Source organism: Glycine max, chromosome 12, assembly GCF_000004515.6.
Source record: "Glycine max cultivar Williams 82 chromosome 12, Glycine_max_v4.0, whole genome shotgun sequence".
NCBI lineage: Eukaryota > Viridiplantae > Streptophyta > Magnoliopsida > Fabales > Fabaceae > Glycine > Glycine max.
This window is the reverse complement of record NC_038248.2, coordinates 37,418,680-37,477,780: the sequence shown is the minus strand read 5'-3', so window position 1 is coordinate 37,477,780 and position 59,101 is coordinate 37,418,680. Positions and strand designations below refer to the sequence as shown.

The 59,101-nt window shown below is 31.5% G+C and overlaps 7 protein-coding genes across 8 annotated transcripts; 4 read left to right on the top strand and 3 right to left on the bottom strand.

The window, feature by feature from the left end:
* Positions 1–8,341: 8,341 nt before the first annotated feature.
* On the bottom strand, positions 8,342–10,756 carry LOC100810385 (transcription factor MYB4). Its single transcript, XM_003539470.1, has 3 exons — positions 10,624–10,756; positions 10,282–10,411; positions 8,342–8,834 (listed from the first exon to the last, which is right to left on the bottom strand). The coding sequence occupies exons 1-3, from the start codon at positions 10,754–10,756 to the stop codon at positions 8,342–8,344; spliced, it is 756 nt and encodes a 251-aa protein (XP_003539518.1).
* Positions 10,757–24,354: 13,598 nt separating this feature from the next.
* On the top strand, positions 24,355–25,802 carry LOC121173214 (uncharacterized). The gene is made up of 2 exons (XM_041007596.1): positions 24,355–24,948; positions 25,135–25,802. Exons 1-2 carry the CDS (start codon positions 24,718–24,720, stop codon positions 25,609–25,611), a joined length of 708 nt encoding a protein of 235 aa, XP_040863530.1. The 5' UTR covers positions 24,355–24,717; the 3' UTR covers positions 25,612–25,802.
* A 2,854-nt stretch (positions 25,803–28,656) lies between these two features.
* On the top strand, positions 28,657–30,414 carry LOC106795392 (uncharacterized). The gene is made up of 2 exons (XM_014764843.3): positions 28,657–29,324; positions 29,657–30,414. Exons 1-2 carry the CDS (start codon positions 29,085–29,087, stop codon positions 30,089–30,091), a joined length of 675 nt encoding a protein of 224 aa, XP_014620329.1. The 5' UTR covers positions 28,657–29,084; the 3' UTR covers positions 30,092–30,414.
* A 4,017-nt stretch (positions 30,415–34,431) lies between these two features.
* Positions 34,432–38,648, top strand: LOC100809852 (G-type lectin S-receptor-like serine/threonine-protein kinase At2g19130). Its single transcript, XM_026124726.2, has one exon. It carries the CDS (start codon positions 34,766–34,768, stop codon positions 37,127–37,129), a length of 2,364 nt encoding a protein of 787 aa, XP_025980511.1. The 5' UTR covers positions 34,432–34,765; the 3' UTR covers positions 37,130–38,648.
* On the bottom strand, positions 38,180–40,215 carry LOC102665449 (protein WHAT'S THIS FACTOR 1, chloroplastic). Its single transcript, XM_006592766.4, has 2 exons — positions 39,797–40,215; positions 38,180–39,694 (listed from the first exon to the last, which is right to left on the bottom strand). The coding sequence occupies exons 1-2, from the start codon at positions 39,837–39,839 to the stop codon at positions 38,358–38,360; spliced, it is 1,380 nt and encodes a 459-aa protein (XP_006592829.1). The 5' UTR covers positions 39,840–40,215; the 3' UTR covers positions 38,180–38,357.
* Positions 40,216–41,450: 1,235 nt separating this feature from the next.
* On the bottom strand, positions 41,451–44,215 carry LOC100810583 (G-type lectin S-receptor-like serine/threonine-protein kinase At2g19130). Of its 2 annotated transcripts, XM_006592767.4 has the most exons (2): positions 43,913–44,196; positions 41,451–43,789 (listed from the first exon to the last, which is right to left on the bottom strand). In XM_006592767.4, the coding sequence occupies exons 1-2, from the start codon at positions 44,127–44,129 to the stop codon at positions 41,571–41,573; spliced, it is 2,436 nt and encodes an 811-aa protein (XP_006592830.1). In that variant the 5' UTR covers positions 44,130–44,196; the 3' UTR covers positions 41,451–41,570. The 2 variants fall into 2 exon arrangements, with proteins under 2 accessions (XP_006592830.1, XP_014620518.1); XM_014765032.3 differs by having other exon boundaries at positions 41,451–44,215.
* A 7,897-nt stretch (positions 44,216–52,112) lies between these two features.
* Positions 52,113–57,011, top strand: LOC100810053 (universal stress protein PHOS34). The gene is made up of 3 exons (XM_003540282.5): positions 52,113–54,170; positions 55,968–56,015; positions 56,751–57,011. The coding sequence occupies exons 1-2, from the start codon at positions 53,474–53,476 to the stop codon at positions 55,973–55,975; spliced, it is 705 nt and encodes a 234-aa protein (XP_003540330.1). The 5' UTR covers positions 52,113–53,473; the 3' UTR covers positions 55,976–56,015; positions 56,751–57,011.
* The last annotated feature ends 2,090 nt before the right edge of the window (positions 57,012–59,101 follow it).

Sequence of the window (59,101 nt, the reverse complement as noted above, 5' to 3'; positions counted from 1 at the left end):
TACGTATAAATACTATCCAACATAAAAAAGAGAGAGAGAGAAGAGAATGACGACTATGATCCTAATCAGATAAAGGAAACTCTACTGTACAGGGCATTTGGAACAAAACCTGGTTCCCAAAGCAGCTATACTTTCATTTAGATTTGATTCTCGATCATAAAAGAATAGTTATAAAGAGAGAGAAAATAAACTATCTCAACTATTATAAAATATTAAAAAATAGAATTATTTTGATGAACTCGTGATCTAAACTGAACCACGTCCACCTCTTTTGATTGGACATATTTTCATCCCCTATTTTTTTTTTATTATTTATATGTTTGGATGAGGGTGAAAGAAATAAGAAAAAAAATAGATAAAATGAAAATAACATGTATAATAAAAAATGTGTTGTTTAATAAGTGTATATCTTTATCACAAAATCAAGCCACGTATTTTCTATCTTTATGTATCTCCTTCCATGCATGATTTTTAATTAAAAATAATATTTGAGAAAAAAATAACGAAAATAGTATTAGTTGAAAACAGAAAATTGTTTTATTGACATGTTTTTGAGTAATGACGTCTTCTGTTCTCTTCAAACTTAAGGGTATATTTGGATTACAAGATGGAGCCAAAGGGGATAAAGTAAAAGGAAAAGTTGTTCCCACTTTTGGTTTGTAAAAATAAAACCTGAATTTAATATAAAAGAAAAGAAAAAGAACAATTTTTTCTTCCCCTCAAATTAACTTGATGAAACAAATTTCCTATATTATTTATCTTTGCAAATTTATAATAAAGGGAATAAGGCAATTGAAAGTTTATAATTCATTTCGTCTGTCTTTTTTTCCTCCTCTTTTTCCCTTCAAATAATGAATAAATTTTTTGTTCTACTTTAATATCCAAACAATGAAATGGCATTTTAAATATTATATTTCAATCCATTTCATTCTATTTTGTACCACCAATTCGAATAGCCTAAAAGAAAATTTATTGTAGCTGAGTTTATTAAGAAATTATACATAATCCTAAATCTATAACAAAATAAATAAATGAAAGTATCACTCCAGGAAAAAACTATTAGATGATCTTGAATCAACATCAATTTCCTAATAAGTGTAACAGTAATCGACAAAAAAGCTAGAACTGTATTACAAGAAAAATGTAAATTAGTACTTTAAAATATAGGTTGCATCTCTTTTAACCCCAGACAATTATAAAAGAGGTATTCGTATTTCTATTTTTTTTACAACAGATTTCTAATGTTTATAAATTATTCTAATTATTATAAAAAATGCTAATCAATTAAACAACTCCTTTGCAACTAATTTATTATTACAGAAGAGTTATATTTGCTTTTAAAACATTAATTAGAGGGCCGAAAATACACAGATGACTTTTTTTGTGTGAAAATTACACACATGACCTAAACTTTAGAATAGTAAATTGCATATGATTTCTCTTATATGTTATACTTATATGTAGAAGATTTTCCTACCCATGAATAAAAATAAATTCCTTCCAAAGTGTTTTTAGAAATCTAATATATTCTGAATATAAACAATGTTAGATTTGATTTTTATTTTGATAATGATATGATTATCTCAATAAGACAATTTAATTTATTTATTATTTGTTATATATCATCCTGTAGCTTTAGGACATTTTCCCTTAAAATTATGACAGCTATATCATTAGTAGTTTTACAATTTGTTGGTAACTTTGGTCTCTTAATCTTCCACAGCATGTACCAAACTTATCAATGGTTTAATTGTTGGTAAGTGCAATTGCCATTTATCAATGGCTTTGACCATCAATAATGATAGTACTTGCAAAAATTGTCGTAATGTTTAGTACCAAACCGCTAAGAAGTTATCACATTGACATTGATAATTAAAATTGGTAGAAAATGGCCAAAGAAAAGTTGAGTCCTTCCATTTTAATTTGCATGTTTCGAATAACTTATTTGTGAGGTTACTGTACTGACATTTTTTTATAGGTACATATTATAAGACTAATGCAAAACTAATAAGTGGAGGAAGAGTAAAAAAACAAAGTGAGGGAAAATATTGATTATTATTCTACAAATGTTTCAATCATTTTCATCTTTGTGTCTAGGCAACCACACATATGCGCTAGTATTTATCAATCATCAGAGACATCACTTAATGTGCCAAATTAGCGTTTTAAATTTTTTTAAAGGCCAGAAGCTGTTATTACAAGAGCAGACTTAAGATCAACATGACGTGTTAATCTCAAAGTCAAAACAATTACAAGACTGGAACCATTTAGAGCCCATAGGTCCCAAATTAGCCTTTTTAGTTATGTTAGATGATACAAAATAATAACGGAGGGATCAATTAAATTGATTGTAATTAATAATTTTTGGGATATTTTGCCATATTTAAATTCAAAGGACCATTTTAACTTACTTTTATAATTTTAGGGATTTAATTGATATTTAAGAACTAAATTTATTGATAATTTATTATTCTAGAGACTATTTTGACATTTTATTAATTTGGTTAAATTATATCATAGGTCCCTCACCTATTTGTGAATTTTCAAATACGTTCCTAGGCTTTTTTTTTTAATTTCTAAAATAAAAAAAGATTCATGATGTTACTTTTTGACAGTTGAAAACCATCACAAAATAATAATTTATGATGATTTTACAAATCCTAGGAATTCAATTAAAAAATCACATTAATTATTAGGGACCTGTTTAAAAATTTGCATATAGTTCATGGAGTATTTAACCTACGAATTTCAATAACCAATTTGATCAACCATAACAATGTAGGTACTAAATTCTCGTTGATTTTAGGTTGTTGCATTAATTGAAAATCAAAGCATGAATTAAACCTAAAGATCAATCATAAATTATTTTGTAATTATGTTATCTTCAAGAATATAGATAGTAATTAATTAAGTTGTTGTTTGATAAATCTTTTTATTATTCTAATTCCTCATCTTAAATTGAGTTAATTAAGGAATCTATTATTTTTAAAGAGTCGAAGGAGCAGTTTGATTTGAGAATTTATTTTTTATTTTATTTCTTAAAATTTGTTTTATTTTTTAAAAAAAATTAAAAACATGTTGATTTGAATTTTTATTTTCACAAAATAAAAATATGTTTGGTTTCACCATTTCAAAAATAATTGATAAAATGTTTTTTCTACGCAAAATGAAGAAGTTAATTTCTAATAACAAAATATTTACATCCAAATGACCATTAATTATTATCACCAAATTTAAAGATAAAAACATATATCTTTATTAATGTCTTTGTTTGGCACATATATCTATATTCATGTCTAATCACATTGACCAAAATTAAACAGCTTCCTAAATGTCAAGGGCCTTTTTGAGGTGATTTTTAGGTTTGAATTTTAAAATTAAAAAAAATTAATTTTAGTTTCAAAAAATTTTAAAATCAAATTTTAAAATATGATTAGTTTCAAAATAAATTCATTTTAAAAGTTTCATATTATAATAAAATTATTTTAAGAGTGTTTAGTGGTGACAATGATGATGTTGTTAGTGTCAACAATAATAACGATAAAGATATCAAAGGTGATTGTAGTAGTAGTGACAATAGAGATGACGATGATGGTGATAATTGCAATGATGTTGATGGTGTCAGTGATAATAGTGATGGTGGTAGTGGTATTGGTAGTGGCAAACAATGGTAACAATAGTAATAACGGTGATAGATGTGATATTGATGGTAGCAGCGGTGATGATGATAGTAATAATGGTGGTTGTGTTAGTAATGGTGATAGTGGCGATGGTGGTAGTTGTGGTTGCCAATGGTAGTGATGACAAAAGTGATATTGATAGTGGTGACAATAACAATGATTGCGACAATATTGGTACTAGGGGTGATACTAGAAATGTCATGGTAATGATACTAATAGTGGTAGCAGTGTTGGTGTTAGCAACCAATGATGATAGTGGTAAAGATATTGATGGTGATGATGGTAAATGTGATATTAGTGGTGATAATTACAATGGTGTTAGTGATAGTGACATTGGCGATATCAATGATGATGACAATGGTACGTAACACCAAAAAGTGTCATGGCTAAATGTGAAAAAATAAGTGTTTTTTAAGATTAAACCAAATCCACAAAATTATTTTTTTCTTGATTTTAAAAATGAGTGTAAAAATATTTCAAAAATAATAATTTTATTTTCATTTTTGTCAAAGGTATTTTATTTTAAAAATTACATTTAAAAATCAAAATTCGAAAACTCAACCACTCCAAACGAATTCTAAATAAAATATTTTCAAACTCATTTTCTATTTTGGATTTAGAAACTAAACGGGCCTTAGAAACTCAAATTTGGATTTCTAGTTCATATGATCCAACCGATCTGACCTGGAATATGGTTATTTTCTCTAATATATTAATTTTTTTAATTGAGCATAAAAGTTAAATTTTAAATAGTAAATATTAAAAAATGCCTGTAGGTAATCAACACAGTGGCTATTAACAACTTGGGAAAGCCCAAAGTAGTAGTGTATCGTTTTGATTAGTTTTCATTAATTGTTGATTTTTTCTTCGGGACCCCACCCGAAAGCGAATTATATGTGATTAATTTTTTGGGGGTGGGCGGTTTACAATGATGCACATGATTTTCTTTTTCAATAAAAGTGATATGGATGGCTCTTAATTAGTTCGTTTCTTTGTCACAATCTGATATATGTTAATTTACAGAAATGGTATCATTCCAAGTCATATGTTTAGATTTTAGAGTAATAACCTAATAAATTTAGATATTTTGGTTCTATATAGCTTATTCCAAAATTAGTAAGGACTATTTTTCACTCTTAAAATGATTTGTTTGATTTATTAACTTTGTCTATTTCTTGTATATTTTCTTATTATGATTTGTAGATTTATTAACTCTTAAGTGTGTGTGTGTGTGTTTTTATTGATTTTAAAATAGTAGTTTGTTTGATTTGTTTGCGAGATTTGACATTGAATTGGGGATTTAAAGATTGTGAGGATGGAGGTTTATCTGTTCCAGTTATGAACCTTTAATGGTGGTTTATAATTATATATTTTTAAAATATAATATTATCACAGTTAAAAATCATTATTATGTCAAATTAATTATTTTAAAATGCAAAACATTAGTAGTGTTAGTATTAAATGAACAGAAGGTTTGCATAAAAAGAATATATATATATATATATATATATATAATAATAATAATAATAATAATAATAATAATAATAATAATAATAATAATAAGATGTTTGAACTTTGGAGTAACATAAATATTTTTATATATTACTCTTCACCCAATTTCAATTACAAGATATAATTATATCACATTACATCAACTTTTTAGCCTAGTCTAGATTAAAATTTGAAAAATACTTTTTGCAAATTTCAATGCACAACAACTAACAAGTTATTTTATAAAAAAAAAATTAACAAAGTTTCAAATTTCCATTAATGCATCAAATAAAGAAGGAAAAGATTGTTACTTCTATTATAAAAGTATTTTTGGACTCTCCCAATTTCAAACACACATAATTTGCATAGATGTTCAGAGATTATATAACATGTTGGAAGCTGCACGATCTACATTTTGAGATGGATGGGGACGTTTGGAGTAATTAAGTATTTACAATTAGTCACTACTCTATCTTATTCCGGTCACGAAATATTGTTACCTAAGCATTTTCAAAAGACAAAGAGTAGCTATAAGAGCCTAGAATATTCTGATCAATAGAAGAAACCCTCGCAATATTCCTGCGTGTAAAAATCATTGTGGCTCCAAAGTTCTGCTACATCGCACATAGGACTAAAGTATTGATCAGGTTCACACTCAGGAGGGAACATAGGAATTGTCAATTAAATAAGGCTCTGTCCAGAAATTTGAACACACATCAGGCTCCGTGTAAGTGTCCAAAAAGGAAAGGTCATCATCATCATCTCCTCCTTCTAGAACCGATTTTTCATGGTTTGTGATGGTTGCTGCATCTGTTGTTATCATCACAGAGTCACTGCAGTTCTCTAACACTACTCTCTCCATTGACTTGGAAACATTGCCTTCCTTTCCAGTTCTGCGTTTGGCTTATGACTTTTGTTCAAAACGCTTCTTAAGGACGGTGTGCCAGTGATTCTTTATTTCATTATCCGTCCTCCCTGGCATTAATTGAGCAGCAATTGCTGACCTATCTGCAAGGTTATTATTGGATATCATCAACCCGAAGCTCAACACACTACACATTAATTTGTTTTCAAATTTCTACTTTTAGAATTATTATTTGTCTTGTAGTCACATCAATTTAATTAGTCGGTCTATTTAGTGGTCTTAATATTTTTTAAAATTTTATAATTTAATAATTCTAAAATCTTATTTGGATAAAGTATTTGTGACGCAATATTCTTAGGAATATAGGTATATTATATTATTATGTTTATATTCAATAATAAAGACTCACGCATGTCATAATTTAATTAAGTAAAAAAGGAGAACTAAATCCCTGTGAAACAAAGGGGCACCAAAGAAATAATTTGAATTTGACATGCTAGTATATTATGCATTGTTATTTATTAAAAAAATCAGTATAATTTTAAGATAAATATATTATGAATAAAAGCTTTTTTAGGATAAAAATAAAAAGGAAATAAAAACTTTTTTATAATATGTAATTGTTGTAATTAAATTCTTATGAAACATAAAAAGGGAATAAAGTATGTTCTTAGTATTATACTGCAATGTAATTGTAATTATTACTGTATTTTTTTAATCTAAAGACTAATATTTATCATTTTTTATCTCTTTCTTAAATTCTTTTTAAAAATTATCTACTTTTTTTATTGCATCTACTTCTTTCTATTAAGAATATTGTAAAATTTATTTATTTATTTTTTCTATTCCTGTACTTTTCTTCCTTAAAAAACACACAGTTCACCAAATGTGAAGAAAATATTTTTCTAAAATTTCTTGAATATTATTTTTTGATCTAACAATCAATCCTTGCTAATTATATTTATATATTTGTATAGAAATAATAAAATCAATATTAATTAAATGATTAATAAATATTTAATAATTTAATAAGATATTTATCACACATTAAAATAAATATTATTTACATAAATATATTAATATTTATTTTTTATTTTCTCTAAATACTTAATTAGAGATTTCAATTTTATAATTTCCCTATAAATACTTTTGAAAAAATTGTTAAATTCTATAATATAATACATGAAAAATAATAAAAAAATGTCAAATATTTGGATAAAGTCTAACTAATTTTTTCAATACATACATTTTTAACACTTATATTTGGTACATATGTTAAAATATATTAAATAGGTACTCTTAAAGACTTTTCATTACTTAATAAACAAATATTAAATATTTTCTAATATAATAAGGGATTATTTTTAATAAAAATTATACTTTCATTTACTTATTCTATACATATTATATATAAGACAAAAATTTGTTAAAAAATTAATTTTGTCTAGAAAAAATAACTTAATTTATTCATAGCAGAAATTTTAAAATGTTTTTATAAAAAATTTCATGTTGGAACATGGTATAAGATACCCCCTACAATCTAATCCACAATTATAGTTTATGATTAATTGAAATATTATTATTGTTATTATTTATACTTTCACACTTTAACTTAACATTTTATATCTATTTATAGATGAATTATTTTCTCATTTATGTATGTTATTAATTTTTCTATTAGTTTCCTTAATTTTAATTATGCATTAAATTTAAATATATAATTTATCATGCTTTATGTTTTTAATTTATGAATTACGAATTAATAGTTAGAATAATTCTCACTCTTTATATATCATAGTTTTATAAATTATTTTACTTACTAAATAAAAAATTGAATGTAAAAATGCTAAATAAATTTTATGTAATACTTGTTTTCTTAATTAAATATTAAAATACATTAGGGACAACAACAGCGTTTTTACAATGAATAATAATAATAATAATAATAATAATAATAATAATAATAATAATAATAATAATAATAATAAAAGACAACACAGCGTCGGTGTACCTGATTGGCCTAGTGGCGACATTAATTAACTTTGTGGCAAATAGGACATTGATTAGAGAATTAAAAGGAAAAAAATAATTTATTAGAATATGCAAAATTAGTTTATTAATTATTTTTTATGTTTTATTATAATTCTTATAATAAATATATTTTTTTCTTTTTTGGTTCTTTAAGCAATGTCCTACAATACTAATTAATAACACCCTAATTTTATTTATGTCGTGCTTGAAATTAATGGAACTTTTGATTTGTCCAAATTCTTCATGTGTTTACTGTTCAGTGTCTCCTCAGTCCTCACGCAAAGTATTCATGATCATGACTCCAAAGTTCTACGTCAGGCACAGGGCTAAAGCAATCCGGTTCAGCCACCAATACATCACTAGGATAGCACGAAATGTCAACAACATATGGTTCCAACCAGAAGCTTTCGTTCATAACATCTGCAAAAGCAAACTCATCCTCATAAGGAATATCAAACTTTTCTTTGCTATCATCAGAGCTACGACCTGTGGTGGTTATAGAGAATTGGGTTGGGGATATTATTATTGATGACGTCGTGCATGAATCGGTGGATTGAGAAGTGGGTGGAAGGTTTTGGAAAGGAACATCATCTACATTGTTTGGCTTTGGTAGTGCTTCATCTGGAGATTGATGATCTTTTGACTTGGAAACTTCAGTTTCAGCATTAACATTCTGTTGATGATATTTCTTCTTGAGATTGGTGTGCCAGTAGTTTTTTATTTCATTGTCTGTTCTTCCTGGCAGCTGAGCAGCAATGAGAGACCATCTGCATATAAGAAGGGAAAGCTTTGAGTATTGTGTTTGATATATTTGAGAAAGTGAGAGATATGTAGCTAGCAAATAAAAAGATTGTGATGGTTAATGTTGCAAGTGATATACTTTTTCAAAAAATATTTGGTCCTTAATGAGTGATTTAATTGTCTCAGAATTTTCAATTGCTTACATTAGATTCTTATACTTTCTAAATCCATGAAATTTTTGGTCCAATCCTAAATATTTTTTCCAACTTTTAACCTTTAAGACAGTGTAAATGACATCATGTGTTGTAACAACATCATCAAATGACACGATAACAAAAAAAATTTAAATTTAGCTTAACTATTAATATTAAGTAGTTATTAACATAAATAGCTAATGAGAAAGACATTTTAAGATGAATCAGAACAGTCTCATATAACATGCATGAGGGTCCCTTTTTATGGCATGGCACGCATGGCATGTAATATAATTCATGCTGGCCAAAATGTTAAAAATTGGACAAAATATTAATAGTTGGACCTGATTCTAAATTGGGTTTATGCTTGCTAATGTTAAATTGGCCAAGGAAAAACTAGCCAGGGATGCTGGGAGGGACTCGGGTACCTGATATATGCAAGGAAAGGGACAAATTTAGGGCTCATTTTGTATGTCTTTTATTAGTTTTATATGCCAACAGTGGTATAGCTTGTGCCACATATTGCTATTATCAATACAACTTTATTAGCTGATAACAAAAATTAAACCCTAAAATTTCGTCGCACACATACTAACATGACATGAACCTAAATAATTGATAAGCGACATCATAACTTTAAGATACCTCTTGGTCTAATTATCCTAACATGAATATTGGACCTAATTATTTGTCTAACCAACACACATGGAAGAGTTTCTGTACGTTGAAAATATCAATTAAAAAATTTTAAATTAAATATATCATTGGAATTATCTAATTTAAAATTCTTGAGCATAATGAATTGATAAGAAAAATGTGATTACTTTTGGTATAAATGTGGTGATAATTTTTAAAGGAACCAAAATCTTAAAAATGTAAGAAACATTTAACTGATTCTTATCTAATCATAGTTTCTTGTGAAGATGGATGTATCCAAAGTTGTAGAAAGGTGTGTACCCAAATATAATACATGTAACTCTATCTATTGAGTGTGAGAATGTTTGATAAGAGAAAATGTTATCATTTCTTGCCATCTTTAATTGGAGACTCAAGTTTATAGGGTGATATGCTATAACCTGAACAACTTTTAAGTTTGTATAGTAGACTAGCAGTCATCTATAACAGACGTTTGGTACGATTGTTTAGTGTTATATATCCTCGTTAGAAGACGATATTGGGAGAATTTCGAAATAAAATTAATCTACTAATTAGAAAATATAAAGGTTTCTAAGAAAACCTCCATGTATTTACTGCAGTTCCTATTTCAATGATTTCATACCTGTTACCGAGACGTTGGACCATCTTGATAATAGTTTCATCTTCTTCTTGAGTGTAGTTCCCTCTTTTGATATTAGGCCTTAAGTAATTCAGCCACCTTAGCCTGCAACTTTTTCCACACCTCTCAAGACCTGAAAAATGAATCCAGTTATACATATATAACACAATAATGGTTTCATAACCCGGCACCATTATTGTTAGGTCTATCTCTACAAAAATATGGAGCATTACAAGGGATTTTAAATAAAAATTACAATTGAATAAAAAATAAAATCTGTAGAAAAAATCCTTCTCCAACCACACAAAGGAAGAAATAATAGGATCGATAGAAATTCTCAGTTACCAGCAAACTTGGGGAGTAGGTTCCAATTCCAGTGACCATATCTGGTAATATAAGCAATCAATTTCTTGTCTTCCTCTGGTGTCCATGTTCCTTTCCTATGTCCACTTTTATCAGAGTAAGTGTTTTTCACCATCTCCTAAGTACCAGTGACAAAACTGAGACAGAGAAATGGAGAAAGAGAGAGACCAAATCTGATTTTTCTTTGGCTCTTAAACCAAAAGCTTCCATACTCTAACCTATATGTCGAACCAAGCATAGAGGGTCCACGTAGATTGGATATATCTTTCGAGGCGATCATTGTCTTCGTGATGGACGTAAATAAGACCATGTTATATGAACCAGTTTATGTTTATTTTACAAATTCAATTTATTCTTGTATTGAAATTTTTTATAACCCAATTTATATATATACATCTATATATATTTATATTTATATCTATATATAAAAAAAAACTAGTCAGTACATGTTATCATACAGGTAAAAAAAAACATTGGGACATATATAACAAATTAAATAACTTAACACATGAAACCGTGAGCTCACAAAGTTTAACTACAAAAAGTTGGTGTAATCCTTTATAATTATAATTATAAGAAAAAAAAGGCTTAACCACACTATTTATCCTTAACTTTTAATTTTTTAATGAATTTTGTCTTAAACAAATTATTTTATAGCATTTTATCCCTTATTTATAAAACAACTTCTGATCAATTAATGGAGATCTCTCGGTATTTTTATCCTCTTATATATATCTCCAACAACTCTTTGGTGGAGTGGAGGTTAGGCAACAGCGTGAACTAACGATAGAACGGCAATGCAAGTATTTTAGAGTATATTAATGATAATGAATGAGCTCTAAGCGTCTAAACAGTGACGCTAGACCATATTGGAAATAATGGAACTTTAAAGATTATCATTGAATATTCATCCGTGAAAAAAAGTTTCACTTAAAGGAGGAATATACTAAGTGAAAGAGCCTCACCTTTGAAAAAAATAATTTAGAATGCAAATATAAAATTTCACATTGGATAAAAATATTGTGTAAGTTGATCAATAACACTTAAATGAGAAAAATTTACAAACTTAATGTCTTAAGTAGTGTTTTCGATTAAATATCGTCTCAAGTTCATTTGTATATTTTGTTATCAAGGTCTTCGAATTTTTTTACCCCTTCATATCTATAAAATCATTTTGTAACCAACACACGAACTCTTTTAATATTTTTTGTTATTTTTTATTCATTGAAAGTTTATGTCAAAATTTTATTAAGACTTATCGCATGGTTCATTATGATTTCATATTTAGCAATATATATTATCATATTTTATTAATCAAATGTAATTATTTTATAAATGAGTAGATTTGGGTCAATTGAGTGTGTGTGTGTGTGTTATATCTAAACTATCAGTCGACAGTAAAACATGCAAAACATGTTTTTCTTCAGTTCAGTTATAATTTATTTGAAAATAAACTTTTTGTCTGTCAAGATAATTCAGGAAGATGAACATGGACAACCTAGTTCGTGGTCAAGCGACCCCAACTATCTAATCAAGATAACTCTGTTGATAAATGAAACTTAGGGCATTTTCAGAAATATGATGTTTATCTATATTACAAAATAAAAATTTAAAACGAATTATTTTAAATTTTATTTTTTATATACTGCCAATAAACTGTCAATCAATTGTTTATATTGTTCCTAAATATAATTTTCAAAAATAAAATTATCATAAAAATTAACAAATTTATCATACATAAAAAGTTTATAATTAAATAAGAATGCCAATAAACTTTACATTGTTATTGTATTTAATTTAAATTCATTCTTTTAATGTATGCTGTTAAAAAATGTATTACATATTACCTACAAAAATGTATTGTAAATTTACTTTTTCAAAACTAAACAACATAATATTTTTCTTTTCTATTTTCTCTCTTTTTTTTAGAAGAACAACATAACCTTAATTCAGAGACTTTCACACTAGCTATCCCAGAGAAAATAGTTGTCTTAATGCATTTGGTATATAAAAAAAAAGGTCTCTTAATGCATGTTCATTGTGAATTATAAAGCAGAACACTATTGTATGACCTAATTTTCTACCGATTATTTAAAAATTGCTAATACAGTTAATTTTTTTTTTAAACGTCTAATACTAAAGATGGATTGATAAAGTTTCTTGAATTTCCTTACCGTGTTGAATATGATACGTGAAGATAATGTATTTCTTAATCGATTTTTTTTTATCAATTTTCGTAATCGAATATATGAGATTAAAAAGATGTTATGTTTATTAGCATGCGTTAATATATTCGTGTTGTATTGCAACGATTGCGGGTGCAAAAAAGCAACAATCTTCTCCGAAAAAAGTATATATAGTTGTATTTTTTTTTTCATGATACCTAAATTTAGATAAAAATATAGTAGTGTAAAAGATGCAAACCATTTGACATGACATGCAAATGAAGAATTCAAGATGGAAAGCTTTGGCATTCAATAAATTCTCTACAACGAACTAAAATTGATCACCAATACCTTAAAATTAGGTCACAAACCAAGAAACTTATGACTTGCATTGACTATGCGTGATATGCTTTTGATCCATCTAGAAAATCACAAGGGCCAAACAGTAAAAAGTTTTAAGAGGTTTGCTGGAACGAAGTAAGTCGAGCATCACAAAAGAGTGAATAAAAAACATATATAAGGCATATACGAGGATCTCTAGAGCAAGAATGGAACTCACACCAACTTCATTTTATGATTGGCCCTTGTTACTTAATGTGTAAGACTAAAATATCAAACATGTGATGTTACAAACTACAAAATGAAATACAAGTCATTAACAAATAAAAAAAACAAAATCAAAATATATCTCCAGTTATTGTCATGAAAGAGTTACTTTGTTTTAGTTCTTTCAAGCTCCCACTCTTTGTATCAGACAAAAATTGAAAGATGTGAGCTCAGGAACCAAATACATGTGCTATATATAATCATTATATCATCAAGAATGCATTTAGTAGTCATTATCATCAAGTAGTAGACATTATCACTCATTAGTAGTTATTACCACTCATTAGTAGTCATTCAATATTTGACTTTTCAACTTTAAAACTGATGGAGCACTTGACCTTCCAAAATGTATAGACCAAAAATATCACATTCTCCCACTTGGTTTAAACGTTTTGACTCATTGATTAAAATAAGTCAATGCTCAATCTTCTTAATAAATGAACATACAAATCATAACGATAGTTTCTCTTATAATGATTAATGTCATCCATGTATTACAATATGTTCAATTTTCCAAGTAGTATACTCAAGGTGTTAATAAAACTTAATGAATAAACCCAATGTTTATTCTTGGTCCAAAACAATTTTTTTCTCAAATAAATCAATGTGCAGTTGAATACGAGAAAATATCACAATATAAAGTTTCAACTCTAACCTGTATGTATACAATCATAAAGTGGAATCAAGTCTCATTCTCTCTACATGATCCTTGAATTAAAACAGTGGCATGCCCTTAGTCAAAGGATCAACGATCATCTACCCGGTGTTTATATGCTCAATGATCACTTTCTTGTCTTTTACTCTTTCTCGATCTAATGGCTAAGTACTTAATGTCGATATGCTTACTTCAACTTCCATTTTTGTTATTCTTAGCTATAAAGACAACAGTTGAGTTATCATAAAAATTTCTCAAAACCCTTGAAATAGTATAAACTATCTTTAGCCCATAAATGGAACTCTTAAACCATGTAGCCTCAAAGCAAAAGACAAACTCAGCTTTCATGGTAGAAGTAGTAGTCAAAGTCTGTTTAACACTTCTCCATGAAATAGCTCCACCAACTATCATGAAAATGTACCCAGATGTTGATTTACGAGAATCAACACAACGAACAAAGTTTGAGTCTGAATAATCAATCATATCTAGATTGTTTTTCTGTCTATACATAAACAAGCATGTAATCTTTGGTCCCTTATCACTTTCTTTGCATCCCTCCAGTGGTTAATCCCTGGATTACTCTGATATCTTCCTAACATTCCAACTGCAAAAGCAATGTTAGGCCTTGTGCATACTTGAGCATACATGAGGCCTCAAACAACTAAAACATAAGGAATGTTTTTCATCTGTTCCCTCTCAAAGCCATTCTTTGGGCATTGGTTCAAATTAAACCTATCACCTTTCACAATGGGTGCCACACTTGGTGAACAATCTTTCATATGAAATCTCTCTAAAAATTTATTAATATTGGTTTCCTATGGTAGACCTAAAATACCTTGAGGTCTATCTCTATGAATCTTAATGTCAATGATATAAGATGCATTACTCATATCCTTCATGTCAAAATTCTTAGGCATAAATTTTTTCACCTCATATAGCAAACCCTGACTGATCATTGGCTGCAAGTAAAATATCATCTACATATAAAACAAGAAAACATACTTTACTCCCACTGACCTTGTGGTATATGCATTGATCCATGGGGTTTTCATCAAAACCAAATGAAGAAATTATCCCATGAAACTTAAGGTACCACTAACGGGAGGCTTGTTTTAAACCATATATAGATTTATTAAGCTTACAAACCAAATGCTCACCACTGCTAGGGGAGAAGCCTTTAGGTTGTTTCATATAAACCTCATCCTCTAAATTACCATTAAGAAATGCTATTTTCACATTCATTTGTTGCAACTCAAGGTCAAAATAAGCAACTAATGCCAAGATAATACAGGAGAAAAACTCTTTGTGTAATCGATTTCTTCTTTTTGAGTAAATCCCTTAACAACGAGTCTTATCTTGTTTCTCTCAATGTTGCCTAATGAATATTTTTGGTCTTAAAGACCCATTTACAACCAATGGCATTTTCCTCATTAGGCAACTCTACAAGGTTCCAAACTTTATTACTCTGCATGAAATTAATTTCATCTTTCATGACATCATACCATAAATTTGACTCTTTACAACTTATAGCTTGATCAAAAGTTTCGGGATCATTTTCAGCTCCAATATTATAGTCTGATTCTTACATATATACAATATAATCACTAGGAATAACTGATTTTCTTACTCTAGTAGATCTCCTTAATGTTGCATCAACATTTTCTTGGGAATCATGTTGTTGAGCTGGTTGTTCATCATTTTTAGGAATTTGATTATCAACTTGATCTACTGGATTATCAACATGTTGTGGAATGCCAATCATTTGTTGTTCATCATCTCTTTGAACTTGAAGGTTATGAATTACAACTAATCTTTCACTTGATGTGGAAGATTGAGACTCTATATGATCAATTTCAGAACCTAAGTCCCTCAATTGATCACTCCCACTGATCAAGTCATTTTCAAGAAACTTGACATTTCTTGATGCCACAATCCTAGTAATATGATATGGACAATAAAACCTATAACCTTTATACCTTTCGGCGTATCCAAAGAAATACCCACTAATAGTCCTTAGGTTAAGTTTCTTCTCTTGTGGATTATATATTCTCACCTCAAACGGACAACCCCAAATGCGCATATGTTTCAAACTCGGTTTTCAACCTTTAAACAACTCAAAAATTGTCTTTCGAACAACCTTTGTTGGAACATGATTTAATATATACACTGTCGTCTTTAGTGCTTCAGCCCACAAGGATTTAGGAAGATTGGAGTTGATACGCATACTCCATACCATGTCCAATAATGTTTGCTTCCTTCTTTCTGCCACACCATTCTAATTTGGAATACCAGGCATAGTGTACCGGGAAACAATCCCATGTTCTTGAAGAAACTTTGTAAAATGACCAGGTGCTTGTCCATTCTAGTATATTTGTCATAATATTCTCCACCTCTATCTGATCTCACTATTTTTATTTGCTTGCCACATTGGTTCTCAACTTCAGCCTTAAAGACTTTGAAGGCATCCAATGCTTCATTTTTGTTATGAAGTAAATAAACATTCATATATCGTGAATAATCATCTATAAAGGTGATAAAATATTTCTGACCATGTGCATCTATATTTGAACAACAAATATCAGTATAAATTATTTCTAATATACTTGAACTCTTGTTAGCACCTTTCTTAGACATTTTGGTCTGCTTACCCTTAATGCAGTCCACACAAGTCTTAAAGTCAGCAAAATCTAGAGTATTGAGGACTCCATCTTTCACTAACATTTTAGTCCCCTCAATGGAGATATGTCCTAATCTTCGATGCCATAACATAAGGGAATTCTCATTAATATTACATCTTTTAATACCAGTTTGAACATGCATTGAACTATAAGTGGCATAATTTTGTAAACCAAGAAGATAAAAACCATCAGACAAGATGTCATTCCTAGCACATTCAGAATTATAAAATAACTCAAACAATGTGTCTTTAAAAGTAAAGGAATGTCCAAAAGGTACGAGTCTGGAAACAAAAATCAAGTTTCGAGAAAAACTTGACACATAAAAGGTCCTTTCTAATTTCAAAATAAAGCTACTACTTAAAATTAAAATGAAAGTTTCAATAGCCTCCACAAGTGAGCCTAGCTTATTGCCTGATAAAATATTTTGCTCACTTCCCATTGGTTTCCTTAGATTTTGCATACCCTCTAAAGAATTTGCAATATGGATTATAGATCCATGATAAATCCACCAAGTATTAATATTAGCACTAGCCATATTAGATTCATAACATACTAATGAGATTGATTTACCTTTCTTCTCAAGGCATGTTTGTAATTTGGGGCAATTCTTCTTCACGTCTCCCATCTTTTTACAAAAGAAACACTTTTCCACCTTCTTAATATCAAGTTGAGGTGGAATTTTACCATTCCCCTTTTGATTAGCTTGAGACGTAGTTGCTTTGTTCTTCCGACAAGTAGTTGTCAACAATGCACTCTCACCCATCTCCATTACAAGCCTTTCATCTTCTTGAACACACATGGTCATTAATTCATTGATAGACCATTTTTGTCTTTATGTGTGTTGTAGGAAATCTTAAACGGCCCATATTTCGACGGAAGGGTGTTCAGAGTGAAGTGCACCAGGATGGACTTAAATATATCAACCTCCAGTTTCTTAAGTTGAGCTGAAATTTCTCACATTTGCATTATGTACTCATGCACATCTTTCACACTAGTGAGTCGGAGAGAGGAGAACTTCATGATCAGGGTGCTTGCTAAAGCCTTATATGAAGAGATGAACTAATCATCAATAGCCTTAAGCAAGTCTCGGACCTTTTCATGTTGGTTAACGGAACCACGTATTCCAGCCAAGATTTTGGTCTTAATGAACATCACACTGAGCTGATTAGATCGCTCCCACTACTTATATAGCGCAACAGCAGCTAAGCTACTTTCATCAATGATTACAGGTGGTTCATCTTTCCTTATAGCATAATCTATGTTCATCCACCCTAATTGCAGAACAATTCTCTCATTCCATATCTTATAGTTATCTCCTTTGAGTTCAGAAACATCACATTGAATATCAGAAAACCTAACAGTTTAAGAAGTTGCGAAAATCCAAAGGCTTATGTCAAAATTTGAGGCATATCAATCTTAATTGTATGCTTTACCAATGTAAACATACTAGAAAATTGAATCTTGTGACATAAAATTTTCATGTCGGCTAAATTTTTAATTCAATAAGAAACAATTAAACTTTATGATAGAATAATCAAATTACATACTAAAGCAATTATCCAGCATATAAAGCAATTATCCAAGTCAAAGGATTTGAAATTGGCCAACATATGCATATTGTTATGGCAAACTCTATAAAGGAAGATTGGAAAGGACAAAACGCATTAAATGATGATGGAGAACACTCAAAAGAAGTGAGAAAGGAAAAGGTAGGTATCTTGGCTACTTCAAGTCATTCAGACTTAGGCTTTCCATCAAAGAAGGAAGCTAATGGCAAATACAAAGACAAGAGGAACAAAAAAGAAGAAAGACCAACATTGGGAGAAGACAGAAGAGGAATGGCGTAGATATCAAAATGACAAGAAAATAATGAGACAAATTCGAATGATGCTAGTTGTATAAAGAAGATCAACTACAATAATGATGTGGCTGAAAGTGGAAATAAAGAAAAATGTAACATTTGCTTGGAGGTGGGCATCTCATATAATGGGTTAAGCAATAATGACCCAAATTTTGACGGGTGGAAGAGGATAGTAATAAGGGATGCATGCAGTATATTGAGCATGAGGTATGAGAAAGTAAGGAAAGGTTATTATGACAGATCAAGATGGTGGGCTTGGGCCAATGACGGCTCCTAGTATTTGTGTATTTAACTTAGGCCAATGACTCCTAGTATTCACTATAATTTTATCTCCCCTCATAATCTCATAAGAAAATGCAAAAAAATTGCCCAAGAAGTCATGAAAAATTACAATGTTTGGGGAGAGGGGGTTAGCCGCCAGAAATTGTTTAATTCATTTTGGAAGGGTTTAAATGTCACAAATTTTTTATTTCATTTGTAATTAAATTACTCGTGTAAGTCTTTAGTCACGTCAAATTATTGTCTAATGAAGTTATCACTGAGTACTAGCAAAATATGTTTTATTTTTACATGACCAAATTAGTACAAAAAAAATTATGAAAACAAAATTAATACTATTTAAGTTTTATAAGAGCCCCAAACATATTTTACCCTAAATATTTCATATCAATATAAAATTATTTGCTACCTCATTTATATAAATTAAAATTGACGTAATATAAACTTGGGCAAACACCTAATTCAGTCCTTGAATTTGTAACGTGATGACACTAGGGTTTCTAAAACATGGAAAAACAAAATTTTGTCCTTGAATTTTCAAAAAGTGCAACAAATTCGTTTCACCATCAATTTTCTCTATTAACTCAAACAATTAATCTTACGTGGAATTTTTGGACATATTTGTCATCCTAAATTTTGCGGTATGTTGCTAACGCAGAGGAATTAATTTTTCACAAAAATTTCGATGGACTAATTTGTCAGTTTGAAGAATTACATATAACTTTTTTATAGTAGCCAATGATTACTAACAAATAAGTCCTTAAATAAAATTACTTGATGTCATATGCATCCTTTAATGTAACAACTTACTGCCAAAATAGTCCACAATTGACGGTTAAAATCAATCCTTACACCAAACAACTTACATTCCTACTTCATACAATCTAACCACCAAGTGACCACCCATAAACCAATCATAAACAAACCATCATAACACAGAAATGGAAAATACAATATTTTATAGTCCAACTCTTTATGCAAGTCATCACTCTCTTTGCATTTACATCCCTATTATCAAGTCTCTCCGTTAAGTGATGAAATGACAATAAATTTGTGATTTTTTTTCTGGCAGTTTTTAATTGTTTGGAAAGATTATTTAAAATGTAATTAACCATTTTCTGACGGTTAAAAACCACTAGGAAATTGCTTCCATAATTTTTTAAAAGTATCTCCAATGAAATTTAAAAGTCATTCTTCCAACTACAAAGAAGTGCAGGATCGACAACTCCAACAAGAAGCACCCTAACATCAAATACAATCAAAATCAAAACCAAAACCAAAAATCAAATTAAAATCCAAAACCGAATTTCGCATCCTCTTTTTTCAATTTGCCACACCATAATCCCTATCCAATTATAAAATTTCTAAAAAAGCAAAAGGGGAAATTTCATTTGATGAACATTTAAGAGACCATATCAAAAGGGGATTTCATCGAGCCTTATGAAAATGGGTATTTGATGTGATCCTTACTAGGAGCGGATCGCTTGATACGGACTACAAAGTTTTGGATGACGCCAATTCCAGAGAAGGAAGATAAGTCAGGATAGACGCCACAAAAATTACCTTGATAAGTTCGAGATTGATTCAGCGAGGAACTCAGAGAGAAGTTCTCACAAAATTTTATCAAATGCAAAAGTGCTTCTATTGAAAATGAAATTCATACATATAGTGTATCTGAACGAAAAATAGACATGGGCCTTTAAATCAGTTTGGGCCAAAATTACAACGAAAAAATTTAAATAAAAAGCTAGAACATATTTGGCATGGGCCTTCAAATTAGTCTGGACCTTCAGTAACGATTAATATGCTTAGTAGTACCTTTGCTTCTGGACCTTCATCCTTCTCCACTTGGGCCTTGTTAAGTATGTTTGTTACCATTTGTTGGAGGGTATCCAATGACTGTTTGGTCCTACTCCTGGTCATAAGTCCCTGTATTTGGGCAGTTTCAGGATTCTTATCAAATTAAAATTCCAAATTTCGCATCCTCTTTTTCCAATTTGCCACACCATAATCCCTATCCAATAATAAAATTTCTAAAAAAGCAAAAGGGGAATTTTCATTTGATGAACATTTAAGAGACCAAATCAAAAGGGGATTTCATCGAGCCTTGTGGAAATAGGTATTGAAAAGATTGGTGGGTGTATGCATAAATTGATCAATGATTATTGCTTATTACATTGGGGGTGTAATTAAAACCTTAGTAAAATTGGGGGGAAATGAAACTAGAAATTGAATTCAAGGTTGTAGTAGGAGTGATGATAGATTTGGAAGCACATAATATCCCAAACCAAAAAAAGAGTGTAAAGGTGAGTATGTTATGGCGATTGAAGTTGGGGGGTTATGTGTTTGTTTTCGAGAAAGGTGTAGCGAAATTTTTGAACTCATCATGACTTTTTGATTTCCAATTTCATAGCAGATTTCCATGAGCCCACCGACGATGATGTTGACACCAAAGTCCTTGAGATCTTTGGCGAAGAAAGGGTTCATAAGAGCGCATACCTAATGCATGTGGACAAAGAGGCGGAGGCAGCGAAGGAGGGAGCTAATGGCAACAGTGGTGAGCATGAGGCCCATGTAGAGGGTGTTGACTTGATGGCAGGGATGTAAGTGCAAATAGAGTAATGACTTATAAAAGGAGTTGGATAATAAAATACTTTGTTTTCCTTTTTTGTGTTATGGTTTGTTTATGACTTGTTTAGGGGTGGTCACTAAGTGATTAGATTTTATGAAATGGGAATGTAAGTATTTGGCGTAGGGATTGGTTTTAGCTGATAATTGTGAACTATTTTGGCAGTAAGTTGTTACATTCACGAATGTAAATGACATCAAGTAATATTATTTAGGGACTTATTTGTCAGTAATCACGAGCTATTGTAAAAAAAAGTCTATAATTCTTCAAATTGGCAAATTAGTTAGTCAAAATTTTTGTGACAAATAAGTCCAACAATGCGACTCGATTAGCCATTTGGATTAACGGAGAAAAAATTGGTAGTGGATGAATTTGCCACACTTTTAGGAAATTTAGAGACAAATTTTTTTTTTTTTATGGTTCAGGAACTCAAATGTTAACCCCTTACAAATTCAAGTACCAAATTGAATATTTAACAGTAAACTTTTTAAAATATATTATCGAGAACTACTAACAAAAGTATTTTCTGATTTAAAGGTCACTTTTATTAACGGTTTTGGTGTAAATTTACTAAGTCTTTTTCTAAAATAAATACACAAAATTTATTAACATTCCCTTTATATATAACTATTAACATAATTAATCTTTAATTTTTAACATTTTCTAATCAGCCACTAATTAACAAAAAAAAATTGCGTTATTTCTCACATATTTAATTTTAATTTGTGCCAGTTTTCACGTATCTAACAACTATATATATAAGTCTTTTAACCTCTAGTAATGGAAACTTGTTTATATAGTAGTGTCACTTGTAATTTGTAAATGACAGTGGGACCAGCACAGTTGAAGGTTAGGTTTTAGTGTTGACTAAGGTGTTTTTGATTTTAAAATTGATAGAAGTCACAACTATCAGTGTATGGGCATATAAATACATAACCTTTATACGGGGTCCTACGCCTGTGACCCGTCAATGACATGCATGGAACCACCAGCTAGCTGTTGTCACGTTTTGAGTTAGGTTTTAGACTTTTAGTATTGATTAAGGTGTTTTCTAGTTGAAATTTGATATATAGCATTCAAGATATACATGTATGTGCATATTTTCCACCTCTAATCACGAACGTGAATATTCTGATTTGTGTGTGCAAAGTAGTGAAGTGATAGTTTTTTTACATATTGTTGAACTAAATTTGCTACCCGTGGAAAATGATAACATTACTTCCGTAACGGCTCAATTCCAATTTGAGAGTAAAGTGTACGTCTCTGTTCAACATCTTTTTTTTAATGCTTAAGAAATAATTAAAAATGCAAAGAGCAAAAAGCAGAAAGAAACTACAAATTAACAAATAAAATTTTTAAGCTAGAAATGTAGAATACAGAGTTGAAGGACAAGAATCCCAGATCTTGAAATTCTCACGAGACAACTTTCCAAACTTAGCAATCCTCACACACTTACGTCTCTATTCATCAGCAACATCTAACATCAGAAACAACAAAATTAAAAGCTTGACTAACTAAACAAACATTGAATGCTAAGACAAACAATCAACCACGCGTGTCTGGATTAATTAGATTGTTTTCAAGATTATTATAATTTGATTGAACAGAAAAATAATACCGTTGCTTTTACTATTTACATGTGTTTATTAATTCAAAGCATAATTAAATACTATAATTTCAATATAAGAAGATGTTTTTATGATAAATACTTTGTTTGAGATTAAAATTAAAAGAAAATAATTTATTTTATTAATATAAATACAACCCAATTTTTATTACAGACATTGTTATACTATTTGTAATTTTATCATAAATTAATTCTTTTAAACAATTAAATAAAATAGATTGTTTTAAAATACAATTGATTCAACGTATTCAAACATGAATTTATTTATGGAATTGATCATAACGACAATTAATTAAATATATAATTATCTATTAAAATAATATATATATATATATATATATATATATATATATATATATATATATTACAATTAATTCAAAGTATATAAATTTTAATAAAAATATTTTAGTAAAAATCACAAAAATTGAATTGGATCAAACAAAAAAATATTAGTTTGGTTTGGTTTAGATTTTATTTTAAATAAAAATCGAATCAACCCAAACCACATATATTTAAGTTTGGTTCGAGTGATTTTTAGATGAATAACTAAACCAAACTGAGCCATCAACACCTTTAATTTAAATAATTAATTGGTTAAATTATTCATTTAATTCCTATAGTTTCACGATATGTACCTTTTAGTCTCTATAGTTTGAAAATTATTTTTTTAATATTTATAGTTTACATTTTAATTCTCTTTTAGTCCCTATAGTTTAAAAGTGGTCTTTTTAATCCTTATAATTTATATTTTAATTTTCTTTTAGTCCTTATAGTTTAAAAATGATTTTCTCAATCCCTGTAATTTATATTTTAATTACCTTCTAGTCCTTACTACAAAAAAATATAAAAATAATTAGCTACAAATTAGTTATAAATTATCAACTATTTCTTATTACAAATTATCTTGCGACAAATTAGTTACAAATTATTTGTTAATATTTGTGTAGTTAATTATAATTGATAATATTGCTCATATTTTTATGATAAGAATTAAAAGAGAATTAAAATATAAAATATAAGGACTAAAAAGATCATCACTTTTAAATTATAAGGACTAAAATAAAAATTATAAGGACTAAAGAAATCATTTTCAAACTAAGAGTCTAAAAGAAAATTAAAATATAAATTTTAGATACTAAAAAAATCACTTTAAAACTATAAAGACTAAAAAATATAAATGATGAAATTATAAAAACTATAATTAAACCTAATTAAATACACATACAAAGTATTAGCCCTATCATTTGGTAGTTGGACCGGTTGAAGAATTGAAGGAAAAACAGAGGGAATGATCTTCAGAAATTAAAAAAAAATAAAAATCATAGCTAATCATACCTTAATGACGCTTATCCAAACAGACACGTATCCCTGCAGGCTTTTTAAATTATTTTTCACCACAAAATCCAAATTCCCTCGTAAAATGCAAAGTGTGCTCCTCTTTATTTTCGTCCTTGTCCCCCTATATTTGACTCAATAATATATACACACATGTACCTCCATTTGTAACTCTCAAACCAAAACCCGTTAATTCATAATTATTATCTCCTTTCTCTACGTTACGCAGCAAGGGAAAACTATGAGAAATGTTTCAAATACCAGGTTCTTAACCTGCAGTTTCCGTCCAGTGGTTGATATAAATGCCACGCTCAAGTCTAGATCAGTTGTTGATCGCTCTGGTAATCGTCGTTTTGCATGTATAGTACATGTCAGTACAGACAAACATGACACAAAAAATAATTCAGCCACCAAAGCCACGTTTTTGGGCCAAGAATTGGCACATAATTGGGTTGTGCCAGCGTTTTCTAAGGTACATGATTAAATTAAGCTGTGGTGTTTGAAACCGTGTTGCATGCTTTGTAGCTAGTCTTTTTTTTCATATATATAAATCTACATTACTTTGGTTTTATAGATAAATTGAGTGTATATATTTATTACCATATGTTTAAATAAAAAAAAATATATAGCTATCGTTCTGAATATCTTTGCCTCACAGAATACAAGAGCTCGTAATAGCAAAAATTGTTTTGGATCAAAGGGTGGTTATTCGGTATACGCAGAAAGTAGTTCATCAACCGGTGATGAGAAACAACCTTTTGTGGTCACTAATGTTCAAGAAACCAAGGCCCCAGAAAGGTCTTCGTTGGTTTCATCTTCAAACTCTATCGTATCTGAATCAAAGAACCCATCAAAGTGTGAGTCCACTAAAGACCAAGTAGAAAAGCAAAAGAAGTTCCCTTGCGTTAGAATATACTGTGTTGTCGTAAGCTTAGCAGTTATGATATTTTTGGGTAAAATTAATGTTATTGTTTTGACACCATTGTTATTATGGAACGCAAGCTGTTGTTGCTGGCCAAAAGAGGTTCCCAAGTTGCGTAACGGAAGGAGTGGTCGAAATAAGGAACGTTCGCAATGGGCATTAAATCTGTTACGCAAGATACTCATTTCTGTGCTTGAGTGTCTACTTCTTTAAGTTCAACAATAAGCATTTCTACGGCACAACAGCACAAGTAGTCAGTATCGACGAAACCTAATCATCTGTTCGTGTTTCTTTCCTCTGCTCATACTTTATACATTAATTTGTTTTTTATTTTTATGAATCAAAGTATTTCTCAGTGGGACGTTAAGGAGTAATCACTCGGATTACTAATATTTTAACATATATTTTCCTAATACATTCTTAAAAATCGAACCCCTGTTTGGTTTTGTTATATGTATATTTAACAAATTGTGTAAGTAGAAAAATAATATCTCTTTGACAACCCAAACAAATTGTACAAGTAATAGGTGAATAAGTTTAAGTATGGTTTCTCAAGAGACTTGTAAAATATTTTAACAATTTTCAAGTAAATATTAACTTAAGCTAAAAAAAATATCACAATAAAACAATAAAGACAAACTATAATTGAATTTGAGTAAGTTAAAAACAGAACAATTGCATAAATAAAATTAAAATGATGTTTTTAAGATGTTATCTCGAGGTTGGATTTTATAAAAGTGTATTTTCTTCTTACTTTAACACACAATATATATACTTGCTATGAATCAATGTTAAAATCAGTTAATAAATATTTTTTTAGTCCTCCCTTGGGGGAGAAGAGTTTTAATTCTGTAATTAAGTTTTAATCCCTCAATAACTTAAGTATAGGAATCAAGATAATCAATGAATTAAGTTTCATTCTTGGACATAAAAACTCATTAATTGACTATTATTATTTTAGTACAACATTTTAATTAGTATTTGCACCTTAATTTAACCTCAAGTCTAAAATACATTAATGACTAAATTAAAAGGGAATATATATTCATATACAGAAGATGCAAATGACGGTGCAATTTTTTGGGTGCTAGGCTGCCAGCCATTGCGGGTGATCCAGTGTGTGCCCATCGACGAGGAGAAGCGAAGAACCATTTTTCTTTTTCTACAAACTCTGTTAAAGAGAATCATCGTCCGGTTCCATTTTAGTACCCTTGAAAAAACAATTACTATTAATAGTAATCCTATTAATACTAAATGTAGCACCTACTCAACTTCACCCTAAAAGAGGGGTCTTTGTTCGGAGCTTCGAACTTTTATGTCAAAGCCTAGATATATAGTGTCCACTTTAGAAAAACTTCTCTATTTCTTTAATTTAATCTCGTGTCAACAAAGAGAAGTGGTTGGTTGGTCGTCTAATAGGAAGAAAAGAGAAAACTATAAAGAAAAATGTTACTTGTACGTTATTGTGTTATTTAACACGTAAAAAGAGGAAAAAAATTATAAATATGATTAGATTTATAATGTGATTAAGAGGTGTTGAAAAGATATTTGTGTCTTAGACACAAAATATATATACATATTTAAATATCTAATTAATAATTTTTTTTTCTTTGTCTCTTTCTTTTTATCACTACATCAAATTAATCATTTCTTTTCATTTCTTTTTTTTCCTCTCTTGTAGACAACTCAAGGTTATTCAAAAAATATTTTTTTAAAAAAAATATAGGTATTATATGATTTATGATCTAATTGGAAGAAAAAGATAAAAAAAATTAGAAATGTCGGGGTGAAGTGTTTAAAATAAGTTGATAATTGAGTATGATTGTTTTCATTGAATAAGATGAATAAAGATGTAAAGGAAAAGAATAAAAAAAAAGACAATCAAGTAATAAAAATTTGTTATAGAAAAACAAAATATAAATAGTATAATTTCTTGATGAGAGTTTCTACGGTCCTCTCGTTAATTTTGGAGGTTTTGACAGTGTTGGTTTTCAGCCAATGGTAAAGTTATACTATTATCTCACTATTTTGATGTTTGATGATAATTTTATTATATATATATATATATATATATATATATATATATATATATATATATATAATATTTCAATTTAATTCCTGTATAATTAAAATATTTTTAAATTTTATTTTCACTTCATGTATCTTTCTCAAGGTCTAGATGTTTAAATTGCATCCCATAGTCAATTTCCATGAGAAATACCTTTTTAATATATTGTTGTCCCCATACAAATAAAAGTTTATAATTAACTACAGCACGGACATCACACATCGTTAATATTGATATAAGAAGTGACTATTAGTGAAGCATTGCATCGAAAGGAAATATTTTGAATTGCGATCCATGAATTGAATCACAAAATTCCCAATGACCAGCGATTTTTTCAGGACACCCCTCACACTTAAGATTTCCTCTTTCTTCTTCATCATCATCACCTTGTTCTACTTCAGCAACCACTGGTCCGATGGTTACCAGCAGCACGTATTCTTCACTCAATTATCCAACCTGGACCCGAACTAGAACCCGAAATGTGGATACATTTGCTGCTAAGGGTTTTGGTTTGAACCAGAATGTGGATATATATGTTGCAAATCTAGATGTTTGGTTACGTGAGATTAAAAAGTTTAATTTTTTTTAAAAAATATTTTAATTCTACATGGATTAAATTGAAATATATAATAAAATTATCATTAAAAATCAGAATAATAAGATAATAATGTACCTTGATTACTATTGGTTGAAAAACCAACCATATCATTAGAAACTCTCTTTCTCGTAGAGTGATTTATTTTTATTTTTTTATATCAATTTAGTTAGATAAAATATATTTTTTAATTTTTATTATCTAAAAATATTTATCTATTTTTATAATTATCTATAAAATATAAATTTTATTATTTAAAATTATTTATTTATTTATTTTTAATTTCTATAAAATATTTATTTTTACATAAACATTTGAAAACAAATTTGAAAAATAAAAGTCAAAGTAAAATAAAGTAATTTAAGACATGGTTGTGTCTATATGTAGGAAGACAATTTATTTAACAATAAAATTTATATTTGATTTTAGATAATTCTCTTGAGTCATCAACCATTATACTTTGAACTGAATTAATCTATACTGTATGACAACAACAACAACAAAAAAAAGTCATGTCATTATAAAAATTAATGATGATATTTGATTACTCCTCATTTATAAACATTCCCATCAACAGCTCAGGACCAATCTTTCCTTTAATATCACATCCTTGCTAACCTCTCCCTCACGGGTAGCCTCAAGATTGCCCTGTCATTTTTTGTTCGCCCCCCACTCCACTTTCATCATTCATTCACTCTCAGCAAATCCTATGAAATCACCTGAACAAGACACACGCTCATGCCAACCTTACACAAAGTCCACTTACAAATTTGTCCGATTATTCAAACACATACATACCGTTGCAGGCCTTCTAATTTCTATATTCACCACAAAATCCAAAACTCTCTCGTCAAAAGCAAAGTGCTCCTCTTTATTTTCGTCCTTGTCCCTATATTTGACTAATTGACTCCATAATATATAGTTATTAAATACACACACATGTACCTCCATTCATAGCTCTCCAAAACCCATTAATTCATAACTGTTATCTCCTTTCTCTGCGTTACACAACAAGGGAAAACCATGAGAAACGTTTCAAAGAACAAGTGGTTCTTAACCTGTTTCCGTCCTGTGGTTGATATAGATGACATGCTGGAGCCTAGAGCTGTTGTTGATCATTCTGCCAATCGTCGTTTCACCTGTATCCCCGTCGCAGACAAACATGACACAAAAGATTCAGTTACCAAAACCACGTTTTCGGAGCAAGAGTTTGCACAGAATTGGGTAGTTGTGCCCCATCCTCAGAAGCGAAAGTTTTCTAAGGTAATTAAAGCGGTAGTGCTTTTTATTTATTATTATTATGTGATTAATTTTATTGCTCATTAATCTTTAAAATTTAACTGATCACTTTTAATAGCATTTTTTTTTCCAATCATATTCTTATTCACAAAACTCAAATTCAAGATTATGTTTAATGGAATTGACTCTAATACCACTGGGAGGATTCCATAGTGTTTGAAACCATGTTGATTAATTAGTAGACTTTTTTTTTATAAACCTACATATTATTTTGCTTTGGTAGATAAACTAAGTGTATATTGCTATACTTAAATAAAAATGATATAATTATCATCTTGAATATCTTTGTCTTACAGAATACAAGAGCTCGAAACAAAAATCTTGATGGCCAAAGTTGTTTTGGATCAAAGGGTGGTTATTCGGCATCCACAGAAAGTTCATCAACCGGTGATGAGAAGAAACAAGCTTTTGCGGGCACCAACATTCCAAAAATCAAGCCCCCTGAATGGTCTTCGCGAATTTCATCTTCAAATTCGCCCGAATCAAAGAGTGAGTCTCCTAAAGACCAAGTAGAGAAGCAAAAGAAGTTTCAGTGCGTAGGAATATACTGGGTTCTTTTAAGCTTAGTAGTTACGGTCTTTTGGGGTAAGGTTAATGTTACTATCTGGACATCATTATTGTTATTCTTTTTCTTTATTTGGAACGCAATCTGTTCAAGTTGCGGAACGCAGAATCCAAAGCACACAAGAATAGCCGTAGGGACCGTAGTGGAAGGAGTTGTCGCGAAATAAAGGAACGTTCGTAATGCGCATTTACGTGAGGATTCTCTCCTTTTTTGGTTCTTGAGGCTCTTCTTCAAAAAGAAAGATTTTCTTATGCCCAATGGATAGAGACACAAGTTTCTTGTGAAGTTGACTTTTTCACAATTGGCAAGTAGCCAACAGTTGAGGAAACCTGAAGCACCTGTTCGTGTGACACTCTAAAATGTATATTTAACGAATGAAAAGTAGAAAAAATAGGTATGAACTTTGATGGGATGATGGTTTGGTTGTGTATCCCAAATACTATATCAAGGTTGTAAGTGAGCTTTTAAATTCTAAATATCTTGCAATAAGTTTTGGTTTTCCCTGGTTAATTCCCCTTAACATCAGCAATCAATCAGACGAGAAAATCATAAATAACTAAACAAGTGGTCATGTAGCTTTAAATTATTTTGTTAAAAGAAAAGGCTTTAAATTATGAAGATGGTTTAGGTAGAAACATTACTTGCATGAGACGCAATTTAAATGCATGTCATCAGTTTCCTGAATTAATATTATTGTAGTGTTGCTATTATAGTTGTTGGGGCAAATTTTGGCAAACATTTAAACTGAGGTATCTTGGGGATGACCTTGTCCTCATAATTGGTATTGAAGAGAAGAAGGCAAAGGATATGATTGAGAAGGGTGAGGATTCTTTCCTATCCCTTTTCCACTCAATTAGAAGGTGGAATACAAAGATAGCAACGAGTAGCAGGCTGCTTTGGGGTAAGGTGTTTCAGCTTCCCAATTAATTTTAGGGGCTTAAAATGCTTTTCTGTTACTCTTGAGGGTTCTAGTCAAGACTAGCTCAATCAATGTGTTAGGTATCTGCAAGAGGGTCCAGATTAACGAGGTTGTTCATCAGGTGAGGATGTTGGCTATGGAAACATGGTAACTCCTCCAATGGGGGATTCCATGAGTGAGAGCAATGTCGAGGTGAAGTTGGTGTCCTCTGATTCAGATAAATAAACCTTGGGGTTGGGCCTTTGGAGGGTTGGTCGAAGAACCAATTAGGGAAAGGGGAGCATGTTATGGAAGCAAATCTCATCCAATGTCAGAAGTTGGTACAAGAATTTGGAATCTCAACTCCCAAGGCGCAGAAAGCACTTTAGAGGAAATGAAGGTTGAAAATAGCCCGAGGAGGTGATATTGGGCCTAGTTTGAACGTCAAAAGGAATTCGTTGGACCTTGTGGTATCGTGCTCAAACCGCTTTGGGCCTTTGACGAGGTTGAGTAGCTTGAGTATATCTATCTTATCTTTTAAGAATGATGGGGCTTTTGTGGATGTACGCTTAATAGAGGTTGGCACTAAGGAACATATCAAGGAGCAGAAATGAGAAAGAAAAAAAGAAGTCAAAAAGACGTTGGATAACAATGCGGAATCATCTCAAAATAAATTAAGATTCTAACAATTCTGTAGTTTAGAAATAATCTAGGTCCACTCAAAGAAAATTCAATTAGGTTCCAACTTCAATTTACTTATAATTTTGAGCAAGGAATTTCATTAAGTAGTTTTTAGACAATCAAAATTCAGAAAATCACAAAAGTTAACATGTTTTTGAAGCAATTTTAAGGAGCATTAATCCAATTTACCAAATTCAAGTAATTTGAATTATCACATATTTCAAAAGATGATGATTCTATTATGAAGGTTTAGTCAATCTAATTAGAGGTAATTCAATTGAACTAATCCCTAATTACATTTAAATGATAAATTAGATTGAAGTATCATTCAATTAATCTATAATTAGGATTTGAATTAGGAAATTAATCAATTACTTAATTCATTTTCAATCATAAACATATTGAGAATCATGAATACGAAAATAGAATTGGAGGAGAGGATGAATATTTACAATAGAATTTGAAATACTTAACAAGAATCATTGCTTGAAGTGACATGGTATAAAAAGACAAAATGTTATATGGACAAAGGTGTTGCCATGCATAAGATGTGTTGATGGATTGAAAAGTACACAAATTCGTCAAAGTAGTGAACTTAAAATAGAATTCCAAGTGTTGAATCCAGAGACTTTATTTATACTTAGGTAAGTGAATATTTTATTGATAAAAGAAATTAAAGAAAATTGTTTTGAAAAGGTTATGAAAAAAACAAAATTTTAAATTAACAGAAAATTAAATCAAACATGAGGAGAATTTAAATTGATTAATTAAAGAAAAAAAAGATAAGAAAATCCAATATTATTGTAGAAGGAAAGTCAAAAGATGAAAATGTTAGAAACTTAGTCTATCAAAGCTACTCTTTGATATAGTGTTAATGATTTTTTTCTATTTATAATTATTCTCATTTAGACCTGCATATACTAATATACTTTAACTTTGGTCCCCCAGATGAAAGAGTCTAATTTATTTATTTTTTCTCCCAAATCTCTTTGCAAAACTAAAATAGTAAATTGCATTAAGAATAGAAGTGTATAACAAGCTAAACAAATATCAATTTATCCTCAGTGATGACTTTATTTAGATACTCTTTTCCAGTTCTATTAAAAAATAATGTTTCTCAATGTTACCCCTAAAACTTATCATGCAAATAGGTGTCACAAGCAATAATATTAATCACAAGAAAGAATAATGTAAATGTAATATTATTAAATAGATAGGAAGAGAAATTACATCAAGAATAATTGATTGTTAAGTTCCCAACAAATGGGGTTTAGTCTTTCATTGTCATGGAGGTTTTACAATTACAAGAGGAGAATATTTAGTAAAAGAGAAAAAGATAAAAAAGGGAATAGAGAGAAGGAATAACTCTGAATGTTTACTTCTCCTTCTTCTAGATTTTGCCTTCTATAAGGAATTGCATTCTCTTGGAATTTTTATGTGTCTTTTAGTTCTTCTCTTTTCTTCTTTTATAGGTGCAGATTAGTGAGCTTCGGACTTCTTGCACTAATCCTGCCTTTATTTTTTTGAATTAGCCTGTTTTCTTAATTAATTATGTTTTCCTTAATTAGTCTTGTTTTCTTTAATTAGCTCTACTTTTCTTAATTATTTTTGTCTTCCTAAATTATCCTTCTTTTTTTGGACTTTATTTTACTCACTAAACATCATGAATTCATTACTTTTAATATTGTATGTGCAAAAATTTAAATGATGTTAATTTAATAATTATTTACTCAAAAAAGAAAAAATAAGAGAGAAAAATTACCATCTTTTATATAATTTAATTTCAAAATATATTCATAATTAACAATTATCAGGATGGTGAGAAATAAATTTGATGTTATAAGCCAATCTTTCTCCACTATACTCAAAACTAGTACGTCAATTGGAAGGAAAGCTAATATAAGGGATAGGATGCAGATGGCAATTGGTGGAAATATCATGGAACACGAAATAGAAGATGAAGGGATTGTTAACTGCAATAAGTTGCTTCTGGAATACATGAAGAAAGTATAAGCATCAGAATTATGGGATGTGGCACAAGATATGGGGCTAGTAGCCTTTGTGAGTGATGCAAAAGTCATGACCGGAAGAATGGATGAATTAGAATATAGAGATCGAATAGAAATTGATGGTGTAAGGAAAGTAAAAATAGGGGGAGATAAGGAAGGTTTACCATGAAGGTCTTATCCTATAATGTGAAGGGCCTAGGTGAGAAGGCCGAGTAGAGGATCATCAAACAATTGGTGGTGAAAGAAGTACAATTTTTTTGTACTGAAAAAAATATGTAAAATGTGTGAGTACATTAACAAATTATATAATGATTTAACTATTAAATTAAAAGTTCTTATTAAATATAATATATAGAGTTTACAATTTTTTTTATAAATCTTAAAATTATTTGATATTCCATTAAACAAATTTAATTTAATGATAAAAATCAATAATTATATTTTAATGGTATTTACTGATTATGGACAACTCTCTTGAGCTAATGAGGGTAAATATGGGATATTTATTTTTTTTAAATAGAAAATTAAGGAAAATATATTATTTAAAAATGTTTGATTGGAAAATTAATGTAATTATTAAATGCATATATAATTAAGATAATTAATTAATGTAATTATTAAATGCATATATAATTAAGATAATTAATTAAAAATATTATATAATTTATAATTGAATGATATTCCATTAAATAAATTGATTTTTGAAAGATGAAAAATTTAAACTATGTAAAAAGTGGGACTAATTAATCTTGTATATAAGTTAATGACAAATTGATACTTTATGAGGTGTGAAAAACTTCATAAAAATATATATATATTAGCAGCGTGTGAGATTATTAACACAAATAAATTTATATACATTTTTCATCTTTTCAGTTTTATTCTAATTTCTAAAGTCTCATTGCAATTTTTTATCAAATAGTTAAATTGATCTTCATGTAAAACAAAACCAAGAAAATTATATGAAGAAATGTCTATAATCTGGATGAGAACTCCCCCAGAATCGCATGAAGTTTCTCATATGACCAAAACACGTAATGAAGGAAGATTGATTGCTCGGACCAAAAGTGTTGAATAGTCAGACAAAAAAGTCCTGCTTATGTCTGCTGAACACAATGGTCCTCGTTAGCGCTTTTACTATTCTTCTTCGTTCCAACACGAGTTGGACCTGTTCCATTCATCATTTCTCTTCTTGATTTGTTTGCTCCACACCACACCACTGCAGTTGCTCATTGGAGTCAGAACCATAGCGATGTACAGCATGAGGAACCCATGGATCTGCATCTCTCTTCTCACCCTCTTTTTCTCTTTGTTCACCCACAATTCCCTTGCAGCTCTCCCAACCGTTTCTTCAAACCAAACTCTCACTGGGGATCAAACTCTCCTCTCTAAAGGTGGAATCTTTGAATTGGGTTTCTTCAAGCCAGGTAACACCTCTAACTACTACATAGGCATATGGTACAAAAAGGTCACCATACAAACAATAGTTTGGGTAGCAAATAGGGACAACCCTGTCTCTGATAAGAACACTGCCACGTTAACAATATCAGGTGGCAATTTAGTTCTCTTAGATGGATCTTCAAATCAAGTTTGGTCAACAAACATAACTTCTCCCAGGTCAGATTCTGTTGTAGTAGCTGTTCTCAATGATACTGGGAATCTTGTGTTAAAGCCTAATGATGCTTCTGCTTCAGATTCAGATTATCTGTGGCAGAGTTTTGATCACCAAACTGACACGTTCCTTCCGGGTGGCAAAATTAAACTCGACAATAAAACAAAGAAGCCTCAATACCTCACTTCATGGAAGAATAACCAAGATCCTGCTACGGGTCTTTTTTCTCTAGAACTAGACCCCAAAGGAAGCAACTCTTATTTGATCCTTTGGAACAAGTCTGAAGAGTATTGGACAAGTGGTGCTTGGAATGGACAAATTTTCAGCTTGGTTCCCGAGATGAGGTTGAATTATATCTACAATTTCTCGTTTGTGATGAACGAGAACGAGAGCTATTTCACATACTCCATGTATAACTCATCCATCATGTCGCGGTTCGTGATGGATGTTTCAGGGCAGATAAAGCAATTCTCATGGTTGGAAAAGACTCAGCAGTGGAACTTGTTTTGGTCGCAGCCGAGACAACAGTGTGAGGTTTATGCCTTTTGTGGCGTGTTTGGGAGCTGCACTGAAAATTCAATGCCGTATTGTAACTGTTTACCTGGTTTTGAGCCAAAATCACCGTCTGATTGGAATCTGTTTGATTACTCAGGTGGGTGTGAAAGGAAAACCAAGTTGCAATGCGAGAATTTGAATTCCTCTAACGGGGATAAGGACGGATTTGTAGCAATTCCAAACATGGCATTACCTAAACATGAACAATCCGTGGGATCAGGGAATGTAGGGGAATGTGAATCAATTTGCTTGAACAACTGCTCCTGCAAAGCTTATGCATTTGACGGTAACCGGTGTTCAATTTGGTTTGACAACCTTCTGAATGTGCAACAGTTATCTCAAGATGATAGTAGCGGACAAACTTTGTATGTCAAACTTGCAGCATCTGAGTTTCATGATGATAAAAACAGAATTGAGATGATCATTGGTGTGGTTGTGGGCGTGGTTGTTGGAATTGGTGTTCTCTTGGCCCTTCTTCTGTATGTCAAGATTAGGCCAAGAAAAAGAATGGTTGGAGCTGTGGAGGGTTCATTGTTGGTATTTGGGTACCGAGATTTGCAAAATGCAACGAAGAATTTCTCTGATAAATTGGGAGAAGGAGGGTTTGGTTCTGTTTTCAAAGGAACATTGGGTGACACCAGTGTGGTGGCAGTGAAGAAGTTGAAAAGTATTAGCCAAGGAGAGAAACAGTTCCGAACAGAAGTTAACACAATAGGGAAAGTACAACATGTTAATCTCGTTAGACTCCGTGGATTCTGCTGGGAAGGTACCAAAAAGCTGCTAGTTTATGATTACATGCCAAATGGCTCCTTGGATTGCCATTTGTTCCAGAACAATAACTGCAAGGTGTTGGACTGGAAAACAAGATACCAAATTGCCTTGGGAACAGCAAGAGGATTAGCTTACCTTCATGAGAAGTGCAGAGATTGTATTATACACTGTGATGTAAAGCCTGGAAACATTCTCCTAGATGCTGATTTTTGTCCTAAGGTTGCAGACTTTGGCCTAGCTAAACTTGTTGGAAGGGATTTGAGCAGGGTCATCACAGCAGTTAGAGGAACAAAAAACTATATTGCTCCAGAATGGATTTCTGGGGTGCCTATCACAGCAAAAGTTGATGTGTACAGCTATGGGATGATGCTTTTTGAGTTTGTATCAGGTAGGAGGAACTCTGAGCAGTGTGAAGGTGGTCCATTTGCCTCCTTTCCTATCTGGGCAGCAAACGTAGTTACCCAATGTGACAATGTTCTTAGCCTTTTGGATCCTAGTTTGGAGGGAAACGCTGACACTGAAGAGGTGACTCGAATGGCAACAGTTGCATTGTGGTGTGTCCAAGAAAATGAGACTCAGAGACCAACCATGGGTCAGGTAGTTCATATCCTTGAGGGAATCTTGGACGTGAATTTACCTCCCATTCCAAGATCTCTTCAAGTGTTTGTTGACAACTAGGAGAATCTTGTTGAATTTCATACACTGATTCAAGCTGAGCAACGCCTCAATGACCTCTCAAGCCACAAGTAACGTCTCTTCGGCAAAGTCAATTAAAGAAATGGTATTTCATACAGTTGGCATTGTAAGTAACGGGAGTTAAGTCTGGAAGGGTATAGTTCTCTATAAAAAGAAAAATCAACGTTCAGATTCTTGTTAGAAAAAATGCCCCGATTTCATGTTCGACAGAATATGAAATAGGATTGCCTCCATAATATATAGTTGTTACTTGTTAATGTACTCATTGATGTTTTGTTAGATCAGCCAAGATGCCACTTTGGTGATCCAGAGGAGTGGTTTGTTCTACCTATTGCAGTCTGTTAGGTTTTGTTTCTCTTGTATTTTATTAGATTTGATTATTTAGCGCAATACTAAATGTATGCCACTTTTTTTTTCCTTTGTCTTCAAACGTTATTTTAAAAGATTACATACAATGGTGAAGAAACTAATGAGAAGACACGAAAATGGTGTTGGCATTGAATACCACATGTAACATTACTTTCTCTACGTGTTTATGTATGATATAAACTTACATCAGACATTCAGATCCACCGATTCCTATGATGTTAATGTTTGAATTTTGAAACAGTTGAATGGTGTTAGGAAGTTGTGCTTCGAATAAGGAGCCAATAAAGAAGGCCTTGCGCCTAAGGAAGAGAAACAAAACATGAGGTCCCAAACAAGACAAACGCAGACTCAAGGATTAGGATTTGTATGCTCACGGGTAGAAGGCTTTTTCACTAAAGTTGTAGCAAAGGGACATGTGTCATATGCTAAGAATATTGTTAGATTTGTATGAGGTAGTGACGAAGTGCCTGCAATTATGGAGAGCCGTTCTTAGAGCTTCGGCAAATGCTAAGTTGATGTAAGTATGCATTTTGTAGAAGGAATGAAAAATACAGTCTCTGAATTCCTTCCTTTTTCTCTATTATTCTACTATGGAGGTTGCAGTCCTTGTAAAATCTATTTTAGTCCTTTGTGCCCTAATATGTATCAATTGGTGCTTAAGTCTTATCCACATAATCTTTACATTGAATGATCTTTCAACTACTACAGACATTAATAGTCAAGCATAAAACAGTATCACCATCATTATGGTATGGTACATGCAGTGTAGAACTACCATTTACCACTAGAAAGTTGCATCGCTTTACTTGTGTAGGGAAATGTTTGTTCTTCAAATTGAAAACTACCAAGGTTGCGTCTGCACTTCATCCAAACCATGTTGAATAGGAAAAGGTCCTGCAATCCAAAATTCTCCATTGCTGTTTTGGGAAAAAAACCCGTTTCTATGATCATCATCCTCAGCCTCAAAATCCAACTCTTCAAAAATATCCTCAAAACCATCATCATAACCATCTTTAAAATTGTCCATCTCAATATTATCATCATCACTGTCATAACTATTTTGATCAGTACCATTCAAGCTGCCAACATCTTTGTCAATCCTATTCTTCCTTCTCTCTCGTCTCATTCTCTTGGATTCCCTTGCCAAATCCATCCATCTATCTTGTATGAATAAAGCCCCATCCTTCTCCAATAAGTCACCCTTCTCACCAAACCCCTCCACCAAGAAAACTGAGTCCCGTTCCCCTTTCAAACTCACATAAAATAATTCTGGGTGCCTTATAATCATCCCTCTCAGCTTGTTAGGGAGGCCAAACTCCTTTCTGAAATGGGTCAAGTGGTCTATTAAAGTCCGCTTCTCAACCGTCATTGCAAGAACCTCCCTTACTAGTGCACAAGATCTCTTCTCTGCCTCCAATGACTCCTTGGTCAAAGACTCAGCAGGATTCCTATAGGGGCACACTTGTGGCATTTCTTCAAATTTCAGCAAGAAATCCTGGTGACGTCTCTTCAAATTAAGCCCCTTTCGAAGGCTCAATTGCTTGAACTTCAAAGGACGGTCAACTATGAAACCAAGAGAATTGGATGATGATGCAGGAGGCACCAAAGGCTTTGCCAAGTTGACATCCCAAGATGCAAGCTCAAGTGTGCGGCCATAGGACGTGTCAACAATCTTGAACCTGTCCGGATGGTCGTTGCACAACCGGGATCGAAAATTCGGAGGGAGACCAAGATCAGGGGCAAAGTGAACCAATTTCGACAGAAGCAACCGGTGGTGCGAAGATAGCATAAGAAGCTTTTGGAGTTTGGTTGCCAACATGTTGGAAACGGAAGATTGAAGATTAAATTCCTCAGAAGCAAGGGCAGCTGCAGCTGGAGTTAATCGAACACAGAGTTGGGGATGCAACTTGGTTGCATTGAGTGGCGTGGGTGGCCATGGCATATTGAAGAGTTCAAATATGGATGGATAACGATGAATCATGGAAAGTATGGAACGAGGCTTAGAAAGACAAAGATAAGAGCGGCATTTTGACAAAATGTGAAGTGGAATATAGTGTTTAGGTTTAGAGAGAAGTAGAGTTTTTAACTTTTGAACAAACCTAGTTTTGTTCTTCATGACAACATGCCTGTCGAGTGAACGGTCACGCACAAGTTTGATAGATGAACAAGAAATTGAAACTGAGACATTATTGAGATAATTACGGGGTTTTAGTTTTTTATTCATAGAAAGGGAAAAAAGTGTTGTTCCGCCAAGAACAAAGGTGGAACTTAGGGAAGAACCTGGTTTGGGATTGTTGAATGAGAGAGGAACACAAAATGCCATTTTTAACGCTTCAACGAATCAATTACCAAACCTGAAAACTAACAAAGAAAAAAATAATAATTAGACGACTCAAATCGTAATGAGATAGAACACCAAAGTCTGACTGAATTAATTTGCATGGCAGGTTTAATTAGAATGAACTTTGTTTCAATTGCACATCGCAGTGGCCGCGATTCCAAGGAAGCGTCGAACTTATCTTTTTTTTTTAAATTTTCCGGCGAGGCAGAGACGTTTTGCAACTTCCGGCGACTGGCGAGGCAGAAAGAGTTAAAAGAGGAAAGGAGAGTCAATGGCTTCTTCCGGTGAGGCAGAAAGAAAAAGAGGAAGAGATTGGGCTCAAAGAAGTGGTGGCTGATAATAGGACAAATAGAAAGAAACTAGAGTCTCTTACTTTCTTTTGCTTTTGGGGTCAGTGGGTATTGGGCCTGCAGTTTAAATTTTACACTCTTCAACCCAAACAATATTAATTAATTCATAGTATAAATAAATATAGTTTTTTTTAAAATATTCTATTATATTTAAAAAATATAGAAAAATAATAATACATAGTTATATAATAGAACAAATGTATAACATATAATTCTATAAAAATATACAGGTTTTTAATTATCCATTTGGGTTTATTAAAAAAAAATCCATTTGATCCTTTCATTTACAATAACTTTTTTTTTATTTTCTATGATATAAAATATTTCATTTGTGTCTTTATAGTTGTAATTTTTTTTTTTTATCTTTTTGGTCGTTTCTATCTAAAGTTGCATAATTATGTTTGAGATTAACATGAATTAAATGAGTTACATCATATTTATTTCAAATGACATTGGTTGGCGCTTGACCAAAAAAACTAGAAGGATAAAAAAATGCCACTAAGAAAGAAAAAAAATGAAATGTTTTAACTAATCATAATTTGGGGTGGTATGTTAACTTTTTTTTTCTTATTATTTTCTCTCTAATGGTATATTGGTATGTAAACTGCTACCTAAGTTGGTAATTTAAAATAAAATGAGAGAGCAACTATTAAAATTGCTCTTATAAAATGGTGCGCTCTGATAGTTTCAACATGTTAAATTGGCATCATCCAACTGCTTCAAAATTCAAACACATTTAATTTATCTAGAGAAACCCAAACATCGTAAGAATAAACTAATCTGAATATTCTATGCAAGTTTATATCATGAACCCGTAGGAAAGTAATGTTATGGGTACTCAGTGCCAGCAGCACTTTATGTTTTCTCCTAAGTATCTTCAATGCAGGGAATCTTGAAATTAATGATTGAAGACCAAAATAAAATGGGGTGCATAAATTTAGGCATTTAGCATGGCATTACAGAATAAAAGATAATAAAATACCAGAGAGAAACCAAACCTATCATATTTTGATACAATAGGTAGCACAAACCACTCCCCTCCTCACAGCATACTCCTTTCTTGAACCGGAAATTTCTAATGAGAAAAATTAAAAAATTCGCACTCATATCTACTTTGTGTCTTTCTCCTGTTAGAAAATTCCAGAGATGGAGAGGCCTCTGGATAACCAAGATAACATCTTGTCTGATCTCACCAAACACCTCTCCAGATCTTGATCATATCATTGAATACAGTAACAGCTATATCAAATTATATATTGATTGAAAAATAAACTAACATGGAAAATAAAATCTAGTGATTTGCACCATACATTACAATTACATTGGTAAAAACCGAATAAGAAAAAAGACATAAACATGCCCTCTAATTTTCTCCTCCCAAGGACTTGGAGCTTGCTGAAGAGATGTTACTTATGGCATGAGAAGAGGAGGTCTTTGAGACGTTGCTCTTCACCTGGGAACTTTGGGTGGAGTCTGATTCAGTGTAGAAAACTAAACTCTCCTGGTTATCAACAAACACTTGAAGGGACCTTGGAATTGGAGGCAAATTCACCTCCAAGATCCCCTCAAGGATTTGAACCACTTGACCCATGCTTGGCCGTTGAGCCTCATTGTCTTGAATACACCATGAAGCAACTTTTATTATTCTAGTCACTTCCTCGATCTCAGCATTACCCTCCAAACTAGGGTCCAACAGGCCAGCAACACTGTCACCTTGGACAACAACATTTGCTGCAAAGGAAGGGAAGAAGGTAACTTTGCCATCTTCTGATGGCTCAGAGTTCCTCCTACCTGATACAAACTCAAAAAGCATCATTCCATAGCTGTACACATCAGCTTTGGCTGTGATAGCCACCCCAGAAATCCACTCTGGAGCAAGATAGCCTCTTGTTCCTCTCATGGTTGTGAGGACCCTGCTGAAATCCCTTCCAACAAGCTTAGCCAGGCCAAAATCTGCAACCTTGGGACAAAATTCAGCATCTAGGAGAATGTTTTCTGGCTTCACATCACAGTGTATGATACAATCTCTACACTTCTCGTGAAGATAAGTCAATCCCCTTGCAGTTCCCAACGCAATTTGGTATCTCATTTTCCAGTCCAACACCTTAGAGTTCTTGTTATGGAACAAATGGAAATCCAAGGAGCCATTTGGCATGTAATCATAAACTAGTAACCTTTTGGCACCTTCGGAGCAGAATCCGCGGAGCCTAACGAGATTAACATGTTGCACTGTCCCTATTGTGCTAACTTCTGTTCGGAACTGTTTCTCTCCTTGGCTAATACTTTCCAATTTCTTCACTGCCACCCCACTGGAATCACCCAATGTTCCTTTGAAAACAGAACCAAACCCTCCTCCTCCCAATTTCTCAGAGAAATTCTTCGTTGCATTTTGCAAATCTCTGTACCCAAATGCCACCAACGAACCCTCCACAGGCTTTCTTGCTCCAACCATTCTCTTCCTTCGCCTAATCACAAAAAACAAAAGAATTGCCAAGAGAATCCCAATGCCAACAACCACACCCACAACCACACCAATGATCATCCCAATTTTGCTTTTATCATCATGAAACTCAGATGCTGCAAGTTTGACATACAAAGTTTGTCCGCTACTATCATCTTGAGATAACTGTTGTAAATTCAGAAGGTTGTCAAACCAAATTGAACACCCGTTACTGTCAAATGCATAAGCTTTGCAGGAGCAGTTGTTCAAGCAAATTGATTCACATTCCCCTGCATTCCCTGATCCCACAGATTGTTCATGTTTAGGTAATGCAATGTTTGGAATTGCTACAAACCCGTCCTTATCCCCGTTAGAGGGATTCAAATTCTCGCATTGCAACATGGTTTTCCTTTCACACCCACCTGAGTAATCAACCAGATTCCAATCAGACGGTGATTTCGGCTCAAAACCAGGTAAACAGTTACAATACGGCATTGAATTTTCAGTGCAGCTCCCAAACGCGCCACAAAAGGCATAAACCTCACACTGTTGTCTCGGCTGCGACCAAAACAAGTTCCACTGCTGAGCATTTTCCAACCACGTGAATTGCTTGACCTGCCCCGAGACATCCATCACGAACCGCGATATGATGGACGAGTTATACATGGAGTATGTGAAATAGCTCTCGTTCTCGTTCGTCACAAACGAGAAATTGTAGATATAATTCGCCCTCATCTCGGGAACCAAGCTGAAAATGTGTCCATTCCAAGCACCACTTGTCCAATACTCTTCAGACTTGTTCCAAAGGATCAAATAAGAGGTGCTTCCTTTGGGGTCTAGTTCTAGAGAAAAAAGACCCGTGGCAGGATCTTCGTTGTTCTTCCATGAAGTGAGGTACTGAGGTTTTTTAGTTTTGTTGTCGAGTTTAATTTTGCCGCCCGGAAGCCACGTGTCGGTTGGGTGATCAAAACTCTGCCACAGAGAATCTGAATCTGAAGCAGAAGCATCATTAGGCCTATTTGTTAACACAAGATTCCCAGAATCTCGGAGAACAGCTACTACAACAGAATCTGACCTGGGAGAAGTTATGTTTGTTGACCAAACTTGATTTGAAGATCCATCTAAGAGAACTAAATTGCCACCTGAAATTGTTAACGTGGCAGTGTTCTTATCAGAGACAGGGTTGTCCCTATTTGCTACCCAAACTATTGTTTGTATGGTGACCTTTTTGTACCATATGCCTATGTAGTAGTTAGAGGTGTTACCTGGCTTGAAGAAACCCAATTCAAAGATTTCACCTTTAGAGAGGAGAGTTTGATCCCCAGTGAGAGTTTGGTTTGAAGAAACGTTCGTGAGAGCTGCAAGGGAATTGTGGGTGAGCAAAGAGAAAAAGAGGGTGAGAAGAGAGATGCAGAACCATGGGTTCCTCATGTGGTTGTAGGGAGAAATTAAGAAGGAAATTGTACTTGGATTTCGATGCATTGGAGACAGAGAAACTATGAATGAAGGAACAAGTGAACAACGAAGAAAAGTAGTTAGTAGTTAATGCTCTAACGGCGACTGTTGTGTTCATCAAGTTTTATTTTCTGACTATTCTTTCTTCTAACTAACGTGTTATGTCACTGTCATGAGTTGTAAACGTCTTGTGAGTTGTGATGATCATTCAGCAAGCCGTCATGAATTGGAACCTTATTCACATTATTTTAAATTTAAAATTACAATATTTGTGATTGATATTTTGTATGTAATATCTTTGGATTTTTTTACTAGAAAAAGCATAGGACTTTTGGGCCATTTTGTGAAGAGCTAAAGGTCAAACAATAGTTTTTTGTTTTTGCTTTTTTTTAGCACACATTTGGTTTTTGAATGAGAAAGCAGTAATGTGAAAACGATACAGCAAAGTTTATGCGTGAAGTGTGAACTGTGAAGCAGTATTTCTCTTCTGGCTAATGCTTATTCACACTTGGGCCATAATTCAATCTTCTAAAGTCTAAACTGACAAAACTAAACTTTAAGACAACAACAGTAAATAACAACTCTAGTTGAACTGGAAAAGGTATTTTATTGTTGAATTAAACATAAAATTGTGGTAAATACATGCATATGTAGTTTATTCAAATTTCCCGTTGTCTAAGTTGATATTTCGTAACTTTTCTCTTTTATAACCAGAGCCATATAATGCGATACGAATTCGCTGAAGTTAAGAAAAAGCAAAGGCCGATGATTATGGCTCTTCGTCCATAGTAACAGCGTGCCCTGGAGATTTTCCTGCTTTGGTCCATGTAAATTTTCAATTTTTAAAGTAAATTATCACGAGACTTGACCAGTTAGATCATTTCTGTTGTCTATAAATGAATTAGTAATTGCATTAGCTTCATGACATTCTCTAGATTAAGGGACTGACCCAACCAAGCATTTTATCTTAATTCAGAAGAACATTCGTTACACAACAATGCATGGTTCTAATTCCTAATCGAAATCTTCCTATAAAAAAAATCCTAATCCAAATCCACGTTTTTTTAATCATAGGGTATTTTGAACGTTTAATTTATTTTGAATTATTCAAAGTAGTAATCCTTATTCAATCACTTGAAAACGAATATTATGCGTCGTCTTAATTCGCGTTTTTGCCGAACGAGTTTGAGAATGTGTTCACCCTAGTACCATCCATCCTATTATTCATCACCAAAAAAAAAAAAATCTCCGCGTACTATTTGCGAATAATTTGTATAAATTTTAAAATTGATAATATTATAGATTATTGTTTTCCATCATTTTCCCTTCTTTTAATGATGATGAAGACATTGGTCATCAAGTTGAGAGGTTAGTTGGGAAAAGAAGGTAGCATTAATGTGTAATATGGATAGAAAACACCCAATAAAGTTAAGGGTCCGTTTGGTTCGCAAAATTCTAGGGATAAGACAGGATAAAAATAATTGTATTGTATTTGATTTCTAAAATGGATGTGGTACAAAACAAAAAGAATCAAGGCAAAACAATAGTCTAAAATTTTGTTACTCGCTGTATCATGTGACAATAAAGTGAAGCAATAGAAGGATTCAAATATTCAATTGAATAGGGTATTGGAGTTTTTTCAATTGCAAATAAGTGGTACTGGTACCAATTCTTCAATTGGAATTGAAATCCTCTCAAGTTAATTTCTTAGGTCTCTTCCCTATTCATGGTAATCGAATTTCTTGAATTGAAACCCTAACAATCGCTTACATAATTGCGCAAGATGAGAGATTTAAATTAGTTAATCCAAAAGCAAATAATATATATTATTTTATAGTATATTATAATAATAATGTTAAAATAAAATTATATTTAATTAAATAATTAATATTAAAATGGATATTTCAATAAATTTTATATTATTTTATTTGTGTTGTTGATTGGTTATCAAACAATGCACAACATAAAAAAATTATTCTATATCTCAAATGTTTGTCATGTGTTGTTTTTCTTGTATTATATTGTAGCGTGTATCAAAGGCAACCTGGTATGTGTGTGTTTTTCTATATGATGTTGGCATGATCCTACCCTGAGCTCGGATCACGGTGGTGAGGGTGTTGGTTATCCTCGTGCTAGCTGAAGCAACATAAAAAAGTAGTGCTTATTTTCAAAGACTTTCACGTTCATATTAGAAACTAATATATATAATAATGATGTAAATATAGAGAGAGGACACACATATATATAGGCGTGCTTGCAAGAGGTGGTGTGTGAAGTAATTCTCATCAGTTGTGTTTGTTATAAAAAGACATTGTTGAGAATTAAAGATTGGTGATTCAGGCTACATTGAGCAAAAATTGCATGCAAGATTTATTATGTCAAATAAGCAACTGAGTGATTTGAGGCTGGGTTAATTAATAATATATGATCAAATGTGTCCACTTTTCGGGCTAGAATGTCGATATCGAAGTGATAGACAATTGAGTGGGAAACTAGATTTTGGCTGGACTCAAGTCATAACAGTTAAGTGTAGGCTGTGTCCACTTATCCAGAAACCAGAATGGTAGGGTTCCAAAGATTCACTAGGCTAACAAAGTCTCCACATTCTTCTATCTTTTAAAGTTGTTTAGAATGTTGTTTAAAGATAATATGATCATGTCCCATAAGGTATTATCTAGGATTGTTGGTATGATGGGTTGGTCTAAGTTTATTTTTGTTTTTATTTATCTTAAAATTTGATAAGATTATTTATTTAATTTGATTAAGATTATATAAATACTATATAGGACATGATCATATTATCTTTATATTATTACTGATAAAAATATTAATATTAACATTACATACAGTTAAATTATAAAATTAAAGAAATACAATTAAATTTAAAATACATTTAATAATATTTATTTCAAAACAAATAAAATCAATATAAATATAATGTAATCTAATGTCATCATGTGAAAAATATTATATATTAACACTATATTATTATTGTTTCTCAATAATGATATATTTGTAATTTCATTATTTATTTACTTTTTAAAAAAATGTTTAATTCAAACTATTACAAATTGAATTGAATTATAAAAAAATTAAATTATAATAAAAATTGATATGATTAAATAATTAATATTTTTCCTCAAAATCAATCTTAGTACAATTATTACAAACAGTAAAATTCTTTAATTGAATATTTAACTTAACTCTATATTCATATTCGAACTCAAAATTATTAATTAAGTTGAAAAACATATTAGATGGTAAAATTTGTATTTAATTAAATAAGGTAAGTTTTGTATTTATTCAAACAAATAAATTCATAAATTATTGAACGAGTCAGATTTCATTAATATTCCGGCCAACACTTGATATTAAAAGCTGTCGATATTATGAGATATGATCAATCATCAATGAATTCCCCATACAATAATGACATTATATTGTTCAATTAATAATTTAAGACTCTGTCCTTAATTCCATTCTCTTCACTATTTATTTAGTCTCTGTATTTATTTCATTTTAAGTTTTAATATAGATAGATAGATGTAAATTGTGAGAATTTTTCTTGCAATATATGAGAAATAAGAATTAAAATTTCGGAATATTGTTAAAGGATGGTTACGACTAAAAGTTACTCAGTGATTATATAATTACATAAAATTTCGTTCATATTGTTTCCATTTCGATAATTAAAATATAATTTAATGATTTATATTTGTAGTTTTCATTTTCATTTCTTAAAGTAATTAAGAATTATTATGATATGCCTGTGAAAGCTTAAATTACTCCAAAAGTAATTCCGGTCGGAGTTACTTTAGCCACTGATTTTTTGTATATATTACACATTTTCTTTTTTCTTGAGTTTGGTCCGGTTCAGGCCGTAGTAAGTCACCCATAAATTTGAACCTATTTTTACAACTTTAGATATTTTGATATTATCTCAAAGACTATGGATAATGCTACGTAATGATATAGTTGACATTAATTTACTCATATTTCAAAGTACGTAGTATATAATACGTTAGTTCAAATTTATTTAACGAAATGTTGAACAGTTTTTAAATTTTATAAAAATTTGTAAATTTAATCTATTCAATAAAAAATTTAATTTAATAGTTTCATCGTTAAAATATTATATATATATATATATATATATACATATATATATATATAATATTATTGAGTAAAATAACTTTAGTAAAACTTACTCTTGTATTAATTTAACAACTAATAGCTTTACTTGATAAATATAAAATATATACTCACCACCAATAAACAAAAGTTCAAATCACTTATTTTATTTATTTAATTTGATGTTTTATTTTTTAAAATTTTTTATTTTTGGTCTTTTATATTTTGAAAAGAAATTAAAATATTTCTTCCATCATTACAAATTTAATACAATTAATAAAAATAAAGATACTAATTAACGATTAAAAATCATCACAAAATATAAATTTGTTTTTCCTTCATTTTTCTCTTCTTGTACTCCCTTCTCTTTCCTCCTCCCTATTTTTTGATATCTTCATCTCCAACTCAACAAAAATCATAGACTATATAAGTAGTAGAATCTCATGATAGTTGTTGCCTTCCACTCCACCTACGACCCAAAATCTTCTCATTCACCAAATATGTCAAACACAATTTCAGGTCTAGTAAATTGTAACTTTTATTTTCATATCTAGAAGGTTCTTGTTGGATCAACTATAGAGAGGTGAAAGGGCGCTGATTCTTGGTGGACAACTCTAACAACAATTTGCGATGGTGATAATTGATGACCTACTAACGACACGGTACGTGGTATCATCAAAGGTGGTGGGGAGGGCGCAGAGGGTCTACGTATACGTCGGCATCATTGACTAAACTCAGGTCTATGTAGAATAAAGAGAAGGTAGAGATATGAAGAGTGGATGATTTTATTCTCAATAATAGAAGGCCTTTTATAGGTAAATATTACATAATAATAATCAAATGATCATAAAAGAAAAAAACCCAACAGTTGTAACCTATATTCTATTAATAAAGATGATTATTAACCATTAAAAGAACGGTTACAAAGTTTATAGAATATAGAAAGCCAACGATCTCAACAGCATAAAACATGTGATTTTTGTTTTATGTTGTTGAGTTGAGGATAAAGATGATGAAAGATGAAGGAGGAGGAAGATGAAGGGAAAAAAATAGACATATTTTGTGGCAATTTTTAGTTATTAATATCTTTATTTCACTAATAGTGTTAAGTTTGCAATGACAAAAAGATTATTTTGATTCTTTTTTTAAAATATAAATGACTAAAATAAAAATTTTAAAAAATAAAAGAATAAATTAAACAAAAAATAAGATAAAAGATCAAATAGATTATTTGACTCAAACAAAACTATTATGAAAGGTGAAGAGATACTAGAGCATTACTTTGGAAGTAGTGATTCCAATTAGGTTGTCAGCTCACCCCCAATAATCACATCTCACACACTTTTGAATATATTAATGAGAAAAGGATTAACAAAAGTTATTTATGTAACATCAAATTTATTCATGTTAAATTTTATCTTGAGTGACAATATGGATATATAACTGATTTAATAAATTGTCATAAAAAAAGTAGTTCTCTCAATTTTTTTTAATATAAGATCATAAGTTTCTTTTTTATAATATGGATAACTAATCTCATAAAGTGTTAATAAAGTAAAAAAAATAGTGGTCTAAATTTTTTTTTCATAAGAATGGCTAAAAATAATTATTAAACTTATTAAATTTTAAATATAGTTTAAAAAATGGCTAAAAAATAATAAGTTAACTTATTAAATTAAAAATATTAGATAAAATAATTATTAAATTGGCCAACATAAATGTAAAATGATATAAATAATGATAAAACAATAGGGATGAAAATGAGAAAATAAATAGAAATTTAGAAATTTATAAGCTATTTTTTTATAAAAAAAAAAGACTACAAAAATGTTAAAAACTATATTTAAAATACTACCAAAATGTTACAAACTATTTTAAAAAAATTATATAGCTTGCTTGTTATGATGAAGTTATTACTATTTTGCTCCTCACTTTATCTTCAAGATCAACCCATGGGAAGTCCAATAAATGTAATGAATAAAAATACAATTATAAAGGTAAACTTCACAGCGGAGATTGAATTGTAATTTTAAAAATTTTTAGAGTCTTTTTGATGAGAACAAATCTATCTTTTGAAGTATAAGTGTTAATAATTTTGTAAGACAGATAATAAATTTTCACAAATACAAATTTCAACCATAGAAACAAATTTTGTAAAACTGAAAGAGTTTTCAAATAAAATCAAATTCAAACCCCCTAAGTCATTTGAATATAGAAGAGAAATAAAAGCATATAACACAAAGATTTATACTTGTTCTTCTCTAGCAATCAGATTACATCCAATTCTTGGCTAACCACCAACTTCACAAAGTTACAAGTATTTGTCATTATCACTTCTCACTCCACAACTCAAGTTCTACATCAAGCTTGAAATAACTCAGTATTCTGTCTTACCAGGTACTGTTGACTATAAGCAAATCAAAAAATTTATGATTTGTTTGCTCACTTACCAACTCTTAATCGTCTAGCAAACAAATATATAATCTAAACACTTAGTATTTTCTCTCAAGCTTTTCAAGGTGTTTCGAGAGCTTTTCAAACTATCCAAAAAGCTTTTTTTTACAAAAGAATTTGAATGCTAGTGTGTTGGTTCATGTTTCATGTCTTCAAAGCTTCTGATATTTATAGGTCTTTTTCAACAAGTGTTTATTGTCTCTAAATTGATAGATTTCTTCACTTGAACTTATGTTTGAAGATTGTGGTCATTAGAGCATTTTATGTTTGCATTGAATGCACGTACTTCTTTATGCTATAAAATCACTTAGTTAGCTTTCGTGTAGAACATTTTAGCAAGAAATCTCTTCCTTTTTGTCAGAACAAGTTTATAATAGCAAAACGCATCTTTTGATGTCGTTTGACAACTACCAGATCTTGAATTTCATTTATCTTTCATATGATTCGATAGATCTTAGGAGAAAATTTTGTGAAACGAATATCAAATATATTAGTCTTTAATGTTATTTTCTTTATATCAAATCATGACAAATATCTATTATGGTCTAAAGATATAGATGCATATGCATGAGTCAAGTCGCATAAGACATAGCCTTTGACTTTTATATTTATTTACATATAACTAAAATAATTAAGGATCTAGATTCACCTTAAGACAATAATGTCTCTCAACTTAATAATAATGAAATAGAATAAAATAAAATTATTATTTTATTATTTGAATATTTTATTAAATTGTGTCTTCAACCATTGCATTAAATTATATATAATAATTTTATCTCAAAATTTACAATTATATTAAAATTTTCTTACGTGCTATATTAATCTAAAATTATTTATATTTCGTTAATATGCATTAAAATTGATATAGCATATATTTTAAGATATATAAAAATAACAACTATTTGATTACACAGTATATTATTTAATTTGACGCAAATTATAATTCATCTTAGATTGATAAAAAATACATTTTGTAAAATTATTGATAGTAAGAGGGTCAGTGTAACTTATTACGGTATATGTTGATTTTCTCTCTCTCTATAACTCCTTATGAGCTTCATAATGCCCTACAGGTTTTTTGGAATGATAAAATTTAGATTTAATAATTTGAATGTTATGGATATTTTTTAATCAAAATTAAATTTTTACTTATGTAAAATAAAAATTGACATTGATAATTAAAATGATAAAATAGTTTTAATTAAAAAATTATACAAAATTCACTTAACATACTTTATTGAATTTTTTTTTTAATGAGAATGAATTTACACACCCTGCAAATTACAATCCAACCCTTGGTTAGACGATAAAGCGTTTTCTTTGTCTCCTTGGATTGATTGGATTAAGACAGCAATGCTCTGCTCAATGAATTAGCCATGAATGTAACACTCAAGTCAGAGTCAGATTCAATTAATACACCAGAAGACAGCTGTGATTAAAAACATTTTGACAATCTAGAAACCCCGTTTGCGTTTAGCAAGAGCTGTTCATTTCGTGTACGGTGTACCACATGGCAACACTCCATTCACCATGTTACAAAAATTGACCCAATACTTTCGTGCCCAATTGCTAATAAACTACTGTTATGTACTCTTTCTTCTGATCTCTTGTCACCTAAGCTGACATTTATCATTTCTGATTTCGAAGAGTTAGCTTTCAACCTCACTTTAATGAAATCCCTAGGATCCGTCCCTTTTGAAAACCTGACTAAGGACAATTAACCTATCTCTTGTCCAAACAACTGCATCTCATGCCACACCTTTACAGTTTAGTGACTTTATACCCACATTACTTAACAATAGCACCGTAGTAATTAGTTACAAGTCTTTTTCTTAGGAGAAGTAATTTTGTTCGAGCCTTAATTCACATGTCAGATACTATTCAACAAGATTCAAACTTTGGTTTATTATGTTATGAGAAATTATAGATGAGAGTTTACCAATTATATATTAATAGTATAAAATATTTTTATATTATTATTTAATTATATTTTATCGTTAATATAACTTTTAAAATAATTATCATAAAAATTAATAAATTTATCTTACGTAATAAATTATCATGAAATTATGCTATAAAACTTTTTACTTCATATAATTTTTTTCTCATGAGATAAAGTATAAACTGTAATTATTTACTTATATAGACTAATAAATAATTCATCACAATAAATTATATTATTATTATTATACGATTTCTCTACAGAAGAGCCAAACTCAATGGGTGATAATTAATTGGTTGATATTGTGACATAAATTGGGTGCAATTGTGTGAGCAAATGAAAAGTACGAATTTGATTTTTTATCATGGGTTGTTTATTTAAAATCATATAGTTTTTATAGAGTAAATTTACAATTAAATATTAATATGTAAATTATGTTATGTAAATTATTTTGAATGAACAATAGAAGGACACAATTAAGAAAGGAACACCAGAAATGTGAGAAGGCCAGTGGATAATTCAGCATTATCTAATGACCAATTAGTTGACGAAGAAACAGGGACTTAATCCAAAAAGTGGAAGAAGAAGAAACATAAAGGAAAAGACCAACGCACCCTTTCACACACTAAACTAAACTTTTCCAGTTTCAAAGAAAGACGAGTGCTGACGCTTGAAGACAGTGAAGGAAAAAGCTAACAAATTCGTTAATTTCTAGAAACCTCTCATCAAAAGTGTCTTTGATCCGTGAGAACTTAAACTCAGACTCCTAAAATAGTTTGATCACTTTCGCATTGACCTGTAACCTTTTCTCTCCGGTTACCAAAACCGTAAGTTGCTGAACATGGACCCGCAATCGCCGGTTCGGGCGGAACTGGAGCCTCCGGTTCCGACGTTCTCCCCACGGTTCGCGCTCACATCCAGTTCGCAGCGGAAAATCGCGATCGCGGTCGATCTGAGCGACGAGAGTGCCTACGCGGTACGCTGGGCGGTGCAGAACTACCTGCGACCGGGCGACGCCGTGATCCTCCTGCACGTGCGTCCCACGAGCGTCCTCTACGGCGCGGACTGGGGCTCCGTGGATCTGAGCGCGGCGGAGGACGGCGGCGACGAGGAGTCGCGGCGGAAGCTGGAGGACGACTTCGACAACTTCACGGCGACGAAGGCGAGCGACCTGGCGCAGCCGCTGGTGGAGGCGCAGATACCGTTCAAGATCTACATTGTGAAGGACCACGACATGAAGGAGAGGCTCTGCTTGGAGGTGGAGCGGCTCGGGCTCAGCACCGTCATCATGGGGAGCCGCGGCTTCGGCGCGTCGAAGCGAGCCGCGAAGGGGAGGCTCGGGAGTGTTAGTGATTACTGCGTGCACCATTGCGTGTGTCCCGTTGTGGTTGTGCGCTACCCCGAGGAGAACGATAACGGTAACGGTAACGGTACCGGTGCTGGTGGTCTTGTTGTGCAGGTTGGGGAACCGGTGGAGCTTCCGCCTGTGCCGGAGGAGGAGCATGAGGTGTATCATGATGCTTCCGATGAGCACAGAGGTTTGGTTTGAAATTCAACTTTTAAAAAAATAAAAAATGAAAATTATGATTTAGTTTTGCATAGTGTATTGATTGCTTGACTAATCCCTGACAAACACTGCAATGCTGGTGTCACCAGCTGTCCAGCTTAGCCGCTCGTTTGCTACTGAGAGACATGCTCTCTGCAGAGGGATTTTTTTAGGTGAATTGTATTGGATTTTACTTTTCAAAGCACGAGGAAGAGGAACTGAGTGAGAATGGTGTTGGATAAAAGTGTGTTTGGACACACATTACAATCGCAAGAAACTTGGTCAATTTGTTTAAAAACATGGAAGCTATAACTACTAGCTTCTTAAATATGAGAAATCATGACCCAGACATGTAATCAAAGTACCAAACATTGTTATAACTTTTGGTGCTGAAGCAATGGAGGAGGAAAAGGATTGGTAAGGAAATCTGAAACAGAGACAAAGAAGACTGGCTTCCTGGTCAACACAACAGCAGAAATAAGAGAAAAGCTTTATATGACATTTAAAACAAATCCTGATCCTTATTTAGAGTAACTAGGACAATAAGAAAATACATCAACTTATGTGGGTGGTCCATGTTTAAGGTTTTGACAAGTTTTATGTAGAATACCTAGGATCTCACACCATCCTCCTCCTTTATCTAGGTTTAAGACTGACGATGAGACCATAGGAAGAGATAGGATAAAAAGAAAATAAAAGAAATAAAATAATATCACTACTGTACCTGTCCTGCAATAGCATTGATGATATTTGTGTTTCAAAAGCACGAACAATTAATCTGCCATAGCCCAGATAGCAACCTAACTTTTTTGCCAGAAATAATATTGAGCCCTTTGTCATGCATCTGAAGTCTGATACTGAACTCAAACTATATATGTATATTTCATCGGAAGTGTTTGTAGAAATGCCAGATAGTTATCATTGACTTTTGAAGTTAAGTTTTGCATGTAGTTACTCAAATTTTAATTGTTTGATTCATTGTGCCTAATAGTGGAATTGTGTGGATCAACTATGATGATATTTTATTCTAAATATAGTTTAGTCAGCTCTACAATTTGAAAATTGCCACCAGACATTATTTATTATATAGTTGTCTACCACAGGCTCAATCCAACTCCTATCACTTGTTATGCGTTATATTTTAGCATTTATGTTTAAATCATATCCATAACGTGCATAACACTTACAATTGTCCACTATATGCTCCCCACTTGCCCCACTATGCTTTGCAATTGGGAGATAACTACCCAAGACCTCTAGGTGTGGGAAAACACTTGTATAGGCTGGCCATACCCGGGAGTAAGCAAATTTCACCAATTCCCTGATACACACTAAGGCTGGCCAATGATGGATGAGAAGTTTTGAAGGAAAAAAGTTACGGAAGTGATATCTTTGCTAAAGGAAATAACAAATCCAAAAGTTGGATATCTTAGACTTATAATATTTCTGAAACTTTGATTTTTAGCGATGCCGAATGGCGTCATGTGATCCATGTAGCTGATCTTACCTGGTGGGATAAGGCTTTGTTGTTGTTGTTGTTTCCTTGGTCAAAGATACTTAAGTTCATTTTAAGTTGTAGATTGACATGCTATATGTTGAAATGGTGTTTTCCATAGTTATTACCATAGTTATTACAAAAAAGAATAAAAAATGCCATACTTTTTGTTCTTTTGAAACCATCAAATTATGAAATAACCCAAACCTTGTAGGATTTTATCTATTACTTGGGAGTATATTAGGTTGATTAGTTTCTTCTTATTTAACCTGCTTACTTTTTGTGTGTGAACAGATGCTTAATGAAAGTATAGAGCAATGTCTATTTCCCTACAAACTTCAGGTAATGCATGAATAACATCTGCAATTTGTCAATAACTATTTTATCCTTCCTCAAGTTTCAATACCAGCTGTTATTGGCTCCTGCTGGATTAAATCCTATTGTAAATGTATAGAAACACCGATGGATGAGTGTTATTTTCTTTCTCTTTTCCCTGCTGGGTCTTGGATGAGGAAAGTTATTGGGAGTGTATTCCCAGTTCTCTTTTTCTGTATTATCTTCCAAGAAATATATTTGGTTGGAATATGAAAAAACACAACCCCAATGTTATAGAAGACTAAGTCCATTAATTCTGGACTGATTTTTTTTTTTTTTTTTTACAAGCAAAAAATCAATTAAGTGCATGAAATTGACACCATTGGTCAATTTAATCATTTTCCTTAAGAAAAGGAAAATTTAGTCATTGACTTTGGTAACTACCCATCAGTATATTCTTGAATTTAGGAACTATCAATCATTTCAGTCTTTGATTTTAACAACCATCAATAAATTTGATCTTTGCCCAGGTTATAACATTTGGAACCAAATTGCCAATTTTTTTTTTAATGGAAAGGATAAAATTAACCAATGATATCAATTTCAGGGATTTTTTTTTTCATCAGCAGTTTCAGGGATTTAATTTGCGTTTTATTGTTTTTTTATCTTTTATTTTCACTTACAGGCTTACAGCTTCTGATTACTTATCATGGAATATACATTCAAATTTACAGGCCTTCGATTTTTTAATTTTTTTTTCAGAAACTGCTCACAGCAGCAAGGCATGTGTCAAATGAAGAAGAATGTGTTAGAATTGAGAAGTATCTTCGTTGAACAAACTATACATTGTAAAGTGGTCGTTTGGTTGGTTAGCAATTGTATGCTTTTGTACAAGTTTGTTTCTACAGTGTTTCAATACCCATTGACCAGGGTTGAATGTGCTACCTTTCTACTTTGACGATTGATTTGGAGGCTCTTGATCCACTTCATGGTTGGAAATCAAATTATAGATTTAAGTAACAACGAAAGTCTTATTTTACTGTCTTACTTCCCGTGAATGCCTGGTACAATTTGTTGTGCATACTTCATCTCACACTTATTTCAACACAATTAATGTTGAAGGAAAGTTGGATGATGACGGAGAATCACAAACATTTTACCATTTGTCTCGGATGTCTTCAAATAAAACAATTTCCCCGTTTCTTTGCATTGGTGTACACCATGCTTTTAGGTTTCTGTTCCTCTTGTTTCGTCATGCTGTACTCATTTCTTGATTTTGTTTCTTTTTTTCATGACGGTTCATTTCTTGAAAATTAACTGATTATAAAGCGAGAGAATGGTTATTAATGCTTTTAATAAGAGTGCAGATAAATCAAGCTATGTGTGGGTGAGTTACTGAGTTATTTGGATTCAACTTGAAAACAAAACATTGGTTTGGCTGAAAGGAAAAATCTCATGAATACAAGTTTTGGTGAACTTGATGCATACAAGCTGCTAATTAGCAATCATTTGCTGACTTAGTGACTCGTAATTAATCGTGCATAACGTGGTTCACTATCTTCATGATTTTTTGGGTGTTCTGTCTTATATAAAACCAACACGCTTGAACCATATATATTTATGCGTGTTTGAAATAAGTCAAGCTTCAGGGTTAAAATGACTGGCTTGTTAGGAGGAGTTGACCGTGAGGGTAGGATTTCTATCACTGGCGACGAAAACTCCATGACTCAACAGTTAAATTGGGTGACACTAGTACAACGTTGTCTTGCTTTGCTTGATTTGGAATTTGACAAATAGTTTCCCTGATCAATTACATGACATAACATAACAAGCATTTATTTTATTTTACTTTTGTCAAATTATGATTCAGTTCAACGATGAAAGTTGGCATTCATGACATTGCCATTTATTGTGTCGTTGTGCAATGTTATCTCATTTTTGTGGTCCAATGTCATACCAAGGCTTAAAACGTGATTCGTATCAGGGTTTACAACATACTAAAAGAGGAGTAGTCTGGTAATACGTTACGTGCTACATTTGCCGGGATGGATTGGGTCGGTTCAATTCACTGAGGTTGCTTAATTGGGTCGCGCATAGGATTCTCCTATGTGGACCACTAAGATAGTCCACTACGGTAATCATTGTCTACATATAAACCTTTAGCATCTTTTTTTTGATAAAAATATATAATTGTATACATTAGTACCAATTAAAGATTTTTTTTTGCAATACACATTTGAAGATAAATAATGTCAATATAAATATAACATCGCGTTAAAAAAATTTACCTATTAAGCTAATAAGTTATGTTATTAATACAGAATTATTTTTAAAAAATGGATATTTTTAAAATAATACAAGCATTAGACCATGTGTGAAGAATCCAAAACATATCCTCAAAATGTATCTAATCTAATTTGTTAAACTTAAACTCGTCAAGAAGAAACTGAGTTGAGTCAGATTAGTAATATATGATGGATCATGAACATTCCGGGCAATGCATAACCCATAAGGTGTAGGTGTAACTGGCAAAAGGAGAGCAAGAATGATCTCGTATATCGTATATTCAATAAAACTAGGATGAAAATGACTTCAATTGATTGGTTTAACCTACCAAAATGGGGTGGGTTGATTTAAATTTCTAACCCATTATCCAAATGAGTTAAACCTGATTTAACTCAATTTTTTTGCAAGTTAGGTTGATTATCTCTTGTCTATCAATTTTTTGTAGGACGAGCTCAAGGCATGTCTTAGAGACCATAAAGTCAAGGTCATAGGCGGCAAAGATGGACACATATGGTAAGGTTTTCATGAGTGAAATTTTAGTGACATTTAAAGGGGGGAAAGGTTCAAGGGAGTAAACCAATATATTGCAAAATTAGGAGTTACTCATGTGGTTCACAGAGCCAAAGATGTTGATTAGGCATGACAACGGGGCCCGAACCCGTGGGGCCCGCCCTAAATCCGCCTCGATTTTGACGGGGAAAATCTGAGTTGACCGGGGTCGAGTTTTCCCTGACAGCCAAATTCGGGTTCGGGGTTGGGGATGGGATTCTCAATACCCGCCCCGAATCCGTCCCCGAACCTGCCCCGCTATAATTAATATATATATC

What these genes read in the sequence shown, in the direction of transcription:
- LOC100810385 (XM_003539470.1), bottom strand. Translation starts at nt 10,756, where the DNA reads ATGGTGAAAAACACTTACTCTGATAAAAGTGGACATAGGAAAGGAACA. An exon ending in CCTACTCCCCAAGTTTGCTG is followed by an intron (nt 10,412 to 10,623) that starts GTAACTGAGAAT and finishes TTCATTTTTCAG; the next exon opens with GTCTTGAGAGGTGTGGAAAA. An exon ending in GTCCAACGTCTCGGTAACAG is followed by an intron (nt 8,835 to 10,281) that starts GTATGAAATCAT and finishes TCTTATATGCAG; the next exon opens with ATGGTCTCTCATTGCTGCTC.
- LOC121173214 (XM_041007596.1), top strand. Translation starts at nt 24,718, where the DNA reads ATGAGAAATGTTTCAAATACCAGGTTCTTAACCTGCAGTTTCCGTCCA. An exon ending in TTGTGCCAGCGTTTTCTAAG is followed by an intron (nt 24,949 to 25,134) that starts GTACATGATTAA and finishes TTTGCCTCACAG; the next exon opens with AATACAAGAGCTCGTAATAG.
- LOC106795392 (XM_014764843.3), top strand. Translation starts at nt 29,085, where the DNA reads ATGAGAAACGTTTCAAAGAACAAGTGGTTCTTAACCTGTTTCCGTCCT. An exon ending in AGAAGCGAAAGTTTTCTAAG is followed by an intron (nt 29,325 to 29,656) that starts GTAATTAAAGCG and finishes TTTGTCTTACAG; the next exon opens with AATACAAGAGCTCGAAACAA.
- LOC100809852 (XM_026124726.2), top strand. Translation starts at nt 34,766, where the DNA reads ATGTACAGCATGAGGAACCCATGGATCTGCATCTCTCTTCTCACCCTC.
- LOC102665449 (XM_006592766.4), bottom strand. Translation starts at nt 39,839, where the DNA reads ATGGCATTTTGTGTTCCTCTCTCATTCAACAATCCCAAACCAG. An exon ending in ATTCAACAATCCCAAACCAG is followed by an intron (nt 39,695 to 39,796) that starts GTTCTTCCCTAA and finishes ATAATGTCTCAG; the next exon opens with TTTCAATTTCTTGTTCATCT.
- LOC100810583 (XM_014765032.3), bottom strand. Translation starts at nt 44,129, where the DNA reads ATGCATCGAAATCCAAGTACAATTTCCTTCTTAATTTCTCCCTACAAC.
- LOC100810053 (XM_003540282.5), top strand. Translation starts at nt 53,474, where the DNA reads ATGGACCCGCAATCGCCGGTTCGGGCGGAACTGGAGCCTCCGGTTCCG.